The 72,089-nt window shown below is 37.6% G+C and overlaps 2 protein-coding genes and 1 long non-coding RNA gene across 3 annotated transcripts; all 3 read right to left on the reverse strand.

The window, feature by feature from the left end:
* Positions 1-18,666: 18,666 nt before the first annotated feature.
* On the reverse strand, positions 18,667-23,167 carry LOC110778618 (uncharacterized). The gene is made up of 7 exons (XM_021983166.2): positions 22,745-23,167; positions 22,230-22,348; positions 22,083-22,148; positions 21,351-21,548; positions 21,109-21,227; positions 19,946-20,051; positions 18,667-19,670 (listed from the first exon to the last, which is right to left on the reverse strand). The coding sequence occupies exons 1-7, from the start codon at positions 23,019-23,021 to the stop codon at positions 19,113-19,115; spliced, it is 1,443 nt and encodes a 480-aa protein (XP_021838858.1). The 5' UTR covers positions 23,022-23,167; the 3' UTR covers positions 18,667-19,112.
* A 6,492-nt stretch (positions 23,168-29,659) lies between these two features.
* Positions 29,660-30,838, reverse strand: LOC130471370 (uncharacterized). Its single transcript, XM_056841440.1, has one exon. It carries the CDS (start codon positions 30,836-30,838, stop codon positions 29,660-29,662), a length of 1,179 nt encoding a protein of 392 aa, XP_056697418.1.
* A 523-nt stretch (positions 30,839-31,361) lies between these two features.
* Positions 31,362-33,381, reverse strand: LOC130459562 (uncharacterized). Its single transcript, XR_008919038.1, has 3 exons — positions 32,709-33,381; positions 32,149-32,210; positions 31,362-31,513 (listed from the first exon to the last, which is right to left on the reverse strand). It is a non-coding gene; the product is annotated as an uncharacterized lncRNA (long non-coding RNA).
* Between the last annotated feature and the right edge of the window lie 38,708 nt (positions 33,382-72,089).

The following is a 72,089-nucleotide window of genomic DNA, read 5'->3' on the forward strand; positions in this document are numbered from 1 at the left end:
AAAACTTCAAATGTTGTAACTTTGACAAAGAACCATGTCCCACTCTAGCATGCATCATGTCCAAGGTGATAGAATTATTACAAACAATTGTCTTGGAATTACTAACTGAGTTTGAAGTTATTACACTAGAAAGACTCTTTTGCTTGTCAGAAATACCTCCACCTTGCTCCTTTGATAAGCTAAACTTGTACAGTCCATTTTCTTTCCTTCCATAAGCCACTGCTATCTTGCTATCAGGGTCTTGAAATATACATCCACCCCCATAAAAAACTATCTCCAGATTGCTAGTATCGATTAACTTACTCAAAGACAACAAGTTGTGTCTAAAATCTGGTAAATACAAGACATTAAGAAGCCTTATTTTTGGTGCCAGAACAACAACACCAATTCGATCAACTTTTCTAAGAGTTCCATCAGGGAGCATGACATTAATTTCTTTCCTTAATGATTGTAAATCACTAAAGAGATTTATATTTCCTGCCATATGATCTGAAGCCCCGGAATCTATTATCCATGAATTGCAATCAAAGATATCATGAAATACAGCTGCATTTGAAGCTGAAATAATACCTGCAAAATTACTCATGTTGTTTGTTCTGTTGTGGGTACTTCCTCCAGATTGTTTCTCATGAAATGCTTTGAGTACTTCCTGTACAACTGCAGATAAGGCTGCTATCTAGCTTGGTGTTGCTCGTTCCTGTCTCACCATCATCATCAAAAGGGGTGTCCTGTAGACCTTCAGTACTTACATTTGCAGCAATCTTGACACTAGACTTTCCTTTGGCTCCTTTGAACCATTCAGGGTAACCGATCAGCTTGAAGCATCCCTCTTTAGCATGACCCCTCGTACCACAATGATCACATTTGACATCTGTCTTTTGTTTCTTAAAGTTTCTCTTTTGAAAAACTCCAGCATTCTGCTTATTGTGAACATTTCCTTGGCATTGTTTACTAGCTTGAAAGGCACTCATCTCCGAGCTTTGTTGAACCATATCTCCTGTGATTTGCTTTTGTCTCTCAGCTTGAAGGATAAAGTTGTAGACTTTATTCACAGGGAGAAGTGGATCCATACTCAAGTAATTTGTTTTCAACTGGTCATAATTTGTATTTAGTCCCATCGGGAACTTCATCAGCTTGTTAACTTGTTCCAAATTAAACATTTTCTTAACCAAGCTACAAGTACACTTCTCAATAGCTCCACAATTACATTCAGGCATCCATTCCAGTAATGCAATTTCATCCCAAAGCATCTTTAACTTGCAATAATAATCACTTACACTGAGATTGTTCTGTTAAAATTCCCAAAGATCCTTCTTGAGTTGATGAAGTTGTGGTGCGTTTATCTGTCCATATCTCTCCAACAGCTCCACCCAGACTTCTCTTGCAGACTGTATAGAGTTTATGCTTCCTGCTATTTCTGGTTTCATTGTAGAAAATAACCAAGACCTCACCATGTAATCACATCTAGTCCACTTCTGAATTTCATCAGCACCCTCAGTTGGCATAGGATGCTTTCCTTCAAGAAAAGCCAACTTGTTCTTTGCTCCCAGTGTAATCTTGACATTTCTGCTCCAGTTTAAGAAGTTATTTCCATCAAAGATTATACTTCATAATGGTGTTGAAGCATTCTCATTTACAGCAACAAAGAAAGGATCTTTGTAAGGGTTGAGATTCTGTGCACTCGTTTCTGGCATATTGATTTTTGAAAAATCGAATCTTTTATACTGGTTTTGTAATAAAAGACTATGGAATCAAAATTTTTGAATGGATTTAACCTAGGGCTCTAATACCATGAAGAAACTTGAAGAAATTTCTTAAAGTTTCAATTTTTCTGTAGAATATTGTTCTGTTTTGAGAGCAAATCTGCTATTTTGTTTTGTGGTTTCGTATTGATTATAGCACTGTGGCTGCGCTCATAAATCTCTAGGGATTGTAACCTAGTACCTGGACTATATATATGCAAAGGTGGCCATACATGTGAGCACACCTAACATTTCAGTTGTACAGAAAACAACAAGCTTACAGCAAGCATAAGAGGACAAAATGAAAAAAAACAGAAAAGAATCCTATGTGCTAATTAACACAATAAGGACTAATCATTCTATTCTTAGTAGCTGTTGATGTGCATATTTCTTCAAAATGCAATAATCAATTGAACAAAGTACGACAGGATGATTTCACAATAACAAGAACTAGATTTTAGCCCGTGCGATGCACGGATTCTATTAAATTGTTAAGGTAAATTAAAACTCCTATATACAGTAACTGCTATATTTTATATATTATATTAGATTAGTGTTTTTATTTTGGATTACATTTCATTTTAGATTTTTTTTTAATTATTAGAGTGTTTGACTTCGGATGAAGTTGTATATGCATAATATTAGTAATTAATTAATTAATAAAATATACGTGGCACCTAATTATTTATCTACGTGGCACTCGACTTTTTTATTCAAAAATAATTTTGAAATTTTATTTTTCAATTGCCGTAATCATTAGATTTTATACGCGGTGCTCTAATATTGGATTAGTGTTTGATTTTGGATTGAATTTGTTTTAGATTAGTGTTTAATTTTGGATGAATTTTATTTTTTAGATTAGTGTTTTTATTTTGGATGAATTTTATTTTAATTTTATTTTTTAATTATTAGAGTGTTTGATTTTTTATGGAGTTTTATATATTAATAATTAATTAATTAAAATATCTATGTGCCACCTAATTAATTATCTACATGGCACTCAATTTTTTTAATTCAAAAATAAATTAGAAATCTTATTTTTCATTGGCCGAAACCATTTGTAATCTTAGGTGGCGCTCTAATATTTCAGCAAATGTGCCTCATTTATATATATATATATATATATATATATATATATATATATATATATATATATATATATATATATATATATATATATTAGATTAATCAAACATCAACCACTAATATTCAGAGAACGAGAGGTTATAATGATCAAATTAAATGAAAACTAATCAGGAAAGTAAACACCAAGTTAAATGAAGCAATCATTTGACGGATTTTTCATGAAATGACCCCGAGGTTTGCGTTAATGCACCAAATACCCCTAATGTTTCCAGAATGCACCAAATACCCCCGACATTTAAAACAATAACACAAAATACCCTTAATGGGAATTTTCCGTCCATTCCGTTAAGTCTTCGTTAGCATGAATTTACTTGTTTGCCCTTACTCAACCATTTTCTCTACTAATCCTAATATTAACACTTAATTATATTAATTAAATCCCAAAAACTTTAATTAACTTTTATCTAAAAATAAAAATAAAAATAAAACTTTGGTTGGTCTTCTTTTCACTTCTACTGCTCGTCTTCACTTCTGCTACTCCATCCATTGTCATCACATCATCACCTTTCAAATTCGTTCCTATTTTGCAAATTAGACCCCTTTTATTTTCAAGATTCGTTTGTTATTCAATTGATTTTGTTGATGTGGCTTGTTTGGAGAATTGATTTTATTTTATTTTTTTTCAATTATCCCCCATTTAATTTTTTGGGCGTTTTCATTAACCTGGGTTTTCGAAGATGGAAGAAATGGGGATTGTTCTAGCAACATTCGAGGAGGTGAATCGGGGTGGCTTTGATCGATAAGGACGGAGTTATATGGAGTCTGCGGCGGCTGTTGAAGGCGGCAAAGGCGGTGAAGACAAGGAGGGTGGTGGTGCTGATTATCAGAGGATTAATGGTGCTGATTATCAGGAGGTGTGGTGGTGGTGCTGATTACCTGAGGTTTTGGAAGGCCAAAAATTTTTACGGCTGTCGAAGGTGTCGCACACGGCGGAGGGGGAGTGGGTATGCTGGTGTTAGCACTCGTTTCAGAGCCGTTGTTGCTAAGAACTGGTGATGAAGTAGTTCTCGCCATTGTTGTTTAGATTTCCGATTATCGGAACAGATTGCATTTCAAAAATCAAACAGAAAACGATAGCATAATTGTGAAAAGAGGAGAGAGATTCTAAAACCCTAGCGAATTGGAGGCGTGAATTTGAAAAGATCGAGGGAGATTGATTGTGTAGGAAATTGAATTGCAAGTTGGAAGTTGCTTCTCCATCTGATTTTGAGAAGGAGTTCAAATCGGTGTTCTTGGGGATTTTTTTTTAGAATTTTATTTATTTGCCTTTTTTTTTTAAATTTCTAGGGATAATTTTTACTGGGCTTGGTATGAATTTGATGATTAGAATGATAAATGATGGGAACTGTTACTTTAATTGGTAGGTTGTGGAATTGGGTTGTAGAAATTTTCAATCAAGATGGCAGCATCAATGGAGAGTTGGAAGATAAACACTTTCTGGGAAGGAGAAAGCGTTAAAAGAAAAGGGAAAAAAAAAATTAAAGTTAAAGAGTTAACGAAAAGTTAACGGCATTGACGGAAAATGCTCATTGAGGGCATTTTGTGTTATTGTTTTAAACGTCGGGGGTATTTGGTGCATTCTGGAAACATTAGGGGTATTTGGTGCATTAACGCAAACCTCGGGGTCATTTCATAAAAAATCCGATCATTTAAACACCCATTTGACCAAAACCGAATGCAAGACTTCTCGCAGCAATATTTTCGTGGTTATGCCACGTCACCTATTATGATTTAGTTCCCCTTACTTCCCCCGTATACTTTTCTGTGGTCCGTAGGAATGATTTCGGGCGTGTCGTATCGTGTTCAGTCTAAGTTGACTAAACTTGGCTCATATCCGTCTCACTAAGTGCGTGTTGTAACATAAATTTTAAAAAGCCGACGCATGTATAACCCGAGCCTATGTGTCACCATGTCGACGCCAAATTAAATTTATCATGTTTGTCGTCATTTTTTAAAAAGCATCTTACCCAAATATATTGGGCGTACTTTTATTCATCTTGAAAATAGCTTACAATGTATCACATTGATTTATTAAACTTAACTAGTACTTTGGCCCGTTCGATGAACCGGCTATTTATAGGCAACATGAGAGTATTATACATAGGCATGCAGAACATGTTCCACCAACACTAACATGTTTACAGCAAAAAATGAAACTCCTTAAGCCTCAAGGTTTAATTCCACTAATACAGAGTAGTCTTGGGGTGCAACGAGGCTTAGCCATTGCATGGAATGGCGGACATCGTAAGGTACAATTAACTGTTGATTCTGAGATTGTGGTACGTATGTTGGTGGAAGAGGATCCATCACAATCTCCTTACATTCATATTCTTCGTAAATGTAAATCTCTCATTCGTCGTTATGAGTGGGAGGTTACTATTACTCACTGCTATAGAGAAGCTAATCGAGCGGCGGATTGGTTAGCCAACTTTGAAGTTGATGCAACTCCAAAATTAGTGATCTTTGAGGTGGTCCCGGAGGGCCTTCGTACCGTTTTATTGGAGGACTTGGGTGGTTTAACTCGATCGCGTTTGGTTCCGGTAGATACTGAACTGCCAAGCTAGGTGGGAAGGCGAGTTGGGGAGCTGGTAGTCTACTGAGTGATTTATTTCTTTTACTTGCCAAAGATAAACAATGTAAATACGTAGTAGCATATATAAGTACATATATTATACATTGTGAGGACTTTGTAGTAGCTATAAGATTTGATGCAATTGCGGCATTTCCCAACTTGATTCGATTAGAAACAAAAATTGATTATGAGGATTTAATTAGCTCAAAAGAAAAATGGGTAAAAATTTAGGATATGAATTCACATATCCAAATTAATTATAAGACGAATAAATAAATAAATAATTAAACTGGCGTCTGAAAAAATCATCTTGCAATGAGACAATGGATGCAGAAGTACCCGATGCCCATAATGTAACTATAGTGGAGTTAGTAGCTAATCAACAATATTGCACAACAATGGCAGCAAAGGAAGTTAGCTAATGAAATCAGATCAATTAAAGAGGATGTTACTCATCGTAGGAGGCCGAGAAGCCCCTACAGCTCAGTAAACTAATTCACCAATCCAACCGCTACGAGTTCAGAGAGTCATCATGAAGGAAATAATGCCCTTGATCCAAGTATGCATTCTATGTTAAGTCTAATAAATGCGGTTCAGTATTAATTAACAAGTTAATAATTCAGTGAGATCAAGTGAGCTGAATGCCTAGCTAGAGGCCGCTTCAGTTCAAGTGGAATTAATGATATTAATCCACAGCTTACTCTTGACTGAACCCGTAGGGTCACACAAATAGTACGTAAACGGATCAAGTATTTAATGGCATTAAATACTCCATCTATGAATATTCGGAATCGACGGATCTTGGTTTCAGTGGGAGCTGAGATCGTCACAGGCAAGAAATGAATACTCCGGAAACGATGATATTGCCGGAAACGGAAATATGGATCGTATCGGAAATATAAATATTATCCAAGTCGTAGATGTTGCCGGAAACGGAAACATGGTACGTATCGGAAAATATTATCGGAAATGGAAATATTGCCAGAATCGGAAATATTGCCGGAAACGGAAATATTGTCAGAATCGGAAATATTACCGGAATCGGAAAATAATTCCGGAAACGTTTATATTAAATATTTGTTCGAAACGGAAATTAATTCCGGAATCGGAAATATTAAATATTGTTCGTATCGGAAATGAATTCCGGAATCGGAAAATTTAATCGGAAGCGCATCGTACGAATAAGCATCGGACGAGGCCTGCCGGACGAGGCCCAGCACGAAGCCAGGCCATCGCCCAGCAAGCCAAGCGCGCCGCACAAACAGCCACGCCAGGCCCAGCGCAAGGCCAGGCCCAGCAGGCTGCGCAGCGCGCGCAGCGCGCACAGCGCGCACAGCGCCACAGCGCGCACAGCACGCGCAGCGCGCAGCGCGCGCGGGCGCTGAGTGGGCTGCTCGCGCGCACGCATGGGGCCCATCGTGGCTGCCGTGCGTGTGTGTGCATGTGTTTGTGTTCGTGCACGTTTCCTAAAACATGCAGAGTTCGGTTAATGATTAAATTCCTAATTCTATTTGATAAATTAATTAAATTAGAGTTCTTGTAGGATTCTAGGTTTAATTAATTTGTATCTGAATAGGATTTCGATTCCCTTTCCATACCGCTATAAATATGAGGCTAGGGCTCACAATTTATAACACAAGTTTCAAAGTATTCAAAGTGAGTTTTTGAGAGAAAAATTCAGTCACACATTTGCCTATAAAGTGCCGAAAATAATAGTACCTTAAGGGCGATTCTAGTTGGTCAATCTTAAGGCGGATCCGGACGTGCTGTGGACTATCTACGGAGGGACGACACTTGGAGTCCTAAAGACTTGTTCTTGTTCGGTTCGGGCGCAGCTAGGGAAGGCACGCAACAAAGAGTATGCATCTAATCTATGCTAAATGATTATGTGTAAATAATATGTTTTCCTGGCTTTATGGTTTTTCCGCATGATTTATGAATTGTCATATGTATCATAACCTAACAGTGGTATCACGAGCCCCTTATTATTTTCATAATCTAAATTGCATGAACATGGTTAAATATTACAAATTTGCAAGAATTAAAAGGGGTGATTAATTTTCGTAATTGTTAATTAATTGCAAATTGCGTTTATTTAATTATACGTACGCAGTTTTTCGGCAGTTTCTTCGTTACTCATCCGAATTGAGTGATTTTTGTGTCAATTCCGCATGTAAAAGGCATTCTAAAATTTTGACAAAAATAGTGTTTTTCTGCCGAACCCAGAATTCTCAAATTCGAAGCCTAACTATGACTTTTCGAAGGTTTTAGTTTTTCGAATGCAAAATTTCGTAAATTTAAGATGTTAAATTAAATATTTGCGATTCTTGTTGATAAATCTTGAATTTTTGATTGACCTACTGCATATGTTTAACAAGTTTGAATGCCTAGTCTTGTTAATTATGCAATCTAATTTGTGAATTTATGATAAATTTTAAATTTATGATAAATTTTAAATTTTTATGACCTAGACTTGAATTTATGATAAATTTTAAATTTTTATGACCTAGACTTGAATTCATAACAATCGGAAATCAATTGGATAATAAATTTTCGATTTTTCGCCCTAAAATTATGAAATTAATATTATTTATTAATTTGTCATTAATTTTAAATATAAATTTTAAAATTTTATGCGATTCGTTCATAAAACTTGCACGCACGAAGCAATGGACGCTTCGTGTTACCCTTAAGGGGTGTTGTATAATGCGGGCATGCGACGACGAGCAAGGGAGCTCGTCGCCCGTGCGGCACGAATGCAATGAGCAAGGGCGTAGTGCACGAGCGCAAGGCAGCAGCCCTGCCTTGTGTCGTGTGCCACGAGCAATGGACGAATGGGCATGGGCGTAGGGCGAGCCAAGGCAGTCGCGTGTGGGCAGCAAGCGAGCTGCGCCACAACGCGCGCTGCCTCGCACAAGAGCGCGCAGCCTCGCGCGCAGCGAGCGCAAGCTCGCGTGCCACGAGCGCTGCGCCTAGCATTGCTCGCGCGCACAGCGAGCGATGTCGCCCGCCCAGCGAGCGATGTCGCGCGCCCAGCGAGCGATGGCTCGCGCGCACAGCGAGCGATGTCGCCCGCCCAGCGAGCGATGTCGCGCGCCCAGCGAGCGATGGCTCGCGCGCCCAGCGAGCGATGTCGCGCGCCCAGCGAGCGATGTCGCGCGCCCAGCGAGCGATGTCGCGCGCGCACTGCGAGCGATAGCTCGCGTGCGATGAGCGCTGGCGCGCGCAGCGAGCACCAATGCGTGCGGAGGCTTGCGATGGGGATGCAGCAGCTATGCGACGAGCGCATGGGCTGCGCGCACATGGCCAGCAATGGCTGTGTGCGTGCGGCCCATGGGCGTGCAACGCATAGGGTGTTTGCGTTACGATTAAAGATCGTTTTGAATGTTTAATTTGAAAATTTCAGTTTACGTAATTTTAATTAATTTAAAATTAATAATTTAAATTATTTTCTTGGATTTTAATTTTGAATATTGTAATTATAATAAATTTTATTTATTCTAATTATTTTACTAAAATTAAAATCATGAATTAATTTAAATACGACTGAAATTAAATTAAACTTTTTGGATTCAATTATAAGTTTATATGAGCTTTAAATTTTAATTAAATTTGTATGTTTCCGGTTGGACTAGAAATACATTTTTATGTTTAAAATTAGTAGAGCATATAAATTTATTGGTTTAAGTGGGAGCGCTTTTTAGTCATAAACTCTTGATTAGGTCTACAAATCCTTAAGGTTAAAACAACTTGATTAGAATTAATAAGGACTGAATAATTGGTAGATTATTGGTGCCCTTGATTAATTGCTGCAAATGTTTACGTGATGCATAATGTGTTTTACTAACCAGCTATGTGGGCCATTCATGATAATGAATGGGTGAATGGTATATATTGTATATGTACTGTTTTGCAGGTTATGAAGTGACTAGTATGGCCCAAATAGGATAGAAAATATGGTCTGCGTACCATTAATTTGAATGTAATTGGTCTGAAGTACCAAAGTTATTTTTCAATTCAAATATGGTCTGCGTACCATCAAATAGTTGTAATTAGTTATAGCTTATCCTATTTGAAGAAAATGGTGCCTCCCACGGAGATTTTCAAGACGGACTTTGAAGTTAAAGCTTCAAGATGAAGTCGGGCCATACTAGATCACAAATATCTTATGCATGTTTTAAGTTATTTATTGCTTTTAAATATGTCTTAAAATGCATGAGATCAAAAGCTTGATTATGTTGCATGATTAAGGATTTTAGTTCACTTAAAATCTAACCAACATAGTAAGAGCTTTAAGTTCCAAACTTAAAAATTGAGTTAAAAGGTGTCATGCCAAAATATACACTTGCTTGGATATCCTTTACATCAATCTAGTAATAGTTTTCGCTCAGCGAGGTGTTACTTATTGGTCCTAAAGGGGCAAGCTACACAAATAATTGTGAGTACATGTTAGTTTTGGTGAAACTCAACGATATAAGTAAGGAGTCCTTTTATGTCGTGGCAAAATCGATAGGTTTACCTAATAAGTTCTTAGACGTACCTATCAACCAAGAATAGTTTCTAGACTATTAGCAAAAGGCTTTTGCTTACCTAAGATGTTTTAGAATTGAGTCGACAAACTGTGCTTAATTCTTCAATGGTTTTAGGATCTTGGAATCATTTTATTCACACCTGCCGGAACAATAAAATCGAATAAAATGCTAATAACTTGTTTGAATTGCATGGTCGCTTTAATTTCAAGTTATTATTCATGATAAATGTTTAGACTTTGCATGCTTCAATGTATGTTTTAATTATTGTTTATAATTAAATATCTTGCACTGCAATAAATCCTTTTAGAAAGGTAACAGTAAATTTCCTCGATTGGTAGTGAATCCAAGAACGATTCACGGAAATGAGAGAAAGTGAGCAATTTAAAATGTACGTTTCTTATATCGACTTTTATGGTTGTTTTCGAATATCAAAATCGAATGGCAAACCAGTTGGTGCTTGTGAATTCAAAATACACTGTAGTTTTGAGATCATAAAGCATTGAGTTTAATACGCTCAGCTTTACCAATGGTTAACAACCTAATATCTTTGTCCATTTAATTTTCGAATGAGTCTAAGTCCCTAGACATTCGAATAGATCGATGCTTAGAGAACTTTAGAAGCTTCTGGTAAGATCATCTAGTTGAAACAGAATGTTCAACATAAATTAAATGGAAAGAACCTTGTTGGTGACATTGGACATGTCTAACAAAGTATAAAAGTCAACACTAAAGAATTCAATTCTTAAGACTATAAGAAAGGGTACAAGAAATAGGAAAACGAGGAACAAATGAAAGGAATTTACGATTCCGTTTCTACCTATAAGTTTATGTTTAAAGAGAAGTAACCTAGCATCAAACTTCCTTGGTATCATATACCGCTTGAGGTTCTTACTTCGGTAATAACTCAAACAATGGAAGCTAGGATACAATAATGACCTACAAGTGGGAAATGAAGCATGGCAATGCTACATTAGTTGTAGGGTCATCTAGTTTGTTTTAAGTCCTTTCAAAGGCTGGAACTAAATGGCTATTTTGTTCCATAATCAGCATACCTAAATTTCTGCTTCAAACACAGAAAGACTCACATTCAGAAGAACAAAAATAATGCTTGTTTGTTTGTTTATTTGAATGAAATGGTCAATTACAGGTTGAGTCAATATGCTTGATTAAAACAAACAACTCTTTAAAGAACTTTACTAGGTTCAAATCAAACCCTTGATTTGAGTTCCACTAATCTTTGGCATTGTTGCTTAGACCATATCAACAAATTAACATTCAAAAGCTCTATTTTGATGGACTTTTGAAAATTGATTGATTTCTAGATCAATTTAAGACAACTAGTCTTACTTGTTGAAAGTAACAAAAGATATGAACTATTGTTAGAACGCCTAGACAATAGAGTTTAAAGCTAAAGAAAGATTTTATGACTTTATTATTTCACATGGATTTGAGTGAATATAGGTTTATTTACTCAAATGTGATATAAGTTGAATCTGTTTGGCTAGTTCAAAGATTCAGAAGTATAAAAACCACTTGGCAAGAAATCATAAAGATCTAGGTTAGATCATGTTGATGATTACTTGAGACCAAATATGATCATCAATGATTATGTGTTGTAATTTCACAATCTAGCTCCATAAGATTTGGCATATCTACGTTGGAATGATCGAAGTCAATTAGTACTTGATTCGATCAATGATGAATCATAAAGACTTTTCCTATAATTTCTAAAACAAAATGCTCAACTACCACCAAACTAAACCAAATTCGTCAAAGCTATTGAAAAGTAATTTCAGGATATCTTTTCAATTATATATATCTAAAGAGTTGCTAAACTCAGTGGGAGCTTAGTGTTTGTTATTCAACAAACTAAGGCCCAAGTCTAGATATATGTTTCATTGTGATTTATTCAAATGAGACACAAGGGTATTGTTTCTACCACGAATTTTTGAGAACATAATGTTTGTTTGCTCGAAATAATGTCCTTTTGGAGATTCGTTTCCAAAATGACAAGTGGGAGAAAATAGACCTCGAAAGTTTTCGAGGCGAACAACAAACATAAACGGACATTCCGGAGGCTTTTCGAAGTACTTCAGAAAATCCGAACTTATTCTTTAAGGACTTTTGAAGTGGCTTTAAAGAATAGACATCTCTTAGAAGACTTTACAAGTGCTTCAAGGAGAACAGAATATTCAAAGGACTTTCAAGTGGCTATTGATATTCTATTTTTGATGTTCTATACCCAAGTAGGCATAGAGTTCAAGTCACTGGAACTATGAGATTCTTCTATTAGATAGTAAAGAAACATAGAGTTCTGGTCAATGAAACTATGATATTCTTCTATTAGATAGTGAAGAAACCTACAACTTGCAGTCAAACTATTATCATGTAAATCAATGAGTTTGTGACCTGTAAGAAAGCTATGACGAAACCCAGATTCCCTAAAATGGTTAGAGGCCATATATAGACTCAAATGTTTTAAATGGTTAAAGGCCATAAAACATACTCAATGTTTTGATGACAAAATTGAAATTTTGTTGATTTGCAAGAATAGGTTCACACCTATTGGTTGCAAGTTTGTTTTAAGGATAAAAACCATCAAACATAAAATTGTGTTCACACACAAAGCGTGATTAGTTGCTAAAGGTTACAAGCAAATTCATGGTGTGAATTGTGTTGAAACCTCATGCATAATCGTAATGCTCAAGTCTATAATTCAAGCAATGACTGCATATTGGTACATATGGCAATTGGATGACAAAATGTATTCAAATGTTGGAAGAAACTATGTACATGGTATGTCATAGAATTTGTGGATCCAAATAAATGCTTGAAAAGGAATGCTAGCTTATAAAATCTAAGTACAGATTTAAGCAAGCAATTGGGAATTGGAACTGTATTTTAAGTGAAGCTAATAAGCATTTTAGTTTCATAAAATATACATGATTCTTATAGATATATAAGAAGTTTAGTGGGAGTACATAAAAACTTATTTGGTCCTATGTGTATCACACACATATCTCTCTATTGTGAAATAACATTCAAATGCTAATGACTTAGATTTGAAATTATTCATCAATAATGGACCATGGCGAAACTTAGTACATATTGGGTATTAAGATCTATTTACAAAGATCTTATGATATTGTTTTGGATTAAGTAATGGCATTTACTAAATGAAACACGAAAGTCTCCATTGGAGATATTCGACCCATGTGAATAAATCTAAGTAAAGGATGTTTGAACTATGTATAAGCATTTACTAAGTTAAACATCAATGAGTCTAAATGAGATTCTTAAACCTATATTATATGTCAAAGAATTTAGCTGGATTCAGTATCTGCTGAAATTGAATGAGCTAAAGTTACATGAATAGAATTCAATTGGGAATTATTCTGCAAAAGAATTTATCATGTATGATATAATATGAGGATCGCCAAAAACGTATCCTATGACTTTAGGCATGACGAACATATACCAATCTCTATTGATCTAAGTAAAGATCAACTAGATTGAGATCAAGAATACTTATGGTACTTGAAAAGGTACATAGGAATAGTTCTTGATTCAAGGAAATAAAGATATGCTACACGCATAAACACTGGCAAATGATCAAGCAAGACCCTTTGGAGTTAACCATTGATAAGGACGAGCTATAGAGCATCGTGTTTTGAAATGGCAACATGGATTGGAGACCATGAGTTGTTGCGTGGGATATTAAAATAATAATTTCTATGTTCTAAGATATAGTTGGAGAATCTTCCACATATCTATGAACTGCCTGGATAGGTAAATCCAAACAAAGCATCACTAGCAACCTATACAATTGAAGTAAAAGTAATTATTGCCTAAGAAGCAATAAAACAGGGTTGTTTAAAGTTCTTCACTGAACTTGGGTAGATCACCTATCTGCTGGCTTGATGGTTCTTCATTGAAAAATGCGTAGAACCACTCTTGAAGCAAGAAAAACGTCTGCTAACTTGATGGTTCTTCATTGCAAAATGAGTGAAACCACCATCAAAGTAAGAAAGACTAGATCACATAATAAACAAACTCGAAAAGATCTTATCATCATATCTCGAAGAACATTCGATGAAAAGGATATTAAGATTGGCAAAGCATGATAACTAAACCTATGCAACAAGTGAGAAGCAACACTCACATTGTAACACTGGAAATCAAGCATAGCTTTGAATTCCATGAACTGTTTTAAAGATGGGTTTGAGGCCCATGGTTGTAAAACAATTGGGTTAAACATTTATCATATATGAAATGTATTTTCATATTCCATTTAATCTTGGTTTAGTATTAAATGATGAGTCCCTTCAAATTTGACGATATATTCAAGATAGACTGTCAGGACCAGTCCTGTGACTAAGAAATGTCTATCAAGTGAACTTGAATGTCAAAGGTTGAAAATGGTCCCTAATCGGAGTTTTCTATAAAATTGGACGCATAGAAAACGTTAGACGATTAGAATGCAAGATGACTAGTAGTTCTGTTTCTTGAACTATGTGGACATGGCAATGTCATAATCATTTGCATAGATACTTACTTTGGGAAGACTAGTATCGGACAAGACCTATGAAACTTTACTGTAAGAGATGAAAATCTGTCATAAGTAAATTTCATTAAAATTATTAGACACTAAATCCTCAATACCTGAGTGATTTGAGATTACTTGTTTGAGAACTGGTTGCTTTGACGTTGACCAACCGTCGCACCGTAAAAGGAGGCTATAAAGGCAACGCTCAGGTAATCACCTATTAAACGAAGTCTAATCTCAAGATCGCAAGATTGGGATTGTCCTCCCATAAATCGGGATGAGATGCTTAAAAGTTGTACAAGGCCACTCGGAGAGCTAGAAACTGTGAAATGCATGGTCGTGCTTGGATGAATCATAGGCTATGATTATCTGTTTATTTGATCAGTTGAACTCTGAAACCGAGGAACACCTCTGGACATAATAAGGATGACAACTCTTACCTTATGTTCAAGAGCAAGCATCGAGCGACAAAGGAATTAGGAAATGCACACTTGTCCCTAAGGACAAGTGGGAGACTGAAGGAAATAATGCCCTTGGTCCAAGTATGCATTCTATGTTAAGTCTAATAAATGCGGTTCAGTATTAATTAACAAGTTAATAATTCAGTGAGATCAAGTGAGCTGAATGCCTAGCTAGAGGCCGCTTCAGTTCAAGTGGAATTAATGATATTAATCCACAGCTTACTCTTGACTGAACCCGTAGGGTCACACAAATAGTACGTAAACGGATCAAGTATTTAATGGCATTAAATACTCCATCTATGAATATTCGGAATCGACGGATCTTGGTTTCAGTGGGAGCTGAGATCGTCACAGGCAAGAAATGAATACTCCGGAAACGATGATATTGCCGGAAACGGAAATATGGATCGTATCGGAAATATAAATATTATCCAAGTCGTAGATGTTGCCGGAAACGGAAACATGGTACGTATCGGAAAATATTATCGGAAATGGAAATATTGCCAGAATCGGAAATATTGCCGGAAACGGAAATATTGTCAGAATCGGAAATATTACCGGAATCGGAAAATAATTCCGGAAACGGAAATATTAAATATTTGTTCGAAACGGAAATTAATTCCGGAATCGGAAATATTAAATATTGTTCGTATCGGAAATGAATTCCGGAATCGGAAAATTTAATCGGAAGCGCATCGTACGAATAAGCATCGGACGAGGCCTGCCGGACGAGGCCCAGCACGAAGCCAGGCCATCGCCCAGCAAGCCAAGCGCGCCGCACAAATAGCCACGCCAGGCCCAGCGCAAGGCCAGGCCCAGCAGGCTGCGCAGCGCGCGCAGCGCACACAGCGCGCACAGCGCGCACAGCACGCGCAGCGCGCAGCGCGCGCGGGCGCTGAGTGGGCTGCTCGCGCGCACGCATGGGGCCCATCGTGGCTGCCGTGCGTGTGTGTGCAAGTGTTTGTGTTCGTGCACGTTTCCTAAAACATGCAGAGTTCGGTTAATGATTAAATTCCTAATTCTATTTGATAAATTAATTAAATTAGAGTTCTTGTAGGATTCTAGGTTTAATTAATTTGTATCTGAATAGGATTTCGATTCCCTTTCCATACCGCTATAAATATGAGGCTAGGGCTCACAATTTATAACACAAGTTTCAAAGTATTCAAAGTGAGTTTTTGAGAGAAAAATTCAGTCACACATTTGCCTATAAAGTGCCGAAAATAATAGTACCTTAAGGGCGATTCTAGTTGGTCAATCTTAAGGCGGATCCGGACGTGCTGTGGACTATCTACGGAGGGACGACACTTGGAGTCCTAAAGACTTGTTCTTGTTCGGTTCGGGCGCAGCTAGGGAAGGCACGCAACAAAGAGTATGCATCTAATCTATGCTAAATGATTATGTGTAAATAATATGTTTTCCTGGCTTTATGGTTTTTCCGCATGATTTATGAATTGTCATATGTATCATAACCTAACACATCAATGGTTTGTGTCATTCTTCTTCACCGTATACCCTATTATAGATTCATAAAAATTAAACCCATTTCAGATACAAAACTTGGCATGTTAGCGAAATTTTAAATAAAATTCTAAAAGCCACCAAATAACCAATAATCAAATATACAAGAACCTCAATTTAAAAAAGATACGAAGTATAATATCCGAAACAACCAATCAAGAAAAATACATTGTTCATCATATACCCACCTGATGTTGCAATTTTTCCCTTAAAATATACTAAAGTATGAAGTTGAACCTGATATAGAAGTCAGTGGAGATATTAAAGAACGTTTGTAGCCCAAATTGACGAAAAGATCGGTATTTGTTGAGCTAGCTGCACCTTTTCAAATTCATATAATTGCCTGAAAAACAACCCAATAGAAGAATTAAAATCAATTGTGGCAATAGATGAAAGCAAAGAAATGTACCTAACCAAAATTGAATGAAGAAAATTGGATTTAAATGGCTAAAAGTAAAGAAGAAACCGTCAAAATGCTAACGGCTTCTAATTCATTTCCCTTAATGAATCAATTTATAGTTCCAATTAAATTCTGAAAACGGTTAAGTTGTACTCAAGAGACAAAAAAATGAGAATTGAATTAAATAAATTGTATAGAGGGATTAATTTGATTGTTGAAGGAATATTTGAATTGAATGGGGCATTAATTTTGAATGTTGAAGGAGCTAGAAGATGGAAGGGGGTGGTAGATGAATAGATGATACAGTAGGAAGTGACATCACAAAAAGGGAAAAGTTAATGGGAAAAAGGAAAAAAATGATGAACAAAGAAAATGACACATGGCAATATGGTATACAATGACACGTGGCAATATTATATACATAGTTTAGGTTTTTAAATACTAAAGTATAGATTTCTTCTAATTTTCCATTCTCTCGATTCCTTTAACGAGTTCTCAAAAATCTGAACTGAAATTCCCTAATTCCATTAACACCATCATAAACTTTGACCGACAAACTATCTTGTATACGAAGTAACTTTTTATTTTTTTTTATTTTTTTTATGTACTCCGCAAGATGATACTTGTCGTATTCAGAATGTTGACCAAAATTTCCAACACTGACCTACCCATATGTCAATCAACGTGACCCTTTCATTGAAGCGAGGAAGTATAAGCGCATATCAGATATGTATGGGCAAATACATATCAGAACAAAAGACAAAATAGGAAAAAGGACAAAAAAGAAATTAAATGGTACTTTTTTAAACAAAAATGGTACTTTTTTTTACAAAATGGTACTTGTTTTTACAGAATGGTATTTTTTTTATCATGAATAATACTTCCTTTTTTGTCTTTTAGCTATTTGTCTTTTAGTTGATATGTGTGTTTCCACACATATCTGATATGCGAAAAAACGACCTCCATTGAAGCTATCCTTCTTTTTGGCGCCCAATTCCCTTTCTTTTTTAGTTTTCTATTTTGTCTCCCTCGTTCCTTTCACTTTTGATTTTCCTTTCTTCCTCCTTCAGCTCTCTACTTCATTATCATGGGCATTCTATGAAACCTGATTCGGCATTGCATCGAACTCCCCCCTTTCTGCACTAATCAAGTCCTCAGAATAAACATACCCATAAGCATACACTGAGGCAAGTCCAAGAAACAACATTTCTCCCTAACATTTCATCAAACACCTTATGTGCATATCTAATTAACTTATTGAACTTTTATCTTATTGCTAGAATCCCAAATACCAACTTTGCGAAAATGAGTGAGTTAACATTGAAGGTTTCACTTGTAATGTGCCATTGAACTCTTCATTTTCGACGGCAATTTGATCAATTAATTTGAGAATTAGAAGAAAAAAAAAATGAGAATCGAGAACACGCAATTTGGATTATACACCCGGGTGCACAGTGCTCATTGTGCACCCCGTTGAACATTTATTGAAAATCTAATGAACATGGAGGATGATTTCAATGTACATGTACTAGTGAAATATTTAAATTATACGAAGTATGTTCTATGGATTTGAACTATATGTTCATTGGCTATATGTTCTTTAACTATGAACAATATGTTCTTTGTAGTTGAACTATATGTTCATTTAAAAACAGGGTGCACAGTGAGCATTGTGCACCCGGGCGTATAAATCATATTTTGTCGAGAACAGGAGGGAAACCAAGTAAAATAAGTAAAGAAGGGAAATTAAGTAAAATTGAGTTAAATCAAATCTAGTTTGTTGTCTCCCCACCTTCTCTAAATAAGTGAGAAAAAAGTGGATAAACCAAACAAATTCAAGCATTCGAAACCAGACACTAAATATTCTGTTACAAAGTTACTGCTGGAGAAACAGAAACTTCTACCATCAAAATCTTCAATATCGACCCTTCACTACACTAACTTACATTTTCCTGATTCTTCAGGGTTGAAACTTGAAACTAAAACTTGGGGACAAAGTTATTCCCTTTACGAACAGAAGTAATAAGTTCATATCTACATTTGTCAGACAACATCACTACATTAGTTATCTTTTTTTTTTCTGTACATTTTCCAGGCTTATAGGATGCTGCTGTCTAGAAAGTACGAGCCAACTCAAAGGGAGTCGTTATCCCTAACGAAGATACTGTTAGTTTTGATTTTACTACAAAGTGCTAGCATAGATTCACTGTTGCACCGTAACTAGCTTCCAAAGATTGTTTCCATGCTCTCGAGGGATTCAACTGCCAATACTCCTGACAAACACGGTTCAACTGATTTGGCAATACGCCTCTTGCAGCAAAACCTATATGATCTGTGGAATTCTTGAATCTCTGGATTCTAGACATAATGCCGCCACCAGTAAACCATGTCCGTTTTTCAAAATTAGAGATAGACTCCTCTTGATGCGAGTGAATCACTTCTTCGATTTGATTTTCTAGTTCAGATATTTCTGACTCATTCTGCGATGAAATGTAATTACTCATGCCAAACAATTCCCAATCAACTTGCTGCAAGATCTCAGCAGCTCGGTCGATGCCCTTTAAGGCATATTCTTTCATTTGACGAGGTTTCTCGAGGGCCAATTTGTCCACCTGGAGTTTCAGTTCGTTCAGTCGTTGACCTATCCTTGTAGATACAGCATCATATAATTTTCCTCTTGATGCAAGATCCGTTTCTTCAGCGTTTAGCAAATCATCAAACTCTACAGGATCGCCAATTAGTACTGTCACCTACATAATTTCACATGCAGAAGCTGTTATACTTAAATGTCAGCTGAAGACTAAACAAAAATAACAGTTGCATAAGTCAATGCCCTTAGCAGTCGAGTTACATCTGCCAGAAGACAGACATGACTCTCAGCAAGGCATAACAAATAAAGAGTTTTATGTTATTGACTTATTGCCTTAACCCTAACATATATAGTGCTTTGGTGTAGTGGGAATAAGCCACTAGATACATACTAATTAATGCATGCAAAAGCTGCGAAGAGCGAAGTTTGACTTACTGTCTTGCCAATCCTAGGAAAGCTGGCTCCAATAGGTATAATATCTTGCATACCAGTATGCACAAACGGAACAACAGTTGGAGTTTTGTCCGCATCCAATACCAACCTATAAAGGAAAACACACAAACACTAGTGAGAATCCTGCAGAATCAGTAGTATACAAACTTCACATTTCCATTCCTCCCCCCCCCCCCCCCCCACCCCCCACCCCCCACCCCAAAAATCTGTAGAAGAAAGCAAGTGACAAGAATAATAAGACCAAGGTAGTTTATCTTTCCCTGTCAAGATATGAATTTCATCATCAGATGTTAATTGATATATTTGCATATTCTAGATTTTAAAAAAAAATAGCACTTCGGTATTCCAGAGTTCCAAATAGTCTAGCAAAGAGTCCATACGCAAAGCCATTTGGAGCTTGTCAAGATTTGAACCAGATAAAAGTTATTTGAACACGCCTAGTTCTTTTCTTAGCTAAAAGTTTTTCTATTTTTCTTTTCCTGCTGCTATTTTTTTTTACAATGGGCCGTTTTATCTATTATTTTCTATCTATCTATCATCATGCATTTATGGATTACAGACAAGGTAATTTAGTCAGCAAACAGCAGCAACAAAATATTATCTTTACAACAGGAATTGTGTTCCCCTTTTTGTTTCAACTCTGGGTCTGGTAAAATGCTATAGTAAGGGAGTCCAATTAGTTATACCCCTTTCTTTGTCTCCATTTCAGATGAGATAAGAAATCCATATTTACGTCCTTGACTTCGATTATATTCTTTAGACAACTTTGTCCTTGAACCACATCTTCAAATCCAACTTGTCCCTTCACCCACAGTCCCACACACCATAATTCAAATGAAGCACCTCCAAAGCTTTATAATTAACCAAAGCTACTAGATGAAGTTCAAGAATACCCCAAAAAGAAAAATCAATAAAGCAACAGGATATCAAAGATTGCACTGTTAGAACTTGGAAACTTTTTCACATTTTCATTAATTGCTAATTTTATTTTCTAATTTCTTATGTGTTCGTACACTTTCATCTTATACTATGATTGCTTGTTATCTTTTTGGGTCCAGCGGCAGGGTTGATATTTTGAAGATCCGTCACAGAAAATATTCATCAGAATATCAAGACAATATAAACAACTGTCATAAAGATCTGACCTCCCTACGCCCCTCTTGGCTGACCCAATAGTTTTTCCACCATCTCTAGAACGGCTACCTTCAGGGAAAATGTGGACCCAACCGCCGTTATTTAGTTTAGAAATAGCGGTATCCAAACCCTGGAGCAAGCAAAGCATCAAGATGAGTTAAAACACGGTTAAAACATATCAATATTGATCATACAATGTATACTACAGACTCTACCAAAAGATTTACTACTCCATATTAAGGAATCTGGTTACCTTCTGGTAAATCCCATCACCCCTTGAAACAGGCAAAACCTTTAGAGACTTGAAGAATGCAGAAGTGACTGGATTTTTGAAACATCGATCACTTGCACATAGGGTCCATCTTAAGTTTTGAGCATCCATGAGAACACTTGGAGGGAGCAACGATGCTATAACAAGTGGATCATCCATAGAAGCAACATGATTACTAACCTGCAAATCACAAGCAATTTAAGGTCATATCATATAATCATCATTCCCTACTCGCTCCCACTTTATACAACAACAGCAGATATGCCATTTCTGTGCTAAAATAAGCATCTTTTAATACATCTAAGTCACCAACAAGGTAGAATGCATACACTAAATCATGACTGACACAGCGTATCAGTCAACAAACATCAATTTCGGTTTGCTAGGCCATTATATTGAGTCATAAAGGAAGACTATGGATAGAATGACACAACTGAGGTACAGCCAGTACGCCCATATAGAACCGACATGGGCACATAGGCCAATAGGTGATATAAAAATAATGTCACGTCAGCAGCAACCTTTTACACCATGTTACAATAAATCACATTGGTAATGCATGACAAGTACCATGAATCATTCCAAGTAAAATCAACAAAAACAAAAGACCATCATGCACACGGACACACCATCTATAACATCCATCACTCACACAATGATTAGATATTATCTCCAAATAAAAGCAAAGGAAGAAAAAGATAAAATGAGACGCACTGTTATTAGAGGCTTCTCTTTAGATTTGCTCTGCACAGCACTAAGTAACTTCTCTGCACCATAAACCTGTCAATTAAACGAAGTCAAGCCTTCAATTTTCGACAAAAGGGAACAAAATACGATACTGATCCATAACAGCTGAAATACCTGTACGCGGTTGAGTCCGTGCATAAATACATGGCAAACATTCCCAAGAACAGGTACTGCCACAGCTTGAACCATGCGAGTGATTGCTGACTCTTCTTCAGCAAAAATGTCCCTCTTAACTGCTTACATTAAACATTTTCACAAAATTAACATCTGAATTCATATAAAACTGAATGCCCACTCAAGATATCTACAAATAAGCATGACTCGATATTCAACCTAAAACTAATAAGTATCCATAATCATGATCTTAAATTCAAATGAGTAAAAATTGTAAATCCTGCACGATTTGAGGCAGACTAGTTTATACATTATGCTCGTAATATGATCCAACACTTTACTCCTTACTTTATAGATCATCAACAATTTCCCTAAAATACATAAAAAATTTGAAACTCATCCGATTAAAAATTCACAGCATAACAAACAATCGAACTGATCATAATACTGAATCACACATAATCTAATGAAATCTAAAAGTAGAAAGCTTGAAGAAATGCTTTTGACTACTTTACCTCGTTTTATGCGGGAGAATGCGGAAGAGGAGGAGGCGGAGGTCGAGGAGGGGAGAGAGTTATGCCGAAAATCGCGAAAGCGGTGGAGCCAACGTTTGACGGCGGAGGGAACGCGGCCATCTACGGCGGAGGAGAGAGAATCGCAGCGACGGTAGAAGTGGCGATCTACGGCGACGCGGAAGCGTTGACGGAGCTGAAGCTGCAAGAAGCGAGCGTTGGCCTTGAGAAGATCGCCTCTGTCAAGCAAATGGTGGTACTGGTATTGTTGGCCCACCATGTCGATGTAGGAGAGAGAGAAATCGACGGGAAAGTGCGTGGAGTTTTCGGAGGTTAGGGTGTCCGAGGAAAACGATTGTGGGGAGTGTCCTAATTTGCGCCGGAGAAGCAGTGGGGACTGGGGACTGGGGACTGGGGAGTCCGCACGATATTGGAATTAAGATATTTTAGTTTATTTTTTTTAGGTAACTTAAATTTTATTAAGCAAAATTTGCCCAAAATGACCTACTCTAAATTTTGTGAAAAATGATTTTATATAATTTTTTTTTGTAAAATCACACCTTAATGTAAATTATTTTGTGAAAAACAATCAAAGGGAAGTTTCCGGCATTGACTGAGATTTTCCGGCCGTTGACTTGCACGTGAGCATTACGTGTGGCTTCATTTTACATGTAAACTTGGGAAGACGAGCATGTTTAGTGGAAACGAAACAACTTCCCTTAAACAGGACACAATATATCAAAATCGTGCACTATCAAAATAAACATCACTTAACAATGTGTTTTGTTGAAAATGTAGCAAAATGAAACCACACGTGCTGCTCACGTGCAATTCAATGGCCGGAAAAGATCAGTCAATGCTGGAAACTTTCCTTAGGTTGTCTTTCGCAAAAAAAATTACATTAAGGTGTAATTTCACAAAAAAAATAATATATATATATATATATAAGGTATTTTCTCGCAAAAATTGGGTTATAAAATATCTTTTTTGGCAAATTTGCCTTTTATTAAACTAGTAATCGGACCGCGCGTTGTCGCTCGAGGATGCCTGTCGAAGAAAATGATGAATTTCGTTTATGAAGAAGAGTGCCAACAATGTATATGCCTAATAGACGGAGTGAGCTCGACCTCATATTAATCGGCAATTATGTAAAAGTGGAAGTGTATTACCTTTTGAGCATTTGAGATTGTGCTAAAACAACTAAGTAAAATTGCATGCATTTTGCTTCAAAGCGATTGATATACAGACTAGTTAATAAGCAAACTCAACCAGAGAATTTACAGATAATGAAATTGAAAATGCGCTATTCGGCCTAGATCCAGATAAAGCATCGGGTCCTGACGGCTATCCCCCTTTCTTCTTCCAAAAATATTGGAAGCTAGACGGAAAATATGTTATTAGGGCAATTAAGGCTTTCTTTCATTCCGAAACTATGCTAAAATAAATAAACCATACTTTTTTAGCTCTCATTCCGAAAATAGAAAATCCGAAAAATGCAAATCATTTTCGACCTATTAGTTTATGCTCAACCATTTATAAAATAATTGCAAAAATGATGGTGAATAGGCTCAAAGTTGTTCTAGGAAAAATAATCCACCCTCTTCAAGGGACTCAAGAAAGAATTATTCAAGATAATATTCTCTTAGCTCATGAGGTGTTCCATTCTTTCAAAAACAAAGTAGGAAAAGGAGGATGGATTGCAGTCAAGTTAGAAATGGAAAAAGCTTACGATCGAATTGAATGGGAATTTCTATACACAATGCTAGATAAGCTAGGCTTTAGCCAAAAATGGATAAGTTGGGTTCGAGAATGTATTTCTTCTGTCTCGTTTTCAGTCCTTGTTAATGGGTGCCCAACAGATAGCTTTTTTCCTACCAAAGGACTACGCCAAGGTGACCCATTGTCTCCATACTTATTTATTCTATGTGTAGAACTTCTTGCAAGACAATTCCATTTCCGCAGTTTTCATAAAGACAAGTTGTTAGGTGTCTCTTTAGGAAATTCTAGAGTTAAAATTCTATTCCTCACCTTTACAGAGGATACAATGTTCTTTGCCAAAGGTACTAAAGAAGCATGTATTATTACTAAACATATTTTAGATAACTACTGTAGAATGTCAGGGTAACTTGTAAATTTTAACAAATATGCTTTTCAGTGTACTAAAAATGTGCCTGCGTCAGAAAAAATTAATTTCAGCAGTATACTCCAGATGAATGAATCTTCTTCTCTAGGAAAGTATTTAGGGTGTCCTACAATAGAAGGGAGAGTTTCTAATTCCACTTTTACAGATTCTGTTCAAAATACAAAAATCCAGCTACCAAAATGGAAAGCTAACTCTTTATCCCAAGCCAACAGAACAATTATCCAAAGCAAATTATCAAATGCAAATCTTCACCTTACCGACCTCCGTAAATAAAAGCATAGAAAAAATTTATAGAATTTTTTTTGGAACAAAGACCCGCTTGCAAAATCACCGAACTTAATAGGGTGGGACAAAATTTGCAAACCAAAGTGTTTAGGAGGGCTTGATTTCAGAAAAGTAGAAATTAATAAGGCAATGCAAAAGAAATTGCTATGGCAAATTATCTCAAACCCTTCTAATCAATGGGTGCAACTAGTCACTAAGAACTATCTTCGAGGGAAAGATTTGTTCTCTTATTCCCCATCCTCGAATTTCTCGTGGCAATGGAGGAACCTTATGAAATTAGGACCTTTATTCAAAAGGGGCCTAAGATGGCAAGTAGGATCAGGAAAACAAATTTTCTTTTGGTTTGATAATTGGGATTTTTCTAGTCCATTAGTAGAAATGGTTTCTTACTCTAGCTCTTCTCTTGAACAAACAATATATGATTACATAACACATGATAAGCAATGGAATAGTCCAAGCTACAAAGAGTTCTCCCTCAAAATTTGGTGCAGGAAGTTTGTAACAGTCTTATACCATATAATAATATCGATGATAATTTGATTTGGAGCCCATTCTCCACAAGCAATTTTTCTACTAGGTCCGCATCTTTACTAGTTCAATGCTTATCCACGACAATGGCAAATCGAGTCCCCTATCGTTGGATTTGGACCCTCAACATCCCGTAAAGGCTTCTATTACTCCCAGGTAACGGTGTAAACGAGTCGAGCTTTACCCTGTTCATGTTCATGTTCATTTAACTTATACGAGCTCGAGCCCGAGCCCAAGCTTTCAACCGAGCTCAAAAATCTGTTCAAGCTCTGTTCGTTTAAGAGATTTTGTGTTTGCGAACTATTCGTAGACGGCTCATTTATTAATTGAGTCGATTTTATAAACAAGCTTTTTTCATGAACGAGCTTTCTTAAACGAGCTTTAGAGTTTAACCACTTGAAAATCTCACAAGTTGTAATCATATCAAATAATAAGGATTAAAGTACATTACTTTTGTAACACCCCGACTTCTAAACACCATTAATTAGGTTAATTATCTTTAATTAGCAGCGGAAACCCTAATTTAGTCGGAGCGTCACATGCCGTATTTCCCTCGTGGGAAATACAAGGCGACATAACCTTTTTACATTTACTGACTACTGATGAGTAACAGTAATTATACTTCACTTCGATTAATTCTTTTAAAATTTACATTGAAATCTAAGTAAACCTTAATAAATATTTCTAACATGTTAAAACATTAATTTAAAAATCTAACTCAAATCGTGAAATCAAACTTAGAGTTTAATTAATACATCCCTTTATTACTAATGGCATAGTTATATTTATTAAACATCGATCGTGAATTTGATGGTTGCATCCTCACTCTAAGGCATCCCATGATCTTCTTCGTACCTAAAACAAAAGCAACATCGTGAGCCGAGGCCCAGTAACATACTACCCTAACAGCGTAAACTCATTTTAATTCATTTTATTTACTTTGCAATCAGGGAGAATAGAACATAGTAAAACATTTTCACAAATGCAATGAAACATTATTTATAACTTGAAACTTTGATAGTTCCCATTATCTTTCATAAAACCTTCTTTTTACTTGGTAACTGACAAGTTAGCCTTGCGGGACGTCTCCCACCTTGCGATAGTCCTCAAAGAGCACTCTCCCTTGTTGGACATACGCCCGTACCTAAATAGTTTCTCTTTTAGCTTGCGGTAACCCTCAAGGAGCACTCTCCCTTGTTGGGTGTCCCGCGGTTCGGCGGTACGTGCACGACCTAGAAATAGTAACCCCACTAACTGCCAGAACCTGTTACACTTTAATTTATCATGTTTCATATCTTATTCGTAACTCATAAACATCATTCTTATAAAATCATTAATAAACACATTTGAATATCATCATGCATAAAACACACTTTATAAATACATTTCATATCCCACAATCCAATAAAAACATATCATTATAAACACATTTCATAATTTCATAAAACACATTTCATAAAGGGCTTGTGGGTGTTAGCAATAGATGTTACCTCAACCGTAGTTTATACTTCCTGTTCGATGGATCGTTCTTCCTGAACTCCGAGTCCAATTTCTTTCAAAATATTAAATAATTGAATTAGTTATTAATATGGTAATAATTTAACTTAGAAATTTCGAATTATTATAAATAACGAATTTTCTAAAAATAAAGTTAGAAATATATAAATTCATAGTTTTAATGAAAATATAATTTAACACCAATTTTAATAATACATATAATTTATGGAAATTTCAATCGAAGTATATATATATATATATATATATATATATATATATATATATATATATATATATATATATATATATATATATATATATATATATATATATATATATATATATATATATATATATATATATATATATATATATATATATATATATATATATATATATACACGAAAGATTTATTTAATTTATGTCCTTGATAAATTTAGTACGGTAATTTATTTTTCTTAAACTCGATAATCAAATTTATTTATTTCCTGAAAATAATAACAATTCATTAGTAAATAATTATATCATAAAATTTATTAAAACATGAGTATTAAGGAATTGATAATCTGAAATTCAGGTTTGTCTTACCCAAAGCCCAATTGATTTGGCCCAACTTGAATAAGGGGGAATAAAACAAAGTTTCAATTTCAGAAACTTTGTTACTGAAATTGAAGGGCACGAGCAGCAGGGGAACACGAACAGGAGGAACACGAGGAGGAGGAAGAAAGGAGGGAGGCTGGGGGCTCAGCCTGGGCGGTGAAACCGCGCCGAGAGGCGACGGTGATGGTGGTTTGAGACGGCAGAAACAGGCGAGGGAAGGGGGAGAGGGGCGCGAACAGGGGAGAAATCAGGGGAGTTTGGGAGTGTTCTAGGGCGGTCCTGGGCGGCGTCTCGCCGGAGTATGTGGGGCGGGAGTTGGTTTACAAGGTGGTGGGGGAGGTTAGGAGTGGTGGCGCGACGTTGGTGGTGCCGCAAAAGGGAAAAGACAGAGCGAGGCAGGGGAGTGCGTGGGAGGAGAAGAGCAGGAGAGGTGAGGGATGATGGTGGTGCGATGGTGTTCAGATGGTGGAGGAGCTGGCGATTGGTGGTGGTTTCAGTGGCAACAGCCACTGAGGGTGGTGGTGGTTCGCACGGAGCAGGAGCAAAAGGGAGTAAAAATTGGTTTTAATTTCTCTGGTTTTTGATGTTGAAAATTCAATTGGAATTAGGATTGATTTGTATAGTCAAGTAGAGTGAAAGAGAAGCTGAAATCCTTGAGGAGCAAGGCATGAATCAAGACTGAATTGGGGGAAGGAGAGGAATAAAGAATTTTCTTTATTCTTGCAATGTACGTGGAGAGCAAAGAGAAGAGGAAAAATGGAATTTTTGATTTTCTAAGGGCATTTTTGTAATTTTACATAGTTGGAATAAATTCAGAAATTTGGTTGCCATTTTTGGAAACTACTAAAAATAGAAATGTTAAGCTAAAATAATTCTTTATAAAAATATCGTTAACGAAAAATAAATAAATTTTCGTGTATAAATTTATCGTTTAAAATAAATCGTAAAAACGTTTAAAATAACGAAAATTTTAAATTATTTCTAATAATTAAAACGAAATTACGTTAATAAAATATTATTAATTTTAATAAATCGAGTTTAAAAATTTCGGGGTATTACATTCTTACCCCCTTAGAAAAAGTTTCGTCCTCGAAACTTGAATTGATTGTTGAAAGTCGAAAATATTTGAATAAAAGTACGATATTTTATTTTAAAACCAAGATCTCACAATTTCATTCCAATTCCGACATTGTCTAGCCTTCATTCCGCCATCTTCTTTAATGACTCCGCTTCAACTCGAGACCTAGAATCGAAGAGTAAAGAATACAAAAGGGGCAAAATTATATGTTGATCTTAATCGTCATTAAGGTCAATTATATTCCGCCATCGTCTTTTGTATCTCTACTTTACTTCATAAAATAGGATCGAGGAGCAAAGAACATAAAAAAAGGGCAAACTTGTTAGCGTAGACTAGGCTCCCATTTTTCTTTGTGAGATCCCGTTTGAAAATATTTTCTACCAAAAGTAGTAATGTTTTTAATATAATTCTGAAGATAGATATAATGACAATAAATATTTACCTAACAATTATAATAGTCAAATAATTTGTAAAAGTCATTTGTTATAATAATCTCGTACTCTGAGCTCAGGAGAACTTCCATCGAAGACGACTTTCATACGTAACGATTAGTTATTACCAATACAATCATGTCAGCATAAACATAATCCGTAAAGCATATCTTAAACACATAATTCTTTAATTGAAAATTTCATACATAAGCATAACATTCATATAACTAATGATGGTAATACATCTTAGTTAGATACTCGATTAGCGCATATTACTTTCAAAATTTCCATCATTTATTCTAAAATATTCTAGATGTTCGATCACACGATTTCAAAAAGTCATTATGCTTCATTCTTCATTCCATACTAGCGAAGTCGTCATTGTCATTTGCATCATCGTCTTTTCCCTGCATTAAAAACACTCTTCCATTCGAAGTTGGTCCACGTGGGGGATTACGGTTGAAATTTGTAGTGCCACCATTTCCTTTGTTTTCATCGTTTCTCCTATCACCTTGCTCTCGATGTATTTGAGGACAATCTCTGATTTTGTGATCTTTGCTACCACATTTGAAGCAATCTCGCGTACCAATTCGACATTCTTTCTCAGTATGGTTCCATCTTCCACACTTAGCGCATCCACGATTCTTGTTGAAGTTTTGGTTTCCGTTATTCCCTCCTTGATAGCTGACATTGACATTTTGTTTCTTATTGTTCGGTTGATTTTCTTCGAAGCTCCCTTTTCGTTTTCCATATGTTTCTTCTCGAAGCTTGATAATTCTTTCGACGTTAATTGCTCGATCATACAACTCTTGGAATGTGGAAATTCTAGAACTCGAGAGACGATCACGGATCTCAATGTTTAATCCTCCTTCAAATCGATTCATCCTTTGCCTATCAGTAGTCACCAGGTCAGGGGCAAATCGAGCAAGCTCATTGAATTTCACTGCATATTCCAGAACATTCTTCTTTCCTTGACTCAATTCGATAAATTCCGATTCCATTTGCAGTTGCAGAGAATAGGGATAAAATTGTTCCCGCATAGCTTCGGTCAGTTTTTCCCAACCAAAACCAGGCTCATTTTGGATTCCTTTAACACTTTTCCACCACAGGTTGGCTTGTCCTTTCAAGTAAAAGACGGCGTAGTTGACCTTCCATTTCTCGGGGCATTGAGTTGCATCAAATAACTTCTCCATATCGCTAATCCATTCCTCAAACTCAGTAGGGTCTGGCTCGCCATCATAAGTAGGGGGTTTATGAGAAGCGAACTTCTTGAACATGTTGGAGCATTCTTCTTGCTCTGACCTTGGCTTCTGACAATTTCCTTGCAGAAGTTCCGACATTATCAATCTCATTAAGTCCATTCGATTATCACTCGTTTCTCCTGGGGTGTCACCGAAAATGAGATCCTTGCGCAATTCTTCAATTCTTTCTTGCATTCCTTTCAGCGCTAATGCAGATTTGTGATTACCATTGCCATCGTTAACATCGTTATCGTTTCTAGTGCCGTCAATAGGAATATTTCCGCTTGAAGTCATCGCCGATCTGATCGCAAGGATACAACGCTTCAGATAATCTTTTCTTCTTGAAATTAGACTAAGAAATTCTGCAAATCATAATAAAGAAAACATTCCCGTTGCGTTCCCCGTTCCTATCACTCACACTCATTTCATTTTAACTTGACTTGATTTTAACATATTCTTTTTAACTTATTCCTTAAAATTCTCGCTTAAAACCTAATAAATTTTATTTCGTGCAAAACCCGTACAGTTTAGCACTTATGGTCGCAGAACCTTGGCTCTGAATACCAAACTGTAACACCCCGACTTCTAAACACCATTAATTAGGTTAATTATCTTTAATTAGCAGCGGAAACCCTAATTTAGTCGGAGCGTCACATGCCGTATTTCCCTCGTGGGAAATACAAGGCGACATAAACTTTTTACATTTACTGACTACTGATGAGTAACAGTAATTATACTTCACTTCGATTAATTCTTTTAAAATTTACATTGAAATCTAAGTAACCTTAATAAATATTTCTAACATGTTTAAACATTAATTTAAAAATCTAACTCAAATCGTGAAATCAAACTTAGAGTTTAATTAATACATCCCTTTATTACTAATGACATAGTTATCTTTATTAAACATCGATCGTGAATTTGATGGTTGCATCCTCACTCTAAGGCATCCCATGATCTTCTTCGTACCTAAAACAAAAGCAACATAGTGAGCCGAGGCCCAGTAACATACTACCCTAACAGCGTAAACTCATTTCAATTCATTTTATTTACTTTGCAATCAGGGAGAATAGAATATAGTAAAACATTTTCATAAATGCAATGAAACATTATTTATAACTTGAAACTTTGATAGTTCCCATTATCTTTCATAAAACCTTCTTTTTACTTGGTAACTGACAAGTTAGCCTTGCGGGACGTCTCCCACCTTGCGATAGTCCTCAAGGAGCACTCTCCCTTGTTGGACATACGCCCGTACCTAAATAGTTTCTCTTTTAGCTTGCGGTAACCCTCAAGGAGCACTCTCCCTTGTTGGGTGTCCCGCGGTACGGCGGTACGTGCACGACCTAGAAATAGTAACCCCACTAACTGCCAGAACCTGTTACACTTTAATTTATCATGTTTCTTATCTTATTCGTAACTCATAAACATCATTCTTATAAAATCATTAATAAACACATTTGAATATCATCATGCATAAAACACAATTTATAAATACATTTCATATCCCACAATCCAATAAAAACATATCATTATAAACACATTTCATAATTTCATAAAACACATTTCATAAAGGGCTTGTGGGTGTTAGCAATAGATGTTACCTCAACCGTAGTTTATACTTCCTGTTCGATGGATCGTTCTTCCTGAACTCCGAGTCCAATTTCTTTCAAAATATTAAATAATTGAATTAGTTATTAATATGGTAATAATTTAACTTAGAAATTATTATAAATAACGAATTTTCTAAAAATAAAGTTAGAAATATATAAATTCATAGTTTTAATGAAAATATAATTAAACACCAATTTTAGTAATATATATAATTTATGGAAATTTCAATCGAAGTATATATATATATATATATATATATATATATATATATATATATATATATATATATATATATATATATATATATATATATATATATATATATATATATATATATATATATATATATATTCTAAATCAATTACACAAGATTTATTTAATTTATGTCCTTGATAAATTTAGTACGGTAATTTATTTTTCTTAAACTCGATAATCAAATTTATTTATTTCCTGAAAATAATAACAATTCATTAGTAAATAATTATATCATAAAATTTATTAAAACATGAGTATTAAGGAATTGATAATCTGAAATTCAGGTTTGTCTTACCCAAAGCCCAATTGATTTGGCCCAACTTGAATAAGGGGGAATAAAACAAAGTTTCAATTTCAGAAACTTTGTTTCTGAAATTGAAGGGCACGAGCAGCAGGGGAACACGAACAGGAGGAACACGAGGAGGAGGAAGAGAGGAGGGAGGCTGGGGGCTCAGCCTGGGCGGTGAAACCGCGCCGAGAGGCGACGGTGATGGTGGTTTGAGGCGGCAGAAACAGGCGAGGGAAGGGGGAGAGGGGCGCGAACAGGGGAGAAATCAGGGGAGTTTGGGAGTGTTCTAGGGCTGTCCTGGGCGGCATCTCGCCGGAGTATGTGGGGCGGGAGTTGGTTTACAAGGTGGTGGGGGAGGTTAGGAGTGGTGGCGCGACGTTGGTGGTGCCGCAAAAGGGAAAAGACAGAGCGAGGCAGGGGAGTGCGTGGGAGGAGAATAGCAGGAGAGGTGAGGGATGATGGTGGTGCGATGGTGTTCAGATGGTGGAGGAGCTGGCGATTGGTGGTGGTTTCAGTGGCAACAGCCACTGAGGGTGGTGGTGGTTCGCACGGAGCAGGAGCAAAAGGGAGTAAAAATTGGTTTTAATTTCTCTGATTTTTTATGTTGAAAATTCAATTGGAATTAGGATTGATTTGTATAGTCAAGTAGAGTGAAAGAGAAGCTGAAATCCTTGAGGAGCAAGGCATGAATCAAGGCTGAATTGGGGGAAGGAGAGGAATGAAGAATTTTCTTTATTCTTGCAATGTACGTGGAGAGAAAAGAGAAGAGGAAAAATGGAATTTTTGATTTTCTAAGGGCATTTTTGTAATTTTACATAGTTGGAATAAATTCAGAAATTTGGTTGCCATTTTTGGAAACTACTAAAAATAGAAATGTTAAGCTAAAATAATTCTTTATAAAAATATCGTTAACGAAAAATAAATAAATTTTCGTGTATAAATTTATCGTTTAAAATAAATCGTAAAAACGTTTAAAATAACGAAAATTTTAAATTATTTCTAATAATTAAAACGAAATTACGTTAATAAAATATTATTAATGTTAATAAATCGAATTTAAAAATTTCGGGGTATTACAACTTTATATTATAAACAAACTAATAATTTAAATTAACAATCCTAAATAAGATTATAAAAATGAAATTATGTTCTACATGATACTCAGCTCCTCAAGAGACATCATAGTTCATGAATAACTTTATTGCTACGTCCTTGACTTTTTATAATCTGGAGAGATATGATACATAAAATAACTAGACGAGTATTTTCAAGAACATAAATGAACGAGTTGTTCATGAACATAAATGAACGAGTTGTTCATGAACATTAATAAACGAGTTGTTCATGAACATTAATATACGAGTTGTTCATGAACTTAAATGAACGAGCATACCTATGTTCATGTTCAAGATCGTTTATTAAGTGAGCTTCAAAAGTTGTTCAAGCTCGGCACGTTTAATAAATGAACGAACATGAACGAGCTTTAAGCGACCCCGAGCCCGAGTAGTTTATTGACTGGCTCAGCTCATTTTCTCCCCTTACCCCAGGGTATGTGGTCCCTTGATACCCTGGGCTTGCTATTGGGGCATTCCACGTCAGCCTACTATTTCAAAACTAAAGTTTCAGTTTGGTTTTGAATTGAAATTCAAACCTTACTATTTAATTTCTCCTTTACTTATTTTTCGATTAAACCAAAGTTTGAACAATTTGTAGATCAATTCTTCCCCTTCAATTCGGAAATATTAATCTGTCAAAGTAACATAATCAAGATGAAATATGATTGATGAAATATTGTTTTTCAATTTAATTATGGTGTCCGAGTTCGTGGAAATTAAAACTGAGCTCGTGGCGATTTTGTTAATTTTTCGGGTAATTATAAACTGGAATAAGATGTTCTATATCTGTGTAAGATAATCAGCGAAGAGTTTTAGTTTGGAAAAAAAAATATTGGTGAAGACGAAGGCGGAGAAGACGAAGCGGAGAATCCTATGTTAATACAATAAACTCGAAAAAAAATTGGGGTTGGGGATAGGTATTAATAGAGGTTTGAACCTGTGACATGAGGGGAAGCAAGCATTAGCGCTAAGTTACAGTACCAATAACCATTGTGACAGTGATGCAAATCCATTGGCTATTGTCATCGAATAATGCATGTTCTTAAGCATTATCTCTTATTAAAAACAAAGACATGCCAAATCATAATTTGTTGTATAGAATCTTTTTGATAAATAAGTATAATTAGTACAATTTGTTCTATATCATTGTATAGAACCGTATATTTAAATAATAATAAAAAAATAAGTTTGAACATTTTTACTGTAAAAACTTCGTTAGTGTTTATGTTGCTCTATTCCAAGACTCGTTTCACATTTTTTAATTCATAATAAAAATATAAGGAAAAACAAACGAAGTGGCACATAAAAAAAATTAATAGAACCTATTAAAAACAAAATAAACAATTATTTATAAGGCCTTAGTCATTGTTATTTTAGTCTTGATAAGAAAAGCGGCGTACAAAAGTTCAAAACAATACAACCGTACATAAATTAACATACATTATGCCGTAAAAAATACTTCCAAAATAGTAATTAGCCCCCGATTAAACTCCGTAAGATTAAACATCTTAATTGTACTAACTAAAACTTAGTTGACATAATTAAATGTTACGATTCACAAAATATTAGATAGTTCATTTTTAGCTTACACCCTATTCCTCATGAAATAACGATTAGATAATTAGGGTCTGATTTAGATAATTAGATGTTGAACAATGGAAGTTGTGCGTTGTGTTTGTTGGGTTCATGTGTTGTGGTTTATATATGCATCATGTAAGGTCCTCCACCTTATGTTTTTAGGCGGGAAAGCGTGGGGAATCACAAGAAAAACTTAACGTTAAATAAAAGGGAAATTTGCCAAAAAGTATCTTTTATAGACCAAATTTTGCGAGAAAGAACTTTATTTTTATTTTTTTTGTGAAATATAATCACAACTCAATATAATTTTTTTTTTTGCGAAAGACAACGAAAGAGAAATTTCCGGCATTGACTGAACTTTTCCGACCATTGATTTGCATGAGCACTACGTGTGGCTTTATTTTGCTAACCACACCCAATTTTCCTCCAAAATTCTAAGCGTTAATACCTAAAGTTGAAAAAAAAATCGAAAAAACTCAAGTTTGAAAATTCGAGACTGGAAAATGACTGTCTTTAGCCAACTTAAGTCACACGTGCTGCTCACGTGCAAGTCAATGGCCAGAAAACTCAGTCAATGCCGAATATTTCCCTTAGGTTGTGTTTCGCAAAAAAATTTACATTAAGGCGTGATTTCACCAAAAAAATTATATAAGGTTCTTTCTCGCAAAATTTTGGTTATAAAAGGTCATTTTTGACAAATTTGCCTAAATAAAATTAGTAAATTAATTTTTTAGATCAAGAAGTTAATTTTTTCACTAAGTAATAGGTTACTGAAGCCAAAAACATGTGTGTTAATTAAGTTTTAGTTATATGTTAGCGGGATAAGTTTTCCCGCCAGACATTTGTCTTGTTAAAACAAAAAGCTAAAAAGTGGTTGTGTCGATTAATGTGTAGTGCACAACAACAATCGAGACAGTACAAAAAGAAGAATATGAAGATCGGTTAGTTTTTTTTGTATGCTCTAATCTCTTGTAAGTAGATAAGATCATTTTAATGTTGTATAGTAGGGTTATGTAATTAGTGATCAAATCTCTAGTTGTACTATTTGGATTGTGTGTATTTTTATACTCTGTCTACCGCTGTGCGACATTATACCCTAAACGCTAAACCCTAAACCCTAAATGAATAACATGAATTATCGATTTCACAATATATTCCGATCACTCATGTTATTCATTAGTCTAGACCTCAATAAAAAAATTTGATCGTAGCGGGGTTTTAAAGTCTATATAGTCAAGCATGAAAAACATGAAGATCGACTTTCACAATAATTTGTGATAATTTGCTGGAGATATAGATCGATGTAAATAAGTTTCGTTGTTAAACTAATTATGAAACACAATAGATAGAAAAAGTCGATATATGATTTGTAATGCTTAAGTTAGACCTGATCAAGATGAGCCCGGCCCGACCAGAAATTTTGCGGGTTTGGGCAGAATTTTCCGGCCCGACCCAAAATTTTAAATTTTTTGGGCGGGTTTGGGAAACATAAAACTACACTTTTTAGTTATAAATTTGACTCGGTCCGAAAATGGCCCAAAAGCCCGATATTTTAGGACCGAAATAACGGGGTTGGGAACAATTTTTTGGCCCGAATCTTGGCCCGGTCCGGCCCCGCCCGACGTAACGGACTGATCTTTTATGCCTCGGCCAGGCCCAGCCCGCCATTTGATCAGGTCTAGCTTAAGTCTTCAATTGAAAGTTGTCTAGACCTTGATAAACATTTTCGATCGTAGCAGTTTTTAATTTTTAAGTCTATATAGTCAAGCATGAAAAAAAAGAACGATCGATTTCACTATAATTTGCGATGATTTGCTCGAGATATAGATCGATGGAAATAGGTTTCGTTGATAAACTAATCAAGAAACAGAATAGATCGAAAAAGTCAATATATGATTTGTAATGCTTAAGTCTACAAAGGAAAGTTGTCTAGACCTCGATAAACATTTTATATCGTAGAGGTTTTCTTTAAGTCTATATAGTCAAACATGAAAAACATGAACGATCAATTTCACAATAATTTTCGATCATTTATTCGAGATATAGATCGATGTAAATAGGTTCCGTTGTTAAACTAATCACGAAAAACAATAGATCAAAAAAGTCGATATATGATTTGTAATGCTTAAGTCTACAATAGAAAGTTGTCTATACCTCGATAAACACTTGATCGTAGCGGTACTTAAGTGTACAAAGGAAAGTTGTCTAGACATCAATAAACAATTTTGATGTGAGGGAACAATTTGTTTTTAAAATGTGACTAAAAATAAATTGGAAACTACGCAAAATAAATTCATTAGTCATTTTCACATTCCAAGGAGACTTATGAACTTAGGACTCACGTTATGACAAATTTAATCCCAGATAGACATACAATAAATTATATTTATATTTTAATTAGAATTGTATTACATATACAATCAATAAATTAGATTTATATTTTTAAGATAAGACAATTCAAATTAATTTTCGTAGTTAAAATTAATCAATTTACGTAATGCAAAACCTATAGTGGATATAATTTATAATAAAAAAAAAGAGATACTTTGGGAATTTAAAAAAAACGCTTTTGATTGTTTCTATATACAAAAGAGTGCCAAACAATCAGACATTGAATGCAATGTCGGTCTTTTGCAATTTCTTTTTTCATTTTATTGTATCCTAACGCCCAACTCTGTTCACACTATCACCAATAACTTCATCTTCTACAATCTCCATTGTTTCCGGTTTTGCTAGCTTTGCCAGGTGAAGATATTGTTCAGCGAAGTAATTGACAGTTTAATTCCGCATTTCCCTTGCCGCTAAAACCCAACACTTTTAACTTCGCCGGACTAAATACAACAAACGCATAAAAAATATACAACGAATGTAAATTAGTATAATAGTTTAAAGGTTAAAATTATTTGAAAAACATACAACTACTACAAAGTCTTAATACTACGTAACTATAGCATATCATAATCATTATAAAAAAATAAGCATAGGTAACTCCACCCTTCAGATCTTCAATGTCATGAACAAAATCGATTCAACAATCTCATGAAATTTATGCATTCAGTAATACCAACAAATGAAATTACCATTATTAACAAATGAAATTAACATTACTATTTTCATGCGTTTCTGAAATAGAATAAATAAAATTACTTGAACTAAAAATTACCTTGTTCCTTGTCTGGATTTCGATTTGATAGTGTTTGTTCTCTCCTTTGCGTGTTTATTTGGTTAGATGATAATCTACAAAATGGGTAAGCTAATGTTACCGTTGGTTTTTTTGAAAGCTGGGGATTAGCTTTTTTGATTTCTTTTTTGTGCTTGGGCAAGATCTTACTTTGGGGGAACAATGGCGGTATTTCTCCCGCTCAGCTAAGCCAAAATGACGCAATTAACCAAATAATTTCCCCCTCATTAAGGCTGCTTTCCCCCCTAAATCTGATTTTTTTTTTTTTTTGCTTAGTTGGACCAATAGTTGAGCAGTGTACCAGGGGCCCAGATACCCTCAAGGCTGAAGGAAATATGTCCTTCACCCAAGGTGCATTAGTCTAATACCAAGGTTCAAATTAATTACGAACAATTAATTCAGTGAGATCAAGTGATCGAAACAGCTGGCTGGAGCAATGCTTCCGATCAGTGAGTTCTAATCTATATTAGGCTCACAACTTACTCTTAACTGAACCTATAAGGTCACACCATTGGCATGTAACAGCTCACCGGATTAAATGAATCGAAAATTCATTTAATATCTTATCGGGAATTAGTTTGGAAAAACATAAATATACGATATGACGTTGGATCAGAAACGTATATCGTATTGTGTATATTCGTAAGCTAGGAAAAACGAATAATCGTATATGCACGACATTGGATCGTCAAAACACTATACGATAAATAATCGCCGGAAGGCATTAGACGCAAAATACGAGAAGGCACACTGCCGGCCCAACGAGCCGAGCGCGTAAGCACGCAAGGCCCATCGAGGCGCATCAACGTGTGATGAGTGACATTTATGTCGCTCATAGGGTAGTGAGTAGGCAATTATTTGAGTCGCTTTATCCTATTTTTTGTATTTTTAATCCTTATTCCCTTTATTTTCTTATTTTGATTATTTATAGCTTAGTTTAGCGTTTTTAGCAATTTTTGTTAGCTTTTAGGTCTTATTTTCTTAATTTATTTCTTTTTCTTTATTTCGATATTTTTTTAGTTAGTTTCCCTTATTTATTTTCATTTATTTCTATTTATTATTATTATTATTATTATTATTATTATTATTATTATTATGGGAAACCACCAAAACGTTACAAGCTTAACAAGCTACAAAGATCAAGTAAACTACAAGAAGTTGGTGGGGAGCCGAGATACAATCTGGGCCCCCACTCCTCTAGCTATGGCGAACCCGATCCTGCTGAAAATGTGGGCAGCTGCCCGTGCCCCTATGTCTTGAGCCTTGGAGTACGTCTGGACTCGCTTCAGCAACGAAACAGCCCCTTTCTCTAACTCCCCAAAAGAAGAGAAGGAAAAAGGAAAGAAACCGTAACCCAAAGCCCTACAACGTGCCGCATACTTAACCTGCTTCCGCTGCGCAGCAACCGCCACAACCCGACCCGGAACGAAGTCTGACAACCCAGATTGCGTCATAGGTGAAGACCCAGTCAAGTCAACACACACATCTACACCGCCATCCCAAGAATAAAGCAATATATCTGCAGGACGAAGAGCTCCATCACTCTCACTAGTCAGCCCAACATCAACCTCCTTACGAGCAGAAATCCCCGACCGATAGCAAATATCCAAAAGGGTATCACGAACAACATTATGTCGATGTTTGATACCCACGATCCCAGCACAAGACACGGCATGATCCCCATAAATATCCCCATCGAAAACCCGAGAGCAAGCAGAACACGGCGTCGAATCAGAGAACAACGGAATACCCAACCGATAGCAAAGAACCGAACGATAAGTCTTACCGTTCATAGTCTGGCCTAAACCCGAGATGGGGACTGCCCGCAGCCAAGCTGAGGAGTGATCCCCCTGCTGGGATTTCCAAAGGGCAACATGACGCGAAGATAAGGAGTAGGCGGATACCGCATCAACAGTAACCTTCGTGAAATATATGTCTGCCAATTTCTTCATGAGAGTGGGGGCAGCGATTTCACTAGGGCTACTCATAAGGTCGCTCTCCACGGTCCTATTGAAAAGACCAAAAGCATCATCAAAGGCCGACCCCAGACCATCAACACCTGAAAGCCGAAGAAGCGAATCCTGCAAACCAGAAGACTACAAACGGGATGCAAGAAAAGCATAATGCCGAACATCACCAGCTGAATAAACACCCAATCCTCCATACGAATAAGGCAAGGTAGCAAGACGCCATTGCCAGTCACCGAACCCAGGTCCCGAAGCAGTCACGATACGCTCTAAAGAAGCCCGAAGAGCCACGTCAAAAGATACTTGGGCCGCTTCAAAAAGATGAGGTGGACAAGTGCGCATAGCAAAGTAGAGTTTAGAAACTCCAGTGCACGCACGAAGAAGCAACAACTCACACTGGGGATCATTAAGCTTAGCTACAGCATCCATCAACACAACAGTCTTCGACACCCGTCGCGAAACCAACTCCTTACAAAAAGAGGAATCCGTACTGACTGGACCACCAAGCAACTTAACACCAAGCGCGGGACGAGCAATATCCGTAGGAAAGACACCCTCTAGACGACTGCGTGGGTCCTCCGAAGGCCAGAAAACCTCTGTCTTCTCAACATTAACATGGAGACCTAAATGAGGACCCTCCTCCAAAATCAACTCCAAGACCTTTCCAACCACCAAAGTGTCACCAACGATAGTGCCATCATCCAAGTACCACGCCTGCAGAGATAGATCAAAAGAGTCCCTGATTCGACACACCAATGGATGTAGAACCAAAGAAAATAGCAAAGGGCCGAGAGGATCCCCTTGCTGCACACCTTGACAAGACCACAAGGTATGCTCCCCATAATACAACCGTGCTGGAGAAGAGTAGCAGAATTCAACCCAACGCGAAAGAGCAGGACAATGTAGCCGAACCTCACGCAACAAAGCCGAACGATCAACCAAATTGAATGCATTCTGAAAATCCACCAATAACATAGAGAGGCCAACATCGGCCCCACGAGCCTCAACCAAACGATTGACAGCATGGAGAATAGCCTCACCGCCTGCTGGAACCCCAACTCCAAACTGAAGCCCCCCAAAGTAGTTCCCTAAACGCGGACAAATCATAGCAGCCCCAACCTTAGAAACAAGACGCCTCCAAATAGTGCCCACAGCAATAGGCCGAATACCACCACCCGGCTTAACAAGTGGCGTAAGAGGAGCACTAGCAATATATCCACCAAGCTCAGCAGGACACTTTCCAGCAAGAAAGAGATTAACTACCTGAGTGATAGAGTCCACCAACTCATCAGAAACAGCTACAGCAGCACCACCCAAGCAATCCAAAAGGTGTTGAGCACGCAAGCCATCTCTACCGCACGAAGTACCACGCGGAAAGCCCCTAATCTGCTCCAACACAACAGCGGAGGAAGCAGTAAGGTGATGATCAACTGGGATATCCGGTAAGGTAGGTTCCGGAACTGAAGGGTGCTTTGCTTGCAAATCAGCAAGAGTAGCATCATTGTAAGGGGCAAGACCTGAGGACGAAAGAACTCTAACGGCAGCCGTGTAGTGAACGTCAGAAATTTTTCTCTTGCATTGCTTAATATTACGCTCCGCCAAATCATGGTCGTCGTCAACATCCAATAGAGGGGGAGACACGCTAGCCAATGTGTCCATAACAAGCTGCTCAGAACCACCAGGCACACCCCAAAAACGAATAGCAGCGGTGATACTCTCTTCCTGATGACGACGCCTAACACCGGATGAACACTCACGATTACTCCGCGGAGAAAAGGTCGTGAGGACACAAAGAGGTAACACGAGCAACTGAACCCAACAAGCGATGTCATCTGATCTGCAAATCACCTTATCAAGCGCCCCTTTCAGAACTCGCAAAAAACCCAAACGACATTTGGGAGGGATGGATTTCACAGAACGCAACCGCTTAGACAACAAAGAGTCTAGAAGAGCAACATCAAAAGAAAAATGATGTTCCCGAGGCGCATCAGAAGAAGGCAGCTCGGAAGTAGGAGCTGTTAGGTTATGATACATATGATATTACATAAATCATGCGGAAACAACCATTAACCCAAGAATACATATTATTTACACATAATCATATAGCATAATTTAGATGCATACTCTTTGTTGCGTGCCCTCCCTAGCTGCGCCCGAACCGAACAAGAACAAGTCTTTAGGACTCCAAGTGTCGTCCCTCCGTAGATAGTCCACAGCACGTCCGGATCCGCCTTAAGATTGACCAACTAGAATCGCCCTTAAGGTACTAGAATTTTCGGCACTTTTGAGCAAGATGTGTGATTGAATTTTTCTCTCAAAAACTCACTTTGAATACTTTGAAACTCGTTATAAATTGTGAACCCAGGCCACATATTTATAGGGGTATGGAAAGGGAATTGGAATCCTATTCAGATACAAATTAATTAAACCTAGAATCCTACAAGAACTCTAATTAATTAATTTATCTAATAGAATTAGGAATTTAATCATTAACCGAACTCTGCATGTTTTAGGAATCGTGCATGAACACAAACACTCACGCACACACACACGGCAGCCACGATGGGCCGCCCATGCGCGTGCGTGCGAGCAGCAGCCCACGCAGCGAGGCCTACGCGAGCTACAAGCCCACGTAGCTCCTGCGCGCGCTGTCTCGGCCTGCTGGGCCTGGCCTTGCGCTGGGCCTGGCGTGGCCTTGGCTGTTCGTGTGGCGCGATTGGCTTGCTGGGCGATGGCCTGGCTTCGTGCTGGGCCCTCGTCCGGCAGGCCTCGTCCGATGCTTATTCGTACGATACGCTCCCGATTAAATTTCCGATTCCGGAATTCATTTCCGATACGAACAATATTTAATATTTTCGATTCCGGAATTAATTTCCGTTTCGAACAAATATTTAATATTTCCGTTTCCGGAATTATTTTCCGATTCCGATAATATTTCCGATTCTGACAATATTTCCGTTTCCGGCAATATTTCCGATTCTGGCAATATTTCCATTTCCGATAATATTTTCCGATACGTACCATGTTTCCGTTTCCGGCAACATCTACGACTTGGATAATATTTATATTTCCGATACGATCCATATTTCCGTTTCCGGTAATATCATCGTTTCCGGAGTATTCATTTCTTGCCTGTGACGATCTCAGCTCCCACTGAAACCAAGATCCGTCGATTCCGAATATTCATAGATGGAGTACCTAATGCCATTAAATACTTGATCCGTTTACGTACTATTTGTGTGACCCTACGGGTTCAGTCAAGAGTAAGATGTGGATTAATATCATTAATTCCACTTGAACTGAAGCGGCCTCTAGCTAGGCATTCAGCTCACTTGATCTCACTGAATTATTAACTTGTTAATTAATACTGAACCGCATTTATTAGACTTATCATAGAATGCATACTTGGACCAAGGACATTATTTCCTTCAGTCTCCCACTTGTCCTTAGGGACAAGTGTGCATTTCCTAATTCCTTTGTCGCTCGATGCTTGCTCTTGAACATAAGGTAAGAGTTGTCATCCTTATTATGTCCAGAGGTGTTTCTCGGTTTTAGAGTTCAACTGATCAGATAAACAGATAATCATAGCCTATGATTCATCCGAGCACGGCCATGCATTTCACAGTTTCTAGCTCTCCGAGTGGCCTTGTACAACTTTTAAGCATCTCATCCCGATTTATGGGAGGACAATCCCAATCTTGCGATCTTGAGATTAGACTTCGTTTGATAGGTGTTTACCTGAGCGTTGCCTTTATAGCCTCCTTTTACGGTGCGACGGTTGGTCAACGTCAAAGCAACCAGTTCTCAAACAAGTAATCTCAAACCACTCAGGTATTGAGGATTTAGTGTCTAATAATTTAATGAAATTTACTTATGACAGATTTTCATCTCTTACAGTAAAGTTTCATAGGTCTTGTCCGATACTAGTCTTCCCAAAGTAAGTATCTATGCAAATGATTATGACATTGCCATGTCCACATAGTTCAAGAAACAGAACTACTAGTCATCTTGCATTCTAATCGTCTAACGTTTTCTATGCGTCCAATTTTATAGAAAACTCCGATTAGGGACCATTTTCAACCTTTGACATTCAAGTTCACTTGATAGACATTTCTTAGTCACAGGACTGGTCCTGACAGTCTATCTTGAATATATCGTCAAATTGAAGGGACTCATCATTTAATAAACCACAAATTAAATGGAAAAATGAATTCTTTTCATTTATTGTGAATGATTAACCAATAATGTTTTACAAAGATTTAAACTCTAAAACTTTAAAACATTAAACAGAGACATCAAAGCCATTCTCCAATATGCCTGATTCCCATAGCTGCAGTGTGCGAGTTGTGCTTCGCTTGCGGCAGAGGTTTAGTTAATGGATCTGATATGTTGTCATCAGTTCCAATTTTGCTTATCTCGACTTCTTTTCTTTCAACGAACTCTCGTAGAAGGTGAAATCTACGAAGTACATGCTTGACTCTCTGGTGGTGTCTAGGCTCTTTTGCCTGTGCAATAGCTCCGTTATTGTCACAATACAGGGCTATTGGTCCTGTAATGGAGGGGACTACACCAAGTTCACCTATGAACTTCCTTAGCCATATAGCTTCCTTTGCTGCTTCATGTGCAGCAATGTACTCCGCTTCAGTTGTAGAATCCGTAATGGTGCTTTGCTTAGCACTTTTCCAGCTTACTGCTCCTCCGTTGAGGCAGAAGACAAACCCAGACTGTGATCTGAAATCATCTTTGTCGGTTTGGAAACTTGCGTCCGTATAGCCTTTAACAATTAATTCATCATCTCCACCATAGACCAGGAAGTCATCTTTGTGCCTTTTCAGGTACTTCAGAATGTTCTTGGCAGCAGTCCAATGCGCCTCTCCTGGGTCTGACTGGTATCTGCTCGTAGCACTGAGTGCGTACGCAACATCCGGGCGTGTACATATCATAGCATACATTATTGAACCAATCAATGATGCATATGGAATCCCATTCATTCGTCTACGCTCATCAAGTGTTTTTGGGCACTGAGTCTTGCTTAGAGTCATTCCATGAGACATGGGTAGGTAGCCTCGCTTGGAGTCCGCCATCTTGAACCTATCAAGCACCTTATTGATATAAGTGCTTTGACTAAGTCCAATCATCCTTTTAGACCTATCTCTGTAAATCTTGATGCCCAATATGTACTGTGCTTCTCCTAGATCCTTCATCGAAAAACATTTCCCAAGCCAAATCTTGACAGAGTTCAACATAGGAATGTCATTTCCGATAAGTAATATGTCGTCGACATATAATACTAGGAAAGCAATTTTGCTCCCACTGACCTTCTTGTATACACAAGATTCGTCTGCGTTCTTGATGAAACCAAAGTCACTGACTGCTTCATCAAAACGTATATTCCTGCTCCTGGATGCCTGCTTCAATCCGTAGATTGACTTCTTTAGCTTGCATACCTTTTTAGCATTCTTTGGATCCTCAAAACCTTCAGGCTGTGTCATAAACACAGTTTCTGTTAAAACGCCGTTTAAGAAAGCAGTTTTGACATCCATCTGCCATATTTCGTAATCGTAATATGCAGCGATTGCTAACATTATCCGAATAGACTTTAGCATTGCAACTGGTGAAAAGGTTTCATCGTAATCCACACCGTGGACTTGCCTGTAACCTTTTGCAACCAATCTAGCTTTGAAAACTTCAAGTTTCCCATCCTTGTCCTTTTTCAGTTTGAAAACCCATTTGCTTCCAATGGCTTGGTAGCCATCTGGCAAATCGACCAAATCCCATACTTGGTTTTCAGACATGGAGTCTAATTCAGATTGCATGGCTTCTTGCCATTGCTTGGAGCTAGGGCTCGTCATAGCTTGTTTGTAAGTCGCAGGTTCATCACTTTCAAGTAATAGAACGTCATAGCTCTCGTTCGTCAAAATACCTAAGTACCTTTCCGGTTGAGATCTATATCTTTGCGATCTACGCGGGGTAACATTTCTAGATTGACCATGATTCTCACCAGATTCTTCTAAAGATCTCTGAGTTTCATCCTGAATGTCATCTTGAGCATTCTCTAGAGCTTGTTGTTCGACTCGAATTTCTTCGAGGTCTACTTTTCTCCCATTTGTCATTTTGGAAATGTGATCCTTCTCCAAAAAGACACCATCTCGAGCAACAAACACCTTGTTCTCAGATGTATTGTAGAAGTAATACCCCTTTGTTTCCTTTGGATAGCCCACAAGGATACATTTGTCAGATTTTGGATGAAGTTTGTCTGAAATTAATCGTTTGACGTATACTTCACATCCCCAAATCTTAAGAAAAGACACATTTGGAGGCTTTCCAAACCATAATTCGTATGGAGTCTTTTCGACAGCTTTAGACGGAGCTCTATTTATAGTGAGTGCAGCTGTATTTAGTGCATGTCCCCAAAATTCTAATGGAAGTTCGGCCTGACCCATCATTGACCTGACCATGTCTAGCAAGGTTCTGTTCCTTCGTTCCGACACACCATTCCATTGTGGTGTTCCAGGAGGAGTCAATTCTGATAGAATTCCACATTCTTTCAGATGGTCATCAAATTCATAGCTCAGATATTCACCGCCTCTATCAGACCATAGTGCCTTAATCTTCTTGCCTAATTGATTCTCTACTTCACTCTGAAATTCCTTGAATTTGTCAAAGGATTCAGACTTATGCTTCATTAGGTAGACATAACCATACCTACTGAAGTCATCAGTGAAAGTGATAAAGTAGCTGAAACCACCTCTAGCATTTGTACTCATTGGTCCACATACATCTGTATGGATTAAACCCAATAGTTCATTTGCTCTTTCTCCAACTTTAGAGAAAGGTTGCTTTGTCATTTTGCCAAGTAAACATGATTCGCATTTACCATAATCCTCTAAGTCAAATGGTTCATGAATTCCTTCCTTTTGAAGTCTTTCTAAGCGTTTCAAGTTTATATGGCCTAATCGACAATGCCACAGATAGGTGAGATCTGAATCATTCTTTTTGGCCTTTTTGGTATTTATGTTATATACTTGTTTGTCGTGATCTAATAAATAAAGTCCATTGACTAATCTAGCAGATCCATAAAACATCTCTTTAAAATAAAACGAACAACTATTGTCTTTTATTAAAAAGGAAAATCCCTTAGCATCTAAGCAAGAAACTGAAATGATGTTTTTAGTAAGACTTGGAACATGGAAACATTCTTCCAGTTCCAAAACTAGCCCGGAGGGCAACGACAAATAGTAAGTTCCTACAGCTAATGCAGCAATCCGTGCTCCATTTCCCACTCGTAGGTCGACTTCACCCTTGCTTAACTTTCTACTTCTTCTTAGTCCCTGTGGATTGGAACATAAGTGTGAGCCACAACCTGTATCTAATACCCAAGAAGTTGAATTAGCAAGTATACAGTCTATAACGAAAATACCTGAAGATGGAACGACTGTTCCGTTCTTCTGATCTTCCTTTAGCTTCAAGCAATCTCTCTTCCAATGCCCCTTCTTCTTGCAGTAGAAGCATTCGGATTCAGAAGTGGGTTGACTGACCTTCCTCTTTACAGATTTGGCGCCAGTTTGCTTAGTTGGGCTGGCCTTGTTGCCACCTTTCTTAGCATTCCTCTTCTTTCCAGATTTCTTGAACTTGCCCCCACGCACCATAAGCACATCCTGCTTATCACTTTTGAGCGTCTTTTCAGCGGTCTTCAGCATACCGTGAAGCTCAGTGAGCGTTTTGTCCAGACTATTCATACTGTAGTTCAGTTTGAACTGATCATACCCGCTATGAAGAGAATGGAGGATGGTGTCTATAGCCATTTCCTGAGAAAATTGCTGATCCAGCCGACTCATATTCTCAATGAGTCCAATCAATTTGAGAACATGTGGACTTACGGGCTCGCCTTTCTTAAGCTTGGTCTCAAGAATTTGCCTATGAGTCTCGAATCTTTCGACTCGAGCCAGATCTTGGAACATGTTCTTCAACTCACTGATGATTGTGAAAGCATCTGAGTTGATGAATGTTTTCTGCAGATCCGCACTCATGGTGGCGAGCATTAGACATTTCACATCCTTGTTGGCATCAATCCAACGATTGAGGGCTGCCTGAGTGACCCCGTCGCCTGCAGCTTCGGGCATCGCCTCATCTAGGACATACTCCTTTTCTTCCTGCATAAGAACTATTTGCAAGTTCCTTTGCCAGTCAAGGAAGTTTTTCCCGTTCAACTTCTCCTTTTCGAGAATTGATCGAATGTTGAATGAATTGTTGTTTGCCATATTAAAAACTACAATTGAAAAGAATAAACAAATAAATAACCATTCACAGTTATTCTTAATAAACTTAAATTCTAGCATACATGCATAATTCAATGTTTATTAAGCATTTTATTCAAGTTATGTGTTCCGGCAGGTGTGAATAAAATGATTCCAAGATCCTAAAATCATTGAAGAACTAAGCACAGTTTGTCGACTTAATCCTAGAACATCTTAGGTAAGCAAAAGCCTTTTGCTAATAGTCTAGAAACTATTCTTGGTTGATAGGTACGTCTAAGAACTTATTAGGTAAACCTATCGATTTTGCCACGACATAAAAGGAATCCTTACTTATATCGTTGAGTTTCACCAAAACTAACATGTACTCACAATTACTTGTGTACCTTGCCCCTTTAGGACCAATAAGTAACACCTCGCTGAGCGAAAACTATTACTAGATTGATGTAAAGGATATCCAAGCAAGTGTATATTTTGGCATGGCACCTTTTAACTCAATTTTTAAGTTTGGAACTTAAGGCTCTTACTATGTTGGTTAGATTTTAAGTGAACTAAAATCCTTAATCATGCAACATAATCAAGCTTTTGATCTCATGCATTTTAAGACATATTTAAAAGCAATAAATAACTTAAAACATGCATAAGATAAATGTGATCTAGTATGGCCCGACTTCATCTTGAAGCTTTGACTTCAAAGTCCGTCTTGAAAATCTCCGTGGGAGGCACCATTTTCTTCAAATAGGATAAGCTATAACTAATTACAACTATTTGATGGTTCGCATACCATATTTGAATTGAAAAATAACTTTGGTACTTTAGACCAATTACATTCAAATTAATGGTACGCAGACCATATTTTCTATCCTATTTGGGCCATACTAGTCACTTCATAACCTGCAAAACAGTACATATACAATATATACCATTCACCCATTCATTATCATGAATGGCCCACTTAGCTGGTTAGTAAAACACATTATGCATCACGTAAATATTTGCAGCAATTAATCAAGGGCACCAATAATCTACCAATTATTCAGTCCTTATTAATTCTAATCAAGTTGTTTTAACCTAAAGGATTTGCAGACCTAATCAAGAGTTTATGACTAAAAAGCGCTCCCACTTAAACCAATAAATTCATATGCTTTACTAATTTTAAACATAAAAATGTATTTCTAGTCTAACCGGAAACATACAATTTTAATTAAAATTTAAAGCTCATATAAATTTATAATTGAATCCAAAAAGTTTAATTTAATTTCAGTCGTTATTTAAATTAATTCATGATTTTAATTTTAGTAAAATAATTAGAATAAATAATATTTATTATAATTACAATATTCAAAATTAAAATCCAAGAAAATAATTTAAATTATTAATTTTAAAATTAATTAAAATTACGTGAACTAAAATTTTCAAATTAAACATTCAAAACGATCTAATCGTAACGCAAACACCCTACGCATTGCACGCCCATGGGCCGCACGCATACAGCCATTGCTGGCCATATGCGCGCAGCCCATGCGCTCGTCGCATAGCTGCTGCTCTACCAATCGCAAGCCATCGCACGCTGTGGTGCTCGCTGCGCGCACGCCAGCGCTCGTCGCACGCGAGCCATCGCTCGCAGTGCGCGCTCGCCAGGGCTCGCTGTGCGCGCGAGCCATCGCTCGCTGTGCGCGCGAGCCATCGCTCGCTGTGCGCGCGAGCCATCGCTCGCTGTGCGCGCGACATCTCTCGCTAGGCGCGCGACATCGCTCGCTGTGCGCGCGAGCAACGCTGGGCGCAGCGCTCGTGGCACGCGAGCTTGCGCTCGCTGCGCGCGAGGCTGCGCGCTCTTGCGCGAGGCAGTGCGCGTTGTGGCGCAGCTCGCTTGCTGCCCACACGCGACTGCCTTGGCTTGCGTTTCGCCCATGCCCATTTGTTCATAGCTCGTGGCACACGACACAAGGCAGGGCTGCTGCCTTGTGCTCGTGCACTACGCCCTTGCTCATTGCATTCGTGCCGCACGGGCGACGAGCTCCCTTGCTCGTCGTCGCATGCCCGCACTATACAACACCCCTTAAGGGTAACACGAAGCGTCCATTGCTTTGTGCGTGCAAGTTTTATGAACGAATCGCATAAAAATTTAAAATTTATATTTAAAATTAATGACAAATTAATAAATAATATTAATTTCATAATTTTAGGGCGAAAAATCGAAAATTTATTATTCAATTGATTTCCGATTTACATGGATTCAAGTCTAGGTCATAAAAATTTAAAATTTATCATAAATTTACAATTTTTATGGTGGTTTTTAATCATAGGTTTCTAATTAAATTATAATTAATTATGAAAATCAAATTAATTCTAAATTATTCTAATTTTCAACAAATTAATCATAATTACAAATTAGATTGCATAATTAACAAGACTAGGCATTCAAACTTGTTAAACATATACAGTAGGTCAATCAAAATTCAAGATTTATCAACAAGAATCGCAAATATTTAATTTAACATCTTAAATTTACGAAATTTTGCATTCGAAAAACTAAAACCTTCGAAAAGTCATAGTTAGGCTTCGAATTTGAGAATTCTGGGTTCGGCAAAAAATACTTTTTTTGTCAAAATTTTAGAATGCCTTTTACATGCGGAATTGACACAAAAATCACTCGATTTGGATGAGTAACGAAGAAACTGCCGAAAAATTGCGTACGTATAATTAAATAAACGCAATTTGCAATTAATTAACAATTACGAAAATTAATCACCCCTTTTAATTCTTGCAAATTTGTAATATTTAACCATGTTTATGCAAATTAGATTATGAAAATAATAAGGGGCTCTGATACCACTGTTAGGTTATGATACATATGATATTACATAAATCATGCGGAAACAACCATTAACCCAGGAATACATATTATTTACACATAATCATATAGCATAATTTAGATGCATACTCTTTGTTGCGTGCCCTCCCTAGCTGCGCCCGAACCGAACAAGAACAAGTCTTTAGGACTCCAAGTGTCGTCCCTCCGTAGATAGTCCACAGCACGTCCGGATCCGCCTTAAGATTGACCAACTAGAATCGCCCTTAAGGTACTAGAATTTTCGGCACTTTTGAGCAAGATGTGTGATTGAATTTTTCTCTCAAAAACTCACTTTGAATACTTTGAAACTCGTTATAAATTGTGAACCCAGGCCACATATTTATAGGGGTATGGAAAGGGAATTGGAATCCTATTCAGATACAAATTAATTAAACCTAGAATCCTACAAGAACTCTAATTAATTAATTTATCTAATAGAATTAGGAATTTAATCATTAACCGAACTCTACATGTTTTAGGAATCGTGCATGCACACAAACACTCACGCACACACACACGGCAGCCACGATGGGCCGCCCATGCGCGTGCGTGCGAGCAGCAGCCCACGCAGCGAGGCCTACGCGAGCTACAAGCCCACGTAGCTCCTGCGCGCGCTGCGCGCGCTGTCTCGGCCTGCTGGGCCTGGCCTTGCGCTGGGCCTGGCGTGGCCTTGGCTGTTCGTGTGGCGCGCTTGGCTTGCTGGGCGATGGCCTGGCTTCGTGCTGGGCCCTCGTCCGGCAGGCCTCGTCCGATGCTTATTCGTACGATACGCTTCCGATTAAATTTCCGATTCCGGAATTCATTTCCGATACGAACAATATTTAATATTTCCGATTCCGGAATTAATTTCCGTTTCGAACAAATATTTAATATTTCCGTTTTCGGAATTATTTTCCGATTCCGATAATATTTCCGATTCTGACAATATTTCCGTTTCCGGCAATATTTCCGATTCTGGCAATATTTCCATTTCCGATAATATTTTCCGATACGTACCATGTTTCCGTTTCCGGCAACATCTACGACTTGGATAATATTTATATTTCCGATACGATCCATATTTCCGTTTCCGGTAATATCATCGTTTCCGGAGTATTCATTTCTTGCCTGTGACGATCTCAGCTCCCACTGAAACCAAGATCCGTCGATTCCGAATATTCATAGATGGAGTATCTAATGCCATTAAATACTTGATCCGTTTACGTACTATTTGTGTGACCCTACGGGTTCAGTCAAGAGTAAGCTGTGGATTAATATCATTAATTCCACTTGAACTGAAGCGGCCTCTAGCTAGGCATTCAGCTCACTTGATCTCACTGAATTATTAAATTGTTAATTAATACTGAACCGCATTTATTAGACTTATCATAGAATGCATACTTGGACCAAGGGCATTATTTCCTTCAGGAGCTAGGGGTTTTTGAATACCATAGAGAATAAAACGAAGAATACCATCCCCAGAATCAGGAGGGTCCACAAAAACAGTACTAGAACCACTGCCATGTCGACACCTAGTACGATGATTATGAGTCTTGAAACAATCTCCACATAGCCAAATTCCCATACGATGAAAGGTCACCTCAGCCGAAGTAAAAACCTGCAAATTGGTAGTAAGGGAATGACGGGTAGCATCCCTCACACCAAAGCAACAATGACGATCCCGTAAGTGAGTGAGCAGAGAACTCCTCACCAGACCACGCCCACCACCATCCTGGCACCCGCTAAGACCCACAAAAGGGCAATGAAACTTTTCCACGGAAGCCGCCATATCAAAGCACTTCAACCGCACTGAATCTGAAACAGAACACACCGAAACTGCCAAACTGCCGGAAACTGACACTGACCACCACGCAATGACCACCACAGTAAACACCAAACACCTACACCTACACGGCCTCAAACACGGTCGTATGTCTTGGGAGTTCCACGATGGCCGGAGAAAAGATCACTGAAACCAATACCAATACACAAACGCACCCAACACCAATACATATGCAAAAAAAACGCACCCAACACCAATACTTGCACAAACGCAGCTACGAACGAACCAACTGAAGAAACCAAAAAATAACCACTGATTCACCGACGCGATACCACTGCAGAAACCACGCCACCAACACAAAAGAACCACTGATACACCGACGAGTTACCACTGTAGAAACTCCGACGAACCACTGCAGAAACCAACAGCACAGAACTGCACCCCTACGAAACTAGAATGTCCTGAAACTTATCAGAAAGTGCTCTCTAAACCCGGCTGAAACCTTCCAAAACCGCCCTGTATTTCCGCAGCCTGTACCCCCAGTTAAAGACGTCTGAAAAACAGAACCAAGAACGCCGTGAAATTCACCCAATATTGCCCTTAAAGTCTACACAAGAAACCACCGAGAATTGCAATTAAAACGACGTGGAATGACGCCTGAACAACACTACAATAGTCGCCTGAAAACACCATGCAAACCGCCGGAACCACCGCGTGAAAAACGCACCAGAAACGCACCAAAACTGCACTTTTAATTCAAAAGAGCCACCTGAGAACCGCCTGAAACCGCCTGTAAACCACCAGCAAGCCGCCCTATACGCGCTGCCTCACCGCCAGAAAACGCCTGAGCCGGTCACCGGACCAACTGACGCCGCCACCGCCGGATTGTGGACGCGGACGCTTCACCCTAATCGGCCATAACCAAGCCCTGTTTTGCGTAAAATTATTATTATTATTATTATTATTATTATTATTATTATGGGAAACCACCAAAACGTTACAAGCTTAACAAGCTACAAAGATCAAGTAAACTACAAGAATTTGGTGGGGAGCCGAGATACAATCTGGGCCCCCACTCCTCTAGCTATGGCGAACCCGATCCTGCTGAAAATGTAGGCAGCTGCCCGTGCCCCTATGTCTTGAGCCCTGGAGTACGTCTGGACCCGCTTCAGCAACGAAACAGCCCCTTTCTCTAACTCCCCAAAAGAAGAGAAGGAAAAAGGAAAGAAACCGTAACCCAAAGCCCTACAACGTTATTATTATTATTATTATTATTATTATTATTATTATTATTATTATTATTATTATTATTATTATTACTATTATTTAGTTATTTTATTATTTATTTATTTTTATATTTCTCGTTCTCCACTAGTCTTTTCTTTTAATTTTGTAGGTGTGTGTTGTTCGGAGTGTCCGGAGTACAAATTTCAATAGCCGAAACCAATTGCATCACATGGTCAACAGAAAGTCAACTTTGGTTTTGAGAACAATAAAACAGGGGAAGCCAACTTAACCTTCACCACAGATTCTCTTATCCTACACCACATCAATCGCCATCACCTCAAAACTCTGCTCCTTCCTGCTCACTTCACCATCCACCTTCATCTCTTCGCTGCTCCAGCAACAACAACACCAATACATGGTCCTTCACCTTCTCTCTCAGCCACAGTACACCATCTCTCCACCCCCATTCGAAGCCTCCATCACCTACACACCACCATCTCCCCCAACACGCAACACCAACAAGTCAGCCATCACCGGCATCAACAACACACAAACGCACACAACAGCCCAAAAATAGCAATCAAAAATCGCAGCCAAAACAGAGCAAAAAAGCAGAGTAACGTATTAAGTTCGACCGAACCCAAATTTTTTAAGTTCCTGACAAGGCCGGGTCCTGCCGAACCCACCGTGTGTTCGCCCAAACTAGAATCGGGTTCGCCCAAACCTCTATTAACGTTCGACCGAACAATTGAGCGATCGATTTGTGTACGGAATTAATGAATGTTTGCGGCTGCGATTAATTGAAGCGGATCAGACGGCCTTGATTCGAAGGGAATCATCGATTTGACGATGATGAGGATGGCCGTCGATGTTGGTGATGATGGAAAATGATTGATTAATGACGATGAATGATGAACGGTGAGGATGCGGGAATGAATTGGGGATTGATCTGGATAGACGGTGGTGATAAGAAAGATGGAGCAGCGAAGGACGATTGACGAGGATTGAACGGTGATTATAGTTGATAATAGATGGATGGATGGCTGATGACGATAATTGATGGTGGATGATGGATGGAGAATGGCAGGAGCAGGAAGCCTCAACGAAGAGGGAGCAGCGGAACAAGGGGGACGAAGAAAATTTGGGGGATTGAAACACGGGGGTCTTACTCCCTTCTTTAATCCTTTTCTTTCTCCTTTTCTTTTTCTTTTTCATTTTTCATTTTTCATTTTTCATTTTTCATTTTTCTTCTTTTAACCTTCTTTATTCCTTTTATTTATTTTGAGATTTTTGTTTTTCCCTTTTAATTTTCTCTCTTTATTTCTTTTTAGCTTGCTAGTATAAATACTCTTTTATTCTTCTGATTAAACCATGTACATAATTAGATTAAGTTTTAAAGTTTTTAGTTTAGCTTTTTGAGAGAGAGAAAGTGAGGAAAATCAATGGAAAAATTGGGGCTTTGCAATTTCAAGTGTGGCAATTTGTATTGAGCAACCAACAATCAATCAATGAGAAATTTCTATCTCTCTCTTCATTTATTGCTTTATTTATTTATCGTTTTAATTAGTTTAATTGTTTTTGTTTATTTTAATAATTCATGTTTAGATTAGTTGTTGTTAATGTTTAGAATCATGTTTTTAGTTGTTAAATTCTTTAAATTTCTTATTTTTATGTTTATGGAGTAGTGTCGTTGGTTAGGGTTTGGGTGAAAACTCAACATTGATTGGTTTGGTTGTTTGTGATTGGAAATTAGGGATTTTCATGATTAAATTATTACATGTTTGAACATTTTCAATACTTGTTGCATTCAAATTAGCTACTTGGGTGTTGCATGATTTCTTGAGGTAGTCTTGTTGGGTTGGAAAGGGATTAAAGACCTAGCCTTGACTATTTGGTTGAATTGGACTTTGACTTACCCCGGGATGATAGTGTAGAACGGGAGTTCATGCTTGATGCTTAGGGAAATTGATAGATACCGGGAGGTGGATGTAGCTACTCGTGAATTCAACGTTCATACATGTGGTGTTCGTGTTCTATCCGCTATTTCATGTCTCTTGTGCTCATCCCATGATTCGTTGTTATTTGACCCCATTCCCTAACCTCGTTTGTCTTTGGTAGTTAGTTTAGTTGATTTAGTTTTAGTTGGTTAGTTGAATTTCCAACTCGTTTTGACCTAGCTTGTTGTTTGATTAGCATAAATTAGCGCACCTTAGTCCTTGTGGATTTCGACCCTTGCTTACCTCTTTACTTGTGTTTAGTGGTTAGTTTAGGTTTTTTGTTTGATTAGGAGAGACTAGTAACGACCTAGTTTTCCCCTCGATCAACATGCCATCGCCAAGAAAGGCCCATGCTTCGGCTAGGCGCGCGGGGGGACAAGCAGCTGCAGCACATCGAACACGACAAGGCCCACGACCCAACTCGCGTGGCTGTGTGCTCGTGGGCTTGTGCGGGCAATGCTGGCCGGCTCTTGGCCGGTTGGTGTTATAACCTTAGGGTTATAAAACCACCCCACCCCTTATGTTTTTCACACACTTTACGTAATTAGTTTTAACCTAAACAAAAGAGAAAACCCTAAACTCTCTTTGTGCCTCCTTTACAAACTATTCTTCCGAAAAAGCAAATATCTTGAGTGACTTCTAAGCCATCGATCTCAAGACGGATCTGAACGTGTCGGTGAACCAAGTAGAGGAACGACATCTGGAGTTCTTGTTCGTGTTCGTGATACGTTGAATCTAGGGAAAACACGCTACAAATGTAAGTCTGCTTGATCTGTACTTTATACATGGTTCATGGCTTTGGGGAGCTATGTTAATATGTATTTAACTGTAAACCCCTACATTGGTATCATGACCAACATGTATTTAAAGTACTTATTGTCATGTTATTATGTTTTTTATTATTGTCGAATTTTTCTGAATTTGTTCGTGAATTTTTTGAATTTTTTCTGGATTATTGGATAAGTCGTAGAAAATATTCTGCATTCGTAATTTTTGGAAATTCGATTTTTCTGACCCTAATCTGATTGAAAACGGATTTTTAAGTTCAACCCATGAGACAAAATCGTAAAAACAGGCCCCGAATTTTGAGTTTTTGGGCGTTTTTATTAATTAATGAATTAAATTAACAAATTTGGAAACTTTTTCAATTAATTACTCGACCTGAACAACTCGGAATTAGTTGAAATTTTCCCTACTGTTCTTGGGTATATTATGGACTTATTGTAATTTTTTGTCCACAAATATTAAGTATAAACCCTAATTTGATTTTTCCCTAATTTAATGAATTTTAGATCGTAAACCGATTTTATTAATTATTTAGATCTGGAAATTTATTTAGGTGAGAAGGGGAATATATATGATTTCATGTTTAAATCGTAAATTTAAAAATTCATGGATTAAAATTTTGATTGGATTCGTTAATTTTAATCATCACCTAAACCAAATTTGATAAAAATCTAATTTTTAAATGTTTAGAACGATTAAGATTTGGGTTTGAGTATCAAAATCATTCAAATTTTTGTTGATATTAATCGTACGTTAAATTTGAATAATTGTTAGCCATGATTTATTAATTTCTCAAATTGGATTGTTTGAAATTTAATAAAATCACCCAAAACGTTATTTTTCGTAATTAAAACGAATAATTTTGTTAATATTATGAAAAATAATTTTCGTGCAATTTCGTTTCGGATATTAAAAATTGAATTTTTTTTAAAGGGATCGAACAACAAGCCACTTGCACGAAGCAAGGGCTGTTGCCCGTGTGCCAAACGAAAGGGAAGCACGCACATTAAGGCAGCATGGGCGCTGACCTTGTGTGCGGTGTGATGCCTGTAGCAGCAAGGCAGTGGGTGCGCGCTGAGCTAGGCAAGCTTGTGGCACGCCACACACCAAGGCCAGCAACGCTGGGCCGAGGATTTGAGCAGCGACGAGAGCAGCAGACAGCGGGCATGGGCGACGAGCCTATGCGCTGCTGTGATGCCTCGTGCCTGCGCGATGGGCTTGCACCCTCATGTGGGTGCGATGCTAAGGGAATTCCTCTTGTCTTGTGCGTTGTCTCAAATAAAAAAAAATGAAGAGTAAAAAGATGAGAAGGATAGAATTGTGAAGGTTCCAAAGAAAAAAATATAAAAGAAAGAAATTGAGCAAAAAAAGAAAAAAAAAATCATTACTCTCGAAAAATTCAAAGCATAATTTCACTGAAGTATTGCAATTCCTTATTGGCTTATTCTTGTGAGTGATTGGTCTTATAGATGAAAAAGGTGTAAAAGTATGGTGTGTTTCGTTTGTTGCATTTTCATGTGTTGAGTGGGAGTGTTGTGGTCATCATTTATGTTTGATCATGGGTTTTGCTAGGATTTATGTCCCCCAAAGCTAAAAGCTTTAAGCTCACATTTTTTACCCAAGTTTACCATGCCCTAACCTAAGCCTAACATTACAAGCTTGGAAGACCTTCCGACCTTTGTGCATAGAGTCATGTTAATGGGAAAGTAGTTTTCTATCAATGCAAGTTATGACGTGACATATTTCGAGTCGACTGTTAGGTTGAGTGCTTGTCCTTTTAAACCCACGAGTGTTGTGAGTTTGGGAGGGAATTGTTCACATACATTGTTGGGAGGAGCGAGAACGGGTACATCTTTTACCCGCCACATAAATGAGTGAAGAGTGTGTAAGCACTAGTCCTGAATTCCATGTATACTTGTGGTTCGCTCTGCGTGACAATTGTTAGGGAAGATTTGTAGTCGAATGGATTTGATTGGTTGACATTGGTGCATACTTGTTAGATTTTACCTTGAATCGTGTCCATTGTTTGAATATGTATTTTGGGTGAAGTTGGTTTGTGTATTCATCGATGATTTCTTTGCTTAGGGACAAGCAAAGATCTATCTTGGGGGAGTTGATATATGCATTTTATATAGAGTTTTTACCCCCATCCCTTAGTAATTTTCTGTGTAAAATGAGCTCTTAGGAGCCATTTTAAGTAATAATATGCATTATGTAGTGCGTCTTGAGATTTCAGGTTGTTTGAAGAGAAATTGGCCTTTTTAGGCTCGTTTCATGTTATTACGGACCACTAGCGATCCCAAGTAGGTTTGGGATGATCATTGTAACCTCTTGGGATCCTTGTATGTCCATGTTTGAGCTCCAAGAGGTAGACTCGTTGTTATTAGTGAAGAATGATGCGTTGAGCCGGTCGCCCTACGACCGGTGGGCGAACGGAGACGAACTGGGCGAGCAAAAGGAGAAAAACCACCTTTCAGCACGCGCCCGATCGGGCGCCAGTCGCCCGGTGTCCATCGGGAGCCCACAACACACAGAATGCTGAAGAATAATAATCTGCCCCACGGGCGGATGCATGCCTGTCGGGCGGGTTATGAGTTGCACGCCTGGCCCGTTGGGCAGCCCTGCACCCGATCGGGCGACGACTGGTTCCAGCGCATTTCATTATGTTTATTTCCGGTTTTCGTTTTGATTTGGGCAAAACTATATATTCCCTTAGTTACGTTATTGTAATCTTATGATCTTAGTTTTCAGCATTAAGCTTTATTCTTAACTTGGTTTGTTCTCTCAAATATTCCAAACACTTAGTTCTTATTTCAATTAAAGTTCCAATCTTTCGGTTTAACCCGTGTTCTTCATTTAGGTATTATTTTGTTGTTAGATTTATTATTAAGTTTCAATTCATTGCTTTGTTTTATTAACTTCAAATCATGTTTCTATTCAATATTATTGTTTTCCTTATTTCAATTATATGGGAGTGGTCTTATTCTAAGTTTTTGGGAATCCATGAACTAATATGAAGGGATGATTGAATGCTGTTAATTGTTGGTATTGTTAGTTAATTCCTATTGATTGTTTTCATTTACTATGAGATTAGATTTGCGCAGGTTTAATTGTATTAGTCTAGCAATATCAGGTTAAGATTCGAGAGATGCAATTTGATGTTTAGGCTTGTTTCAATAGGTAGAATTGAGATTAATACATAGCGAGAGCCTGTTAATTTCAAGTCTATGGTTAGTATCGATTCAAGAGAGCATGCTAGTCTGATTAACTGCTTTATTGATCATTAGTATTATTTATCATCCTGGATTATTGTTCATTGGTGAACCTATGCCCTAGACCTTTTCTTATCTGATTTACCCCTTTCCAATTATCGTTGTAGTTTTATTATTCAAACCAAACCAATCTCTTGTTTCTCGATAGTCTATACCTTATTTTAGTAATAGAAAGAATGTTGTTTCCCTATGGATTCGATCCTGACTTCCATTGCTATCTTGTTAGTGGAATTAGGTTTATCTTTGATTAGGTGATACGACTTTAGCCGCCCGTCGGGCGGATTTTCATTCTTCGGCATTTGGTGTGCTTTGGGCGCCCGATGGACACCGGGCGACGGGAGCCCAATCGGGCGCGTGCTAAAAGGTGATTTTTCTCCTTTTGCTCGCCCGTTTGGTCTCCCTTCGCCCACCAGTCGTAGGGAGACCGACTCGACGCATCATTCTTCACTAATAACACCGACTCTAACTCTTGGGGCTCAAACATGGACATCCTAGGCTCCCAAGAGTTGACAATGATTGTGCCAAACCTACTTGGGATCGTGTACTGGTCCGTAATAACACGAAACGAGCCTAAAATGGCCAATTTCTCTATAAACAACCTGAAATCTCAAGACACACTACATAATGCATATTAGTACTTAAAATGGCTCCTAAGAGATCATTTAACACAGAAAAGTACTAAGGGACGGGGGTAAAAATTCTATATAAAATGCATATATATCAATATTCCTCAATTAAAATTTTGGAAGAAACCTTGTACATGACATATTATAGGATTTGTGGATCCAAATGATGATTGGAAATGAACGCTAGCTTATGAAATCCAAGTATGAATTTAGGCAAGCAATTGGGAATTGAAACTGTAATTTAGTGAAACTAATACGTATTTTAGTTTCATAAAATGTACATGAATCTTATAGATGTATAAGAAGTTTAGTGTGAGTAAAATCAAGTGGTCCTATGTGTATCACATATATCTCACTATTGTAAAATAACATTCAAATGCTAATGATTTAGATTTGAAATTATTTATAAATGTTGGACCAAGGAGAAACTTAGTACATATTGGGTATTAATATCTATTTACAAAGATCTTAAATATTATTTTGGATTAAGTAATGGCATTACTAAATAAAGCCTGAAACACTCCACAGGAGATATTCTACCCATGTGAATAAACCTAAGAAATGAATGTTTGAACTATGTAAAAGCATTTACTAAGTTAAACATCAAAGAATCTAAATGAGATTCTTCACCTATATTATATGTCAAATAAATTTAGCTGGATTCAGTATCTATTGAAACGGGATGATCTAACTGGAGGAAATAATGCCCTTGGTCCAAGTATGCATTCAATGCTAAGTCTAATAAATACGGTTCAGTATTAATTAATCATACAAGTTAATAATTCAGTGAGATCAAGTGAGCTGAATGCCTAGCTAGAGACCGCTTCAATTCGAGTGGAATTAATAATATTAATCCACAACTTACTCTTGACTAAACCCGTAGGGTCACACAAATAGTACGTGAACGGATCAAGTATTTAAGTGAACTAAATACTCTAATTATGAATATTCGGAATCGACGGATCTCGGTTCTAGTGGGAGCTGAAATCGTCAAAAGGAAAAATATGAATACTCCGGAAACGATGATATTGCCGGAAACGGAAATATGGATCATAACGGAAATATAAATATTATCCAAGTCGTATTGGAAATATTATTGGAAATAGAAATATTGCCGGAATTGGAAATATTGCCGGAAACGGAAATATTACCGGAATCGGAAATATTGTTAGAATCGGAAATAAATTCCAGAATCGGAAATATTAAATATTTGTTCGAAACGGAAATAAATTCCGGAATCGGAAATATTAAATACTGTTCGAATCGGAAATGAATTCCGGAATCGGAAAACGAATTGGAAGCGCGACGTACGAAACGATCGTCGGACGAGCTTGCTAGACGCAAGGCCCAACACGAAGCCAGGCCCGTGCCTAGCGAAGCCCGCGCGCAGCAAGGCTAGCGAGGCCCGCGAGCAGCGAGCAAGGCACAGCCAAGCCCGCAGCAGCGAGCCAGGCGAGGCCCAGCAACAACGCCCAAGGATGGGCCGCGTGCTGCCAGCCTGCCTTGGGCCGAGCCGCGCACAACGCCCCTCGTGGGTTGCGTGTGTGTGTGTGTGTGTGTGCAATGCTACGAATCCTTGGTCGTTTAAGATTGTTTGACTAATCGTTTTCCTAATTCCACAAGAATTAAATGTTTTGTGTTTTATTAAACATTAAATTCTAATGGATTAATTTAACTAGAATTCTGATAGAATTAGTTATTTGAATCCTAGAGGAAATCTCAGTCCGATATTTCTTCCCTATAAATAGGTGATTCATAATCACAATTTATACATCACAATCAACAAGTATTCATATAGTTTAAGTTTAAACGAATTTAATAATTTGCCTAAAACTAATAACTAAGCTTTCGAATAAAACATAATACCTTAGATAATATTCTAGTTAATTGAATCAAAGACGGATCCGAACGTGCTGTGGACTATCTACCGAGGGGCGACACTTGGAGCCCTAAACTTGTTCTTGTTTGGTTCGGGAGAAGTTAGGGAAGGCACGCATCACATGTATGCCCTAAATTATGCTAATTGATTATGTGTCAATTAAGTTGGATTCCTGGCTTTATGGTTTTTCTGCATGAAATATATGATTTATATTTGTCATAACCTAACAGTGGTATCACGAGCTTCTAATTAATTCCATAATCAATTATAGCTAACATGGTTAAGTTTCATAAATTTGCAATGAATTAAAGGGGTGATTAATTTCGTTGTATGTAATTAATTGCAAATTCGTGTGATTATTTGATTATATGTTCGCAGGATTTTTCGGCAGTTTAGTCAATAATGGTCGAAATCGTATAATTTTATAGTGAATTTCGCATGTAAACGACGTTTTAAAATTTTGACTAAAATCAAAGTTGGAATGCCCAAATTCGAAGCCTAACTATGACCTTTCGGAGGTTTTAGTTTTTCGAACTCAAAATTTGTAATTTTTATGATGTTAAATTAAATATTTGCGAATCTTGTATGTCAATCTTGAATCTATGATTGACCTACTGTATATGTTTAGGGGGCGTTTGGTTGGGGGTAATAATCAAAGGGAAAGGGAATAGACTGATATCATTCCCTTTGTTGTTGTTTGTTAGGTCTATTTTACCATTCCCTTTACCCTTTTTTATTTTTAGGTTACCCCCAAAATCCTCTACATTCATTCCCCACCCCCCCCAGACTTTTGCATTCCCTTTCCCCCATCACCGCCCAAAAAACATTGACCACCATTAAACAAGCTTGACCAAACCTTATAACACCGTAAAACTACCGGACCCCCTACAAAAACCACCAACCGTTGGTTCCACCACCTTACCCGCCACCTCAGACACTATCGGAAACCACCGACAACTACCCACACCACCAGAAACAAACGAAAACCACCCCCCAACAACCGCTAAAAACCATTAATAACTACCATAACCTGCCGGAAACCACCTTAACAACCAATTGACACCATTATTAACCACCAAAATCACCGGAAACCACCCAAACAATTAACCCGAAGCCACCCAACGATCAACCTTAAACCACCAAAATCACCGGAAACCACCCAAACAATTAACCCGAAGCCACCCAACAATCAACCTTAAACCACCAAAATCACCCGAAATCACCCACAGGAGAGAGAGAAGAGGGACGACGACATGAGTGGAGGGGGCGGCAGACAAACGGGAGAGGGGCGGCGACAATCACGTGATTATGTCCGTTATGCTTAGGAATTGAAGCTCTTCTAGTTGTAGATCCATGGAAGAAATTTCTGGATTTTTTGGTAGTTTGATATGGTTTTGCATGTAGTTGTAGATCCATGGCAGAAATTTCTGGGTTTTTTTAGGTAGTTTGATCTGGTTTTGTGATTTTTTTGTTTTGTTAGAATGGTATTTTCAGAGTGAAATGAAAAGATGGGGTAAGATAGTGGAGGAGATTACCAAACACTATTTTATATCAAAGGGTTTGATTACCTTTCCCCTCCTTTCCCTTTGTTGATTCCATTCCCTTTACCCCTTGCGAACCAAACGCCCCCTTAATAATTTTAAAGCCTAATCTTGTTAATTATACAACCTAATTTGTAATTGTAAATAATTTGTTAAAATTTGAATAATTTAGAATTTGTTTTGATTTCCATAATTAATTAGCAATTTAATTAGGATCCTATGATTAAAAAACCACCAAAAATTTTGTTAAAATTGAAAAGTTTTAAAATTTTATGACCTACATTTGAATCCATGAAAATTAATATAATCGGAAATTAATTTGAATAATAAAGTTTGGATTTTTCGCCTAAATTTATGAAATTAATATGAGTTATTAATTTGTTAATAAATTTAATAATAAAAGTTTTGATTTTTATGGTTCACGAATCTTGCACGCACGAAGCAATGGAAGCAAAGTGTTACCCTTAAGGGGTGTTGCATAGTGCGGGCATGCGACGACGAGCAAAGGAGCTCGTCGCCCATGCGGTACTAGGCAGCGAGCAAGGCACGGGAACACGCGCGCGGGGGGCTTCCCTCCTGTGCGGTGTGTGATGTGTTCATGTGAGCAAGAGGCGAGACGAAGGCAGCAAGTATCCGAGGCCGCGCGCGCGGGCAGCGAGCGATGCCTCGCCCCAACGAGGGATGCCTGTTGCGCGTAGTGTCTGGCTTGCTCGGCTTGCTGCGTGCTATGCGTGGCTTGCTTGATGCTTGCGCAACGACCATCGAAGTGGCAGGCCATGGTCGTTGCACTCGTGCACGCGGCCCATGGGCGCTGCTACTACAAGGATTCGACGAAGCATGGGCGCAAGCCTGTTGCTTTGTCTTAGCCCGTTGGTTCGTTTTAATTTTTCGGTTGAAAACGATTTTAATTAAATTTAAATTCATAATTTAATTTTTTCTCGGAATTTAATTTTGATTAATTTAATTATTATAAATTTATTTATACTAATTATTTTACTAAAATTAAAACCTTGATAAAATTTAAATTGATTAATTTTAAATCAACTGAAAATAAAATAAAGGATTTAAATATTATTTTATATGAGCTTTAAATTTTAATTAAATTTGTAAGTTTCCGGTTGGACTAGGAAATAAAATTTTATGATTAAAATTTGTAAAGCATGTAAAGTTTTTGGTTTTAGTGGGAGTTTTTAGTCATTAAACTCTTGATTAGGTCTACATTCCTTTAAGGTTAAAACAACTCGATTAGAATTAATAAGGATTGAATAATTTGTAGATTATTGGAACCCTTGATTAATTGTTGCAAATATTTATGTGATGCATAATATGTTCTACTACCTTGCTATGTGGGCTATTCATTGATAAATGAATGGGTGAATGGTATATTGTAAATGTACTGTTTTGCAGGTTATAGAAAGTGACTAGAATGGCCCAAATAGGATAGAAAATACGGTCTGCGTACCATTAATTTGAATGTAAAATTGGTCTAATGCACCAAATTTTTTAATTTTAAATATGGTCTGCGTACCATCATATAGTTGTAATTAGTTTCAATTATAGCTTATCCTATTTGAAGAAAATGGCGCACCCCATGGTGAAATTCAAGACGGAGTTTCCAATCCATTTCAAGACGGAGTTTGAAGTTGAAGCTTCAAGATGAAGTCGGGCCATACTAGATCACATTTATATCTTATGCATGCTTTAAGTTATTTATTGCTTTAAATATGTCTTAATTATGCATGAGATTATGGCTTGATTATGTTGCATGATTAAGGATTTTAGTTCACTTAAAATATAACCAACATAGTAAGAGCCTTAAGTTCCAAACTTAAAAAATTGAGTTAAAAGGTGCTATGCCAAAATAACACTTACTTGGATAACCTTTACATCCATCTTAGTAATAGTTTTCCGCCATAGCAAGGTGTTACTTATTGATCCTAAAGGGGTAAGGTACACAAATAATTGTGAGTACATGTTACTTTTGGTGGAACTCAACGATATAAGTAAGGAGTCCTTTTATGTCGTGGCAAAACAGATAGGTTTACCTAATAAGTTCTTAGAATTACCTATCAACCAAGAGTAGTTTCTAGACCATTAGCAAATGATTTGCTTACCTAAAATATTTTAGAATTGAGTCTACATACATAATGTGCTTAATTTTTCAATGATTTAAGGATCTTGGATTCATTTTATTCACACCTGCCGGAACAATAAATTCTAATAAAATGTCAATGACTTGTTTAAATTGCATGATTGCTTTAATTTTCAAGTTATTACGCATGATAAATGTTTAGACTTTGCATGCTTCAATGTATGTTTCAATTATTGTTTATAATTAAATATCTTGCACTGCAGTAAATCCTTTTAGGAAGGTAACAGTAAATTTCCTCGATTGGTAGTGAATCTAAGAACGATTCACGGAATTGAGAGAAAGTGAGCAATTTAAAATGTACGTTTCTTTTAGCGACTTTTATGGTTGTTTTCGAGTATCAAAGTCGAATGGCAAACCAATTGGTGCTTGTGAATTCAAAATACAATGTAGTTTAGAGATTATAAAGCATTGAGTTTAAACGCTCAGCTTTACCAATGGTTAACAGCTAATATCTTTGTCCATTTAATTCTCGAATGAGTCTAGTCCCTAGACATTCGAATAGATCGATGCTTAGAGAACTTTAGGAGCTTCTGGTAAGATCATCTAGTTAAAGAAAAATATTCAACATAAATAAAATGGTAAGAACCTTGTTGGATTGACATTGGACATGTCTAACAAAGTATAAAAGTCAACACTAGAGAAGTCAATTCTTAAGACTTTAAGAAAGAGTACAAGAAATAGGAAAACAAGGAACAAGTGAAAAGAATTTACAACTCCGTTTCTACCTATAAGTTTATGTTTAAAGAAAAGTAACCTAGCAATCAAACTTCCTTGGTATCATATACCGCTTGAGGTTCTTACTTCGGTAATAACTCAAACAACGGAAGCTAGGATGCACTAATGACCTACAAGTGGGAAATGAAGCATGGCATTGCTACATTAGTTGTAGGGTCATCTAGTTTGTTTTAAGACCTTTCAAGGCTGGAACTAATGGCTATTTTGTTCCATAATCAGCATACCCAAATTTCTGCTTCAAACACAGAAAGACTCACATTCAAGAAAAACAAAAACAATGTTTGTTTGTTTGTTTGTTTATTTGAATGAAGTGGTAATTTACGGGTTGAGTCATGTATGCTTGATTATGTAGACACCTACTTTTGTCCCCATTCCCGAAAGGGAAGGTTCGATGATGAGAACATAAATCTCCACTTGGCAACGCATCTCCTATAAAATAACAAATCTCAATCACCCTTTCATTTCAGCCAAAGCTGCTATTTATAGAAACCTGCTAAGAATAGTAACTGCCGTAAAAGGTAGTTGTTAAAAGTGGCAAAATCATAAAAGATAGAAACCTGTCAGAATTAGGTGTTGCACTCCAACATAAATCCTAAAAGAGATAGAATTTACAAAGGAATTCTATTCCTGGTATAATTCGAAAATAAGAGTTACGTATTAATTAAATTCCTAACGAACCTAGAGTTCGTAACGGGCCGAGACGCATTCCGCCATAAGTTAATACTCACTAAAACACTCGGATAAATCTCCCAAAAAGCTCCGTGTTCTAAGAGTCCAAATCTAACAAGAACTCGGCCCAGATCCCATTTTCAACGCCTGGATCTGGGCGCCGAAATCTTCTGCGCCCAGCCCTGGGCGCTGAAAGTGCCTGGGGCCGTTTTATCTCCGGATTCTTTTTCGATTCATATCATAAAATCTATCTTTCCACACACTCTTTTCCTATAAATACAGCCTAAAACCGACGTGAAAATAACACACAATTCCATAATGTGAGTATTGACTCTAGCCTTAAGCCTAAGCCTCACACTGCGAAATTGATCTGGCGTTCTATTGCAATCGACCCAAAAGTCGAACAGAACGCATCCTGCCCCTTGTAGCTTGATAAATTAAGCCTAAATACTGGAACATTGCTTGGAAACCCGAGATTCTCTAAATAAAAGGAGAAATAGCAAAGCCAAGTGGTTAGTTTTCTGAGAACCACAACGCACCTCTCAAGGGTGCGTTGTAATGTGTCTCTCATATGATTTAATCGCTTTCATCACCCTTTTATAAAATTGTCAAACTATTAATTTGATTGATCTATCACGCCTAATAAGATAATACCCTGGACAATTGAATTATCATGCTAGGTACCTTAAATCAATCTAAATAAGATAATCACGATCGATTTAGTATTATGTGTTGCATATTGCTAAAATCAATTCAGATTAGTTTAATAGTTTAACGCATGTCCCTTCAATTATTTATGCTGAGCTAGTAAGGATAACCTGCCTCTGGAGTAGTATCGATGAGCACTCCTCTCGGTAGTTACAGTCCCTCGAACTCTCAATCTCTGCCCTGCGGGTGTACGTTGAGCGATCCCCACACCAGGGATCACAAGGGAACCTATGGCCGTCGTGGTCGAACATAATGGCACTCCCTTTATGTCACGATAACCGGGTTTTGTCAGTTTTTCTCATTGTCGTTAAAAACTGAATGGCGACTCCTATATTACTAGTCGATTGGGTGTAAACTCACAGGAAATCCAATTACACTTGATCTGACAACGTCACGCCCACGAGGGACGAGGTCACGCATTAGCCTCGTGCTTTTTCGACCCCCTCACAGTGGTGAATCCACTGGGGACGTTAATGAAATACTCGTGCTCGTAGGTAATCAAAATAGCCGAAGGGTGAAACGATCCTACCCCGCGTTTATTTCCCTATCAAGTTGGGACGACCTGAAAATCAGCATATTAATGTGAACGGACAGAACCACATAACGAATCTTGGCTCCCTTGGCATGTTTCATCTCGGGAGTTGGGAATAAGGATACCCATCGCCACCCGGGGGGTGCATACGCTTCGAATGTTGTCCACTCGGCACTTTCGCTAGTAGTACACCTATCCCAAACCAAATTGCTCGCCCACTAGATCCCTCTCATTGGTGCATGCCCCCTTGGCTTACATCGTGATTGGCCTCTTGGGACGAAATTCGCTCGTGAATGCACTTCCCCGACCGGGGCATGTGTTGGATCGACGATAGAGGAGGTACCAAGCCGGCACAAATATTACCCATAGAAGCCTATCATAAACTACGTGACATATTATTTTGCTTCATGTTGTAATGTTAGTTATGTGTTGCAAATTATGTGGTTGTGTGTGACAAATAACACTAGAAAACCAACGACCCTAAAAATTTCCCAAACATTCATAAACACCAATTGGCCAAAGAGTTGTACCAAAATACGTGTTCCGCAGCCCCGGGCGATCGCCACAAAAATAAGCGACGCCCAGGACAGCCTGTAACGGATCCCACAACGCGTAAAGGACGTTATTAGGCAAGCACACAAAATCAAGTCGTATATACGAAAAAAGGATACACGAACAGAATACGAGTACCAGTCAAGGACGCATTTTCAGCGCCCCTGGCTGGGCGCCAATCATTTTCAACGCCCGTGCTGGGAGCTGAAGTTGCTGCCTGGCCTTTTGGTCAGGCACGGAAGCCTCGGTACCCGCGCACAAATTATACGTAGCAATAAAAAAATTCGTAACGGATTTGCTACAAGGACGTATGAAAAAGGCACTCGATTCTAAAAAACGACTTACAAACTAAACAACTCCTTGTGTCATCATTAGGCCTCCTATGACGACAATGTTCGGCACCAAAACCGAGCATGCTAATTAAAATAACCTTGAATGTCACACGGGCAAATGTTTCGAAAATCCAAAGAATGACCAAAAGAAGAGCCAAAAGTGTACCAACAAGAGTGAGAATAGAAAACCATTAGAAAGAGTCAAAAGTCTAGACTAAGTAATGCTTAACTTTGGGTCTAAACTTTAGCTTGTCTTATGCATAGGGCTGGTTCTGCCACTTGGTGTCGATCTGAAAACCAAAGGTTAGTGTGTCTCGAAGCTACATCACCAACACAAGGTCTAGTAACTCCAAGCTCCACCCTTCTTCCCCCATATCAAAGAACCCTTAACGGTATGTTTGTCCGGGAAGGAGAAGAACACCCATGCTGTGACTTCCCTGAACCCTTCGTTCAGGATGGCCTGCTAAAGCCCGGATTTGAAATTTTCCATGACTGTCATACTTTGGATGAGGCACCCCACCTCACCAAGACTGAAACAGCTGAAATATTGGACAACCAAGCTCTATGGACATTGTTTAACGAATCGAGGCCTATGGAGGACGATACTGTGATGACTACCCTAGCTCTACAAGATGAAGGTTTCAATCCAACTCGGTTAATCGCTCCTACATCAACACTAGAAGAGGCCGAGAACGGATGGGTGAAGACATGTCAGTGGGTCAACGCAAAGGGAATAAAGTTCAAGATGAGTACAGGCGAAGGACCAAGGTTCTACGAGACTAAACCCAAGGCTTGAGCCGTAGAGAGCACTTTAGCAAAACGCCTAGTAGTTCTTTAGATGATAGAAAGAATAAAGTTCTAGATATGGTCGTAAGAAACCCTTAGAATATTGATTAATTTATTTCAGTGTGTTTTCCTTACTTTCCAAATTAATAAAGGCGTAAAATTTCTCCTAAAATATTATTCTAACACTAAATAAGCACTAATCATACTTGCAAATATAAAAATCAAAAAATGTAAGGAAGCGGCCCACTTTAGGCCCAATAGCAAGGCCCACTCAGTCTTGAATCGTGACATCGAAACCAATTCCCGAAAATCCACAAAATAAACCATACCATCCCCTTCATATTTCCAAGACATAAGGGTCAAACCCGTGCAACCCAAAGAAACCAAAAGAAATCAAATCCAAACAATACAAATGTTGCTCAAAAAAAATTCATAAAACATAATCCTATCATTCTCATCATTAACAACACGCACCTCAACCCACCCAAAAAAGCCTACGCAAAGATCTTCATATCTTCCGCACCCTAACTCCATTTTCAAAGCCGTTTCGAGTCACGAATAGAAAAAACTAATCCGGACGAAAATACGTCTAACGCTAACAGTCCAAAAAGCTTCCGAAATAGCGTCAAAATTGATTTCTGACGAATAAAAAGTAAAATGAAACAAAGAAAAGAAATAAACGCAAGAATACGTGAAGGAAAAGAAGCAACGCGTTAAGAAATCCGGAACTAAGAAAAACTGCCAAAATAGAATTTCCAGCGCCCAAGGCTGGGCGCCGAAATTTTTAAACGCCTGGCCAGGGGCGCCAGAAATGTAGCCCAAGGCCCGGATCCTTCAAAACGCGGAGCAGGAAAGGACTTAAAACCGTGTTAGTAGACACG

The sequence above is a fragment of the Spinacia oleracea genome, chromosome 4 (genome assembly GCF_020520425.1).
Source record: "Spinacia oleracea cultivar Varoflay chromosome 4, BTI_SOV_V1, whole genome shotgun sequence".
In the NCBI taxonomy this organism is placed as follows: Eukaryota; Viridiplantae; Streptophyta; class Magnoliopsida; order Caryophyllales; family Amaranthaceae; genus Spinacia; species Spinacia oleracea.

Bases quoted from the DNA above. Each gene is read 5' to 3' on its own strand.
- LOC110778618 (XM_021983166.2), bottom strand. From the start codon at position 23,021: ATGGTGGGCCAACAATACCAGTACCACCATTTGCTTGACAGAGGCGAT. The intron at 22,149-22,229 runs GTATTTCAGCTG...TTTAATTGACAG, and splicing joins ACGGACTCAACCGCGTACAG to GTTTATGGTGCAGAGAAGTT. The intron at 20,052-21,108 runs GTCAGATCTTTA...TTTCCTTTATAG, and splicing joins GCCAAGAGGGGCGTAGGGAG to GTTGGTATTGGATGCGGACA.
- LOC130471370 (XM_056841440.1), bottom strand. From the start codon at position 30,838: ATGACTTCAAGCGGAAATATTCCTATTGACGGCACTAGAAACGATAAC.